The 72,089-nt window shown below is 31.1% G+C and overlaps 1 protein-coding gene across 1 annotated transcript; it reads right to left on the minus strand.

The window, feature by feature from the left end:
- Positions 1-28,025: 28,025 nt before the first annotated feature.
- On the minus strand, positions 28,026-47,903 carry LOC132757553 (G-protein coupled receptor GRL101-like). The gene is made up of 6 exons (XM_060748867.1): positions 47,792-47,903; positions 45,757-46,275; positions 44,230-45,271; positions 42,504-43,033; positions 28,880-29,007; positions 28,026-28,064 (listed from the first exon to the last, which is right to left on the minus strand). Exons 1-6 carry the CDS (start codon positions 47,901-47,903, stop codon positions 28,026-28,028), a joined length of 2,370 nt encoding a protein of 789 aa, XP_060604850.1.
- Between the last annotated feature and the right edge of the window lie 24,186 nt (positions 47,904-72,089).

Here is a 72,089-nt window from a genome sequence, read left to right on the forward strand (position 1 = left end):
ACCTGTTTTTAACAATATACTCATTCCATATTCTTTTATTTCAGTTCTTTTACTAACATTCTTGTCAGTTGACGCGCGTCAAGTCTAGGTCCCCAGCAGGGGTTTGACTATATGGAAGATAGATAGATAAATTCAGTGCAAAGCATATCAACGATATATTGATATCAAGTGACTAAAATCAACGATACACCGATAAATCGATAATATCCTATACTCACTTGTCTGCCATTCACTTTCATACCTGTTTCAATGATTTCAGTCAAAAACATGTTCTGTACAGTGTCTTTACCACTGCATGATTTTTTCCAGACAATATTGTTTGTCACCATTGCTATAAAATAATTCCACTATATAACAAAAGCATAACATAAGATATAAATAACTGCTTCTGTATATATTTTGGGTGAATTTTATAATTTCTAGACATTTAATTTATAAGTCAAAAGTATCGATTTTTTAAAATGTGTATCGATTATTGATCGGCAAAAAAATATCAATGATACATCGATATTGTCGATATCGATGACAGCTCTAATTTAAATGAGACTTGCCATTTATAAGTTGTATCTTTTTAACTGAAAATTGATTTATCGGTCTGACAAAATAGAATCCTTGAAATTGCACTGCCTTGTAATAATAGTCAATAATCCAGGAACTTCTACAATCATGTACAATTATCCTCAGGTGTGAACGTTCATCAAAAACTGATTTCTTCATATATATACGTCAAGGTATATAACTTGCTGTAGCGTATTTCCCAACACTTGACGGTCAAAATTTTGCTCTCACATGTTTTTAAAATACCAGTAAGACATATTTTCATATCTATATGTGCAAACAAAGCACAAAAGAGATCTTCATAACATGCTTTTTATGCTCCCGAACATATAGTCGCCGCTTTGTCTGTCCCTCTGTCCGCACTACAGAATAGGGATAAGGGGCCATGTAACTGTAAACAGAACAAAAGGGAACAATAGAATTCATTCCGTAACAATAGAATAAGGGGCCATGGCCCTCTATTAAACAAAAGAAAATAACAATAGAAATGGCCCATTATCCCTATTCAATCGGACATCATGAAACTTTGTAGGTAGATAGATCACATTGGGTAAAAGTGCATTGTTGAAGAACCATAACTCTGTCTTGCCTAATTTTGGAGTTAAAGCCCTTTGTTCATTTTGACACATTGAACTTTGTCCTGGCATTACTCTTATTATAAGAGATATCAACATGAAACTTTGTAGGTAGAGAGGTTCTTATTTTGAAGTTATTGCCCTTTGTTAATTTTTTTTATACTTTCCTGTGTCCTTTTTGACTTTTGTCCGGGACATAACTCTAAAACTATTAGAGATATTAACATGAAACTTTGTAGGTAAATAGATCTCATTGGATAGAAATGCAATGCTAAAGAACCTAAACACAGCCTTGTCTAATTTTGGAGTTACTGCCTTTTGTTCATTTTTACACTTTTGAATTTTACCCGGGACATAACTCTGAAACTATAAGAGATATCATCACAAAACTTTATAGATACCGTATAAGTGGTTTTTTCTGCGGGCTCCAAATTCTGCGGTTTTTCCAAATTTTGGCATGTTTTTATTTCTGCGGACTTTATTTCTGCGGCACATCCTTTGGACAAACGTGATTTAAATTCTGCGACTCGTCTTATCAAAATCTAAGTCACATTTCTCAACCTATTTTTTCGCACGTACACATTTTTTTAGCTTCGTCACCGCAAAACAATAAAGTAATTACAAACAAATGTACTGTTTGCTTGCAAACAAATATAATGCGCAACAATAGAAAGGTATGCAGCTTTTGATCATCGTGAAATGACGTGTGAAAATATAACCCTGTAGTATCTTTAATTCTATAATTAAAAAGTTGATAGCAGTTGACCGTAAATCAGATGACAATTATAGAAGACGACGATTATTTAGCAGTATAAGGGTTGAAATGGTTTGAAATAGCTATATTCTTAAATTAGCATCATTAACAATTAGTACGTCCTTTAAAAGCACAGATTACATAATAAGCCTACAGCAATTTAATACAATTTGAAAACCCCCTTACCGTTATAATACGTTAGTCGTTATTACTGTAGACGAAACAGGTCATAATGCAGGACACATATCGTAGCAGGTGAGTGAAATATTCTGCGGTTTTTATTTCTGCGGTCATGAAACTGACCGCAGAAAACGCAGAAATAAAGTCACCGCAGAAAAAACCACTTATACGGTAAATAGATCTCATTGAATAGAAGTGCAGTGCAAAAAAACATAACTCTGCATTGCCTTATTTTGGAGTTTTTGTCCTTTGTACATTTTTTTATATACTTTCCTGTGCCCAAAACCTTCTCGAGAGCATCACCCGGTTCAACCGGTTCTTGTTTGCATTTGGTAATAGGAAAAGTGTGCCCCTGCATGACTGTCATGGCTCTTGTTTTTTTGTTGTTTTTTTAATAAAAGCTTTTTGCAGTGAGGGTGTTATTTACCGCCTTCAGTGATACTTGTTGCTTCAAAATGAAGCATTTGCATTCCAATATTATCTTGTTTTTTGGGAGAGAGTTTATCAACAAAAAAAAGAAGAAGGAATATTAAAAACACTCTAAATGGCAAAATTTAAAATGTTGCAGGCTTTGTTTGATAAATGGAAAGGTTAAATGCAAGCTTGTGACAAAGCATGCCTTTTAGCAGCAGTTTCATTAAGGGTTCAACTTTTAAACGTGAAAATGGTGAATAATGTCAGAATTGAAAAAAAATCTGAAGATATTTTCATAAAGCAGTTGTCACGGTGATCGTGGAACCTTCAATGACACTGTGTCATTGCATGAAAAATGGCACATTCTGTCTGCAAATAAAAAATAATTTGGTCCTAAACAATTAAACAGTGGGCAGACTGTGTAAAATGTAAATTTGAAAGGGGATCAGTGTGTGTATTTGGGTATATTTATACTCGTCACCGGTTGCCCATATTGGCAAGTTATCCAGAAGAGTATTAGAAGAGTATTAGTCATTTTAGATTTTGGAGGATAGTGCAAGATACAGAGATGCTCCAATTTCAGAAGCTTCTCCTGGTTCTTTAACATGCCAAGTGTTTCAGCACTCATACATGGGACCTCGATTTAAAGTCTCATCCGAATGACTGATTAGTAATGTTTAGTTGGCCAGTCTGGGAATCAGACCCACCATGTCAATTACAAGTCTCGCACTCAAACCGATTGAGCTATGCTGACTGGCTAAGGGGATCAGAAGGTAGGAAGCCAGCATATTACAATCTCAAAAATCAGGTAATATATCATGAGGCCAGTAAGGGTGGTTGAGTATTTACTGGAACCACCTGACGAAGAAAACGATAAATTGAACCTAGTTTATATAATTATAAGAGCTTAATAATTTTTGTCAAGACACCAATGCATTATTGACAGTGTTAATTGCACGGGACCCATTTACAATTGGAAGAAATAAAATGCCAGTGCTAGTCTCTGGCCTCAGGATGTGTGAAATATTTTTGTCCAACATGTAAATCATTTATGAAATGTTACATAATCTAAACAAGTCTTTATGGAGCCAACCCCAATAAAAAAGAACTCTGTTACATATGTTAACTTTGAGCCATTGAGTTCATGGTGCTAGCCTGCTAGGAGGTTGTGAGTTCAAGGTTTTGTTATAGAAAGTTTTTTTTTGCTGGAATCAAAATGAATTGTTTGGGTGAATTAACTGGTGCTTGAGTATTTTGTTAGAGAGTAGACATTGTTTTACTGTTAAATTGGCCATAAAGTGATTTATGTAAGAAACTGGGATTTTGTTTTTGTATAAAATTTTCAAGTTCTGTAGTGTTCCGAGGATTGAAGATTTTCTTACATTTTTTGCTTTCGGTTGCCATAAGATTTATTTGTATTTTTTCCACTCATTGTTGATGATTCACTGTTGGAAATCCCCTACTTTAAAAACTATGATTATATTTAAGGCCCATTAAGCCTCAAAATGCAAATGTTCTTTTTTTAGAATTATTTTGAAGTCCTGTTGCAATTTCCAAAAGTTACTTTTCAGTGTTTTGGCAATCAGTTAAGCTACAGTTATTAAGTATTTTGAATGGAAGTCAAAATACCACTATGTTAACATTTTGCTACCTTTATCATAAATTATTTCACATTCAGTGCTGTGGTACTTTCTTCAGGTAATAAGCATGTTACATTTATTCTAAATCCATAATAATTTATCTTATTTTTCTTCTTCTTTTTTTTGGTGAATCCCAAAGAGTGTCCCGGTCATAGGTAAAATAGGGTCAGTGATCCACCTACTATTTTGCCTTGCAATTCATTGTACTGTTATGAAAAACATAAGGGTATAATACATTTATATCATACATAATTTTATGATATATATATTACAATATACAGTAAAGTCCATAATATCTTTATTATTCAAACACTTTAATGCCTTTTTTCGACAGGAAGAAATTTTTATTACTTAAAGAGACTGCAATGACCTTCAATGACTAAATGCTTCTGCAGGGCAACATAATGTTTCATGATATATTAATCTTTTCTGTTTATGTTGGAGAAGAAACAAATGTATCAGATTACACCAATATTTCAAATATTTCTCTACAAAAATATCAGGCCAATATAAAGTTAAAATTTGGTTTTGGTTTGATTTAACAGGCAACAGTTTTTAAAATTACATAAAAATGTTTGGTTTTTTAATAGTTTAAGAAATGTGTTGTTTTTTGCCATTTTTTTGTAACAATGATATCAAAATGTGTATCCATCTTTTTTTTCTTTTAAAAAAATGAAAAATAAAACCACATTAATTTTGATTACTAGTATATGCATTAAATAAGATTACCCTACCAATGACGATAACATCAGTCTGTCAGTTATTGTATTAAAAATGGACACAAGTATGTGACTCTTGAACTATTGTTAAGTTTAAGGTGTGGATGAATAACAATAAAAAATACTTCTGCCATATTTAATTACCCACTTCAGAGTCAGATAGAAAGAATTTTCATACAAATTATAGTAAAGGCCAACATAAATGTTGCTATGTGGTTCTTGTCAGGATTTCGAAATACACAATTCCTGTAATGTATTTTTATAAAATTCAGTAAATGTTGAAAACGGCTTATGGGTAGTAAGGTAATTATAACTACAAAAGGTAAATGAATGAAATTTTATGTGTTTTTTTTTGTCATGATTTTGAACTACATAATTCCTGTAATGTTTTGTTATGTATTTTTATTATATTCAGAAAATTTTGAAAATGGCTTAGATAAATATGAATAAAAAAACATACTGCAAAGGTAATTAATTAAATGGTGGCCAAGTGGTTAATGTGTTGGACTTGTGTAATCTAAAGAAAGCCTTACAGAATTATGCATTTTTCATTCAGATCATGTGACTTGATAATTTCATGAGCAGAAAGGATTCTTTTGTCCAAAAATAAAAATTTAAAAAATTAAAATAAAAATAAAACACTGGAAGAAATGAAGTCTGTGTTCATAGGATATTTTGGGTTTTTTTTTAATTAACAGAGAAAATAATGAAATATGTTTGATTATTTGTGAGGTATTGGTGATTACCAATAGTTTGATTTTGGAATTTCCTGGCTAAAATCTAACACAACAAAGGTTGGAAAATCAAATATTTACATGAAGCTTGAAAGTGAAACTATGGTGTTTCTTTCAATATTATGGTCGATTCTTGAATATGTTGTTATATAGAATGTTTCTAATATAACACATAAAAACTGTGGATTAAGATTTAACAGAATAAAATGTTCTTCGCTGCCATTTAAAGTAGGCCTTTAACCGTTACCAATGATTTTTGTGCTTTGGCCATTTTGCTGATAGGGAAAATTTAATATACCATTATTATATAAACAGGAACATTCAGTAATTATTTATTGTAGTTGTTTCGGATATATGCCTTCATCAGATCAAAACATAATACAATTACCAGAAGAAACATAATTATATTTCTTTCAAACGGGCATTCTGGAATTATTCTTTTTCAAAATTCAAACGCAGAAGATGATATAGCTTTATATAGTCCAACACAATTGTCTTATTCAAGGGAAAATATGTAACAAATGTTCTCCACATTTCATGTTTTATCAGGAACCCAGTGTTTATTCTTAAGTGCCTAATTTGACATGATAAATTGTTTATTAGTAACTTAAACAATTATAATATCACTGTATTGCAGCCAGCCATATTTTACACAGCCAACATTTGTCTCTCTTATCACACAGAATTGCATTTTAACATTTTCAGTTTTTAACGTTTTTACCCATGGATTGAATTCAGGTGCAATATTTTGATAAAACACTACAGGGAATTTAGTGGAGGCTTTAAAATAAAGCTGTGTGATACATGATAAACTGGTGAGTGTTGGTGAATTTAAACTTTGTATAATTAATGATGACATATATCAGAATCTGTGATTATTTATTGTTTGTCAAATGTTTTACAATAAGTAACAGTGGCATGTCACTGTAAAAAAGTTTTGACATCATTTATAATGCTAATTTGATTTGGTGTTGTTGGTAATGAACAGTGATAGACCTTCTGTTGTTTTTGAAACACTTCATGCATTATAAGATGTATGTTTGCATGGTTAGGAAGATTTCATGGGTCCTGTACTGATCGGCAAGTAATGTGCTATTTTTGTGTCTGTAGAAGCGAGATTCTGACCCAGAGCGAAAATATCACAGAATCTAGCTTTGACATATCAAAATATTTTGACAAGATCCTGAACTGCTCTGTACTAAGTCTACACATAAAAGGGACATAGGGGTTTTTCATCAACAATTTTTGTGTGACTTAAACAGTACAAAACTATAATGAGATATAAAAAAAACAACAACTATTAAAAGTGCTTACAACATTTATATCATTCTGATAATGGTTGTTCTTTAAATACAGGAAACGGTCTAAAGGCTGAAGCGCTGTATTAGAGGTGTTTTTACTGTCAAACATGCAGGGCTTCAATTATCCTGGGTTTACATATATTTTAGATGGCCCGGTAATGCATGCATATTTAGAGTTGAAGTGATAATTTATAGTCACTTTGACAGTGTTTATTTAGCGGAGAGAGAAAGTTTTTATAAAGATACACACTTCAAAATAATGTGATACAGTCTTTACAGTGTATCTGATATCTGTATGATAAATTTAGGGGTGAAATATTTTCTCTAGTCTTTTGTACCTTGAAATGTCTTTGCAGCATTGAAACTGATACCTGAATATAAATAATGACACAGGTATTTATCCTTAATACTTGAAATAAGAAAAAAAAAGTAGATGTAAATACAAAATATATTTTAATTCTATTACCTTTTTAGATTTCTATTTCATTTTTTTTTTTTGGGGGGGGGGGGGGGGGGTAGATATTTTAATCTGTATCAAGTTACAAGAGACCCGTCATCTTTGCAGAGGATAAACACCTCTGGTATCTGAGTCTCTGTGTATATCTTAACATGCACATTTGGGAACCAGAGTAGGACCATGATCCATAGACATTTTCCTCGCTGAAAGACTGTGAGATGTAACTCTTATTATAAGGTATAAATTCTATAATGTTGCTTTGAAAGTATTTTTTTTTAAGTTATAAATAGGTCATCCTATTCAGTATTGTTATGTGAAAGGATGGGGGTCGTAGTGACACATAGTCAAAAATGACACACTAAAACTTCAAGTAATTAGTCATCTGTTTCAATGTACAGTACAATAGGTCAGTGATTATATGGTGAAGTTTTTCTTGACCTCACACTGGTTTAATGACTACCCTATTACATACTTTAGTTAGCTTATAGTCATTTTATGGTGAAACTAATAGAATACTTGTATATCTTAAAGGAACTCCTATGAGGTAAAAAAACCTATAAACATAAAATTTGAAATTCTTACAATTATATCAAGTGAAGCATTTCAAATAGAAAAAGTGCATAGGATAATCAAGAAATGTGCTCAGTAGTTGATACAAAATCCATATTTTATGCGAACCATCTTTTATGCCATTCTTAGTCCGTTTTGAGTGAAAAGTGTATGTTGCAACGTTTAGATCCTTTGGTGAGGTCACCCAACTTTGATTCATCACTCAAAAAAAGAAAGTTTTTAACTAGTCTTTAAACTGTATTTAAGTTCTGGAATTTTTAAAACGGTGGAGATAGAATGAATTTGGAATGACAAAATGAATAATATAAATTGTGTGCTGCCACCTGGTGTGATTAATGGTATCATTTAATGGTAATTTTCCCCAATGTTTAGAGGTAATGGTTACATATACACTTCACTTTATAAGATGTCCAAAAACTATACCATTAAAATCAGCTTCCATTTATTTGATTTTAACATATCAAAGTTTCATTTAATGCTGAAATTATCTGATGGTTAAAAGAAAGGTTTTCTGTAATGATGGTCTAAATGTTGAACATACCTACCAACCTAACTTTTTATTCTGGGCGGAGCATAAGGTCAAATCAAGGTCTCTTCTTTGCCTTTTTCTTCGCCTCACCCCATGTCATTTTCAAGTCTTTTAATTCATTTTTCACCATCTTCCTCCGTGTCATCTTCCAAATGTTTAAGTCATTGATATAAAAAAAAAGTTACAAGGCAAGCCTTAAAATTATTTTTGTTTCCTATCCCGCAATCCATAGGTGGGTCAATAAAACTTTTTATTATCATAATATGGAGTTCAAACAAATTTTGAATGTTAAGCTTAATGTTAGTTTAAAGATAATAGAACCATATTTTCAGTTTTATTCAACAAACATGTATATTCCAGTTTGTATATTTACAATTAAAAATCATGAGACAGATAAAAAAAGGTGTGATTCTCATTGACCTGTTTCCATGTTTAGTAAAAAAAAAAAAATTTTCCTAGGCAATAAAATCTTTTGGGAAGCTGTGATGTTTGTGGGTAGTTTGCGGGTGGGGAAACGAACAAATTATATATATTTTTTAGGCCCTATATATTACAAATTTAATTACATGAGGCCTTTTAAATTTTCATCTTGCTAACAGCCCTGTGTATAATGCTTGAAATGGGACGCTTGTCAGTTTACAGTAATAGTTACATAATTATTACAATGTTTATAAATATAGGCTTACACTGTAATAATATCTGGAATCCCTCAGAAGCATTATATAATCACAACAAAATTACATGAAAATTGTAGACTCGGTTTGATTGAGTCTGTACATAAGGGATAATGAGAAAGTGCAACATCCCCTCACGGCTCATGCCCCCTAAGCACCGAAGAACTGAAGACTAATATGTTTATAAAATAGAGAAAATAAGAACCCATAAAGAAAGCCCAACATGGCAAAATTCAAAATGTTGCAAGCTCGGTTTGATTGAGCCTGATCAATCTAATTATATTGTTTCAATTTAAGTTTACACGGAAGTAAATTTTTAAACAATAAGAAGCAAATATGAAAATATAGCTTGGCCTTTAAGGATGTAAAAAAATTGAGACAATTTTTATGCACATTTACATTGCATCTGTATCATGTAGGTTTGGTGTTTCATGATTATTTGATTACAGTCATTTAGTGTCAATTTGTGTATGAACTTTTCCTCTAATGTGGGAACATTCTGCTATGTGTAAGTAGTTTCATTATTAGTGTAACACTATAGTAGTTTTTCGTTTGAGTCCATTATTTTATTTTGATTTTATTTTCATGATGAAATGATTCTGTATTATTCATTACTTTTATTATTGCCAGCTTTTATGAAAAAAAATGCTTTGAAATGTAAAAATGAGGCAACATATTGTACTTAAGAATCTAAATAAAGATAAATCTTTATTTCCTTATATAGATAGCAATATAATGTGTACAGATTTGGTTGCAGTGCAATTTTGTGTCATAGAATGTCATGATTTAAGGCAAGGATTTACATGTGAATGAAATTTCTGTTTTATGACTCTCATATATATATTTTTGTGCAGAACACTTGTTAAAAATTGCTGAAGGGTTGTTTATTGTTTGTTATATATAAGCTGGGAGGAGTGAAATGAAGTATCATCAATAACAATATATTTATATAGACAGACAGACAGACATTTTATTTCAATCAAAAAGGCTTATAAGCCCATGATGACATAATACAGCATATTTACAAGATAACGAACAGTGCATATGTTAAAATAAAAACATTATCACAATATAATTATGACTTTACAGGAGAAGGTCATAATAACAACTTATTCGTTAGAACGTAGAACAATGCAAATATTAATTTATGTTTGTCTTACACTCACGTACTTCTTATCTGTTAAAATGATTGCATGAATTAAATGTTCTGTTCTAGAAATGTTTAGCTACCCAAAATTAATATAATTTACCATGATGTTAATCTACGAAGTAGTGTCACAACAAATATAATTAATATTCACTACATTACATAAATCATTAAACTAAATTAGTTTATCTACATATCTTACCTCACTATTGAGCCAAGATACATAGATTATATTATATATAGATTCCTATTATGCTAATAATCCCATATTTAATCAGTCTTACCGAAACGATATGTAAGACCGATAGTATGGCATGCAAATATACATAATTATATAACATATGTTAGACATGACTACGTGTTTGAGATATATATTTATGCGAATATCAATACATTTCTTATTAAGATGCTTATTACAATACAATATATATTACATATCTATTTTACTTATGACTATACATCTAAAATATCAATATCTATTTAATAATTTATTTGAAAACTTTTAATTGGTATATAGAACCGAATTTCGAATATTAAAGGCATTATAGATATATATTCCAAGGTTTCGAAGAGTGTTCTTATTTTCTGAATTTACAAGTTCAACCAATTTTCGCATACTAGGTCTTATCCAAAAGCGTCTATCAATATATTTTTTTCTTATATCAATAAATAACAAACATTCTAATATAAAATGATATTCGTCTTCGATTTTCCCACATCTTACACATATTCTTTCATTTAAAGGGGTCCTATGTGGCCTAGACCATCTACCAGCTTCTATCTGTAATCTATGAGAAGAGACACGTAAACGGGAAAACGCTTGACAAAATTTTTGAACATTAAAACATTCCAAATAAGGCTGAAATCTAAAAGATGATATTGTATTATAAAATAAAGCCCTACTGGATTGATTTAGTCTTGCATTCCAGTTTTGAATAACATGATCATTTAACCTTTGTTTTGTTACAGACAAAAACATCTCAACATTTCCTACTCCTTGGTAAATCCAAGCGTCACCAAATCCAAGTGAACATAATAGATTTTTCAATAATGAACACCAATTTACTTTACAAGGATACATGTCTAGATCTGATTTAAGTAAGTCGTAAACAATAACAATATATTTATTTTGTTTCGTTTCTAATATTCTTAGCCAAAATTTTATTGCTTTGTACATTTGTATAGTTTTAAAAGAAGTTCGACCTAATTCACCATAAATGAAGTCATTCTGTGTAGTTTTCTTTACACCTAATAGTTTTTTTACATAATTGTAAATGTACTCTCTCAATCGATAAATCATTTGCGAAACAGCATACCTCGGAACAATAATTTAATATTGGAGCTACAAGCTTATCGAACAATTCTAATTTATGTTTTGGGGGTATATAAGTAAACTTATACAAATATTTCTCTAATTTGAAAATAGCCTTCTGGGCTTGACCAGATAATGTTTTTTGTGCTGTACTTAATGATCCTCCTGTTGTAAACACAATACCTAAATAACAAAATGTTTTAACAATTTCGATTGGCTCATGATTAAAATAAAATACTGTATTACGAGAATTATAACCACCTTTCTTAAATATCATTACTTTAGTTTTCGAAACATTTACTTTGAGTTTCCATTGCATACAATAACCATACAATAAATTAATACTGCGTTGCAAGGATTCAGCTGAATTTGCAAAAAAAAACAATGTCATCAGCATATAATAACATGAATATTTTAAACATATTTACATCAATTCCGTCCGCTTTGTTATGAATAAATAAATCCTCTAAATCGTTGATAAACATAGAAAATAAAAATGGTGATAAACACTCACCCTGTCTTAAGCCTAGTGCGCATGCGTAGTCATCACTTAAGTTATTGCAAAACTTAACTCTAGATTTAACTGAATCGTAAATAGACTTTATTATGTTTAATATATTTCCTCTTAATCCTAAATGAATTAATTTATACCAAAGACTTTCTCTTACAACATAATCAAATGCTTTTGTGTAGTCAACAAATAAAGTAAAAAGTTGCTTCCCTTGATTAAGTACATGAGTAATTAAACCATTTAAAACAAAAAATATTGTCAACTGTACTCATATTAGCCCGAAATCCCGCTTGCGCTTCAATATAAACATTATACTTTTCTGCCCATGATTTTAACCTATTATTAACTATTCGAGTGAAAAGTTTTCCTAAACAGCTTAATAACGTTATGCCCCGATAATTTTCCACATTATTAATGCTTCCTTTTTTGTGCAATGGAATAACATAACCTTCTGACCATCTTTCCGGAAAATAACCTATTTCAAAAATTTTATTAAATAATGCATAGAAAATATTATTCAAGGTGTGTTTACCTGTAATAAAAAATTCGTTTAGTAAACAGTCCGGACCGCCTGATCTATTATTCTTCAGTTGTCCTATAGCGAGATTTATTTCATGAACAGATATTCGTTCATTTAATTCCCTGAACATAATTTTGAATTCATCATTTTCATACTTATCTATAAAATGTAAAACATCTTCATCGGGTGCAAAAAATCGATCATTTGGATTATTGACAGCTTTAAAATATTTTTCAAATGTTGACATAGATATGTTAGGATGTTTTATGCCAGACGTTTCTTTAAGCATATTCCAATATAATCTAGCGTTTTCATGCCTACTACCTATTAATTTTTCAGTCTTTTCTTTATCATAATTATATCTACACTTACGCAGTAAAGACTTATATTCTGACCTTGCTTTTACCATATTGACCCTATTTGCCTCATTCTGGCATTTTCGATAAACATCAAGATATTTTAAAAATATACATTTCTTTTCATAACAATATTCATTAAACCAGGGTTGTGAAGTTTCGCACTTTTTATCATTATTACTTTCAAAATTAGATCTCTTTACACAAGGCGATGCAATTTTACCGAACACATTTTCTAAATCAATAATGCACATAAACACATAATTCACATAATGCATAATTCGTATAATTCACCCTATCCGAATTAATCTTGATTCACAATATGGCCTTCAATTAAACAAAATAATGAAATCCACAAATATTTACACACATATAAAAATAAAACTACAAACATTAAAGAAAGTACACCCTAACCTCCACTTTGAAGAGTATTCAAATAGACTAGAATCACTGTAAAGTGTATTGAAACTGAGGGGCGTGGGTTCAAACCCCATCATAATGCTTGTTTAATTTGTTACCTAAATGTCAATATTTGTTTTTTTTTACAATTAGCAATATGAAAACATTTTTCAAAATGATGATATTATAGATTATTTAGAGTTTCCTCATTTCTGAAAAAAGGCCCTTCTAATGGCAAAGTTTAAGTTCAGAAAAATGCCCATAACTCATAAACCACAAGATAAATTCTGTTTAAATTTTGCATACAGGTGACATTTAAGGCATATAACTGTCCTATGTTGTAAATTTTAAAGTTCCTTATAGTGTCCATTAGGGGTGTACTACCTTAAATCGACAGACACGTGTATTCATCAGATTCATTAAAAAAATTAATGAAGAAAATATTTTTTCATATTTCTTTTTAAAGCATATTAAGACGAAGATCTTTTAATATCTAAATGTAAATTATTCCATACTTGCTTTATTCCTAAAAGTGTTTAACATATTTTGTATTAGATCTTACATGTATTATGCTTCTATTAGTAGTTGATCTTAAGTGTATATATAAAAATGTTTCATTAATCGAGAACACTAGCATAGTTGAAATGTAGAAAGGAGTCAAACCTTACAAGTATTGATTTAAGGTAGTCTAACTGTACTGCTTTCCCGCCAAAAAAGTTTCTAACGTCGGCCAATATCGTAATAACTAATAAATCGTTCATTTCCGGAACGTTATTTTTCACAATCGTAGGTATTCAATAAACTTTAACCGTTTATAACCGGAATTATGAACAAACGTTAAAATGAGTGATCGTAAATAATTCAATGCCAAATATTTCGGGGGGAAAAAAACGTTCCGGAAATAAACGATTTGCTACGATATTGGACGATGTTAGCCATTTTTGGCTGTAAATTAACGGAAATGTAAGGAAAAAATTGGTATTAAAAATTATCTTATTTATACCTTCAGCCTTGTGGAGATGGTGGTAAGTGTGTGTGCCCGAACCTGAATAGAATCACCGAACTTAATCCTAGTGAAATAAGGGTGTGCTCGGACGGCACAAAATTCGTCTGCAAAAGTAAGCAATTACTCATGTCCATATACAACATGTATTGCTACTAGAGGTTATAATAATAATTCAAGTAACCCAGAAAAAGAGGTTACCACCATGTTTGAATGCATGCTACATGTGGATTCATAACAGCAACACACGTCTTGCTCGGGTCTAAAGAACTTTTTGTTATTCTTATATCATTTTGAGTCGCATGGAGTCGAGATCGCACGAACAGCCAAACAATCGGCGCTTTAATCATTTAAGCGTTTGTGTGACCAAGAACAGAATACTTATTGCAGCTTAAATATAGACCCTTTCATTTAAGCGATTAGCATCGAGGAAGAGTTACTTTCCTTACCGGATGTGACGTAAATGGGGGATTCTACTATACAAACCGCGTAGAATGTTAGCTAATTGAACGTTAAATGCGTAAATACTGATCGTTCAATTACAATTATAACATGAAAATTTGACTTATGCATACCATATTACTTTGAACATACTTGAGTTTTCATTGCTCACATACATATTTATCGAGGCCCACTCGCATCAATTTTACGCACTACAGCTGTAAATAAGCATACAGGCATGGCAGAAGTTCAGTATTTGTATTCGTTTCTTTAAATGCTAATAAGTATGCAAAACAAAACGCCTCCCATAATTGAATTTTTGACAAAGTTGTATTTGACATATAATAGTATTTTTTGCCATTGTTGTATTTTTGACATAAAACACCGCTGTATTAAGCCTCTTATTTGCAGTCATGATTTTAGTTAAACAAAACGTTGTTTTTTATTGGTCGGCTAATACCCTATATTCCGTAAGGCTTATAATAGATTTTTCTAATAATCCAGTATATTTCAAGCATAGTGCTAGAAGAACATATGTTACACCTACGTGACACACTATTGTTTGTACATGAAAATAGGTATATATAGAATGTATATGTTCATTTTTCATATCTTCCTGCCATCTTATGAAAACTCAATTTAAAAAACCAATTGACGGTCAATTTAAAGCTGTACTTTACTAAGAATTTGGTTTGAAGATAGAAAAAATTGTGTTCTTATATCACGAAATCAATCCATCATATCAAGCACTTTTTATACTTTTCACTCTGTCGTTTTTCCCAATCTACGGCCTTTTCTTGTAGAGAGTAGATATGTGAAATCTAAGTTGATTCAGAATTTATGTGGAATTAGTAGCCGGTTTCTTGTGGAGAAATTGGGTAAACATTGTTATCGGAAAGCCGTAAGACTCTTTTATGAGGTGGACTCACCGCCGAAATATGACAAACATTTGTTAGAAAAGGCGTACAATCAATCAAACAATCACAAAAATGAAGCATTATATTTGCCTTGGATTTTAAATTTAATTTTATAAAGTTTGACTTGTACCACGTGTCTGGTTACGTGTATGGTTTCTCTAACTGTTTACCCAACAAAATATAATCCTGTATTGTTTACGCATGTCATAAAATAACGTGTTAGTTTAAACATCTAAAATAGGTGATGCATACATAAAAGTTAAGGAAACAGGAATAAAACATTTAAAAATATTTTACAGATGATCTATCTAGGTGCTTTCGTAATATTTCTTAATATGAAATTGTAGTTTTTAAGAAGAAGATATTTTTAAGTTAATTCTAAAACACACACACGCACGCACGCACGCACGCACGCACGCACACATACATACATACATACATACATACATACATACTGTTTAAAAAATTTCGCACAATTTTGTAGCCGGAAGTTCTTATTTTATTCATCATTAATCTCAAATATGCATTCATGATAATGATTTAAGGTAACTAAGGTTGGAACCTCTTTATCATCAGTTACACTACTATAAATTTTAAAGACTTCCCAGTATGTCTCTTATTTGACTTTCAAGCTGTGAAAATAATCACTGCTTTCATTACTTTTGTTTTTACTCAAACAAGCCACTGTATTTACAGTGAACTGTGATAACTTATGTTTATAATTTGTATCTGAAATGCCAAAGTTTTTTATAATAGAAATAAATTATTAACACATTGTCTTCCTTTTTTAAACACTTAAAATAATTGTTGGCGTACAATATAAAGCATTTGTTCGTCCGTCATATTTGCAATTTTTGTCTGAACTGTATCTTTTGAACTGATTGAAAGAAATGTAAGATTTATAACAACTCTCCCTACTTAAACGGGCATTAACGTTTGTTTATAAAATGTATACAGTTTTTATTGAAATAAGCATATATCTTAAGGCATGCTGCTTTAAAGCAATTTACTTTTACACACAATCAGTCCAGATCACGGACTGACTTATTTCTTACTTCAACATTCTTTTAGACAGCTGTCCACGGTAGATTGCTCTTGATTGTGTATACATGCCACTCCCGTATATTTTCAGGAATCTATAAATCAGATAAAAATAAATGAGGCTTTATGGGGGTACGATATGCATTTGATATAAATTTTTGGGCTCTGGAAATAAAAAGGAAGGTTTATTGATTGGAATAACCAATGATAACTCTTATAACGTTACGTCACGTGGTTCAAACGATGCATGAATGCCCATTGGTTATCGTTTTAAGGTATGAAATAAAATATATCTTTATGTATATAAATGTTACACAGTTGATAAATCATTTTATCCACACGCAGTTGATGATTTCAAGCCTTATATAAAACGGCTCGTAACATTTTCAAGCAAAACATAACAAAGGCAGTTTGCGTACAATATCTAATACACTAAAATGACTACATAGATTCTTAGCAATATACGTGATATAACTACAGTTTGTTTTGTATATATATTCTTAGGTCGTATAAGCATGGTAACCTAAAAACTCTTGATTGTATTTTTATCGCATCAATTCCTGTATTGTATAGATATATGTATATATAAAATTAATTTTACGGTCAGATTTCCCGTTGAATATTTATTGTTGATACCAATGCAAATTTTCCAATTTGATCAATTGAAGAGAATTTTAAAGGCCCATTAGGCCTCCGAAATGCTATGATTTTTATTTCTGATAAACTTTTTATTTTAGGATATTTGTTTTACATTTTCAAAATATTTACTAAATGGCTATGTAGAAGAACGATCTTTTGATTCAATTGCTCTTTGACAATGTGTACAATTATAGTGAATATTTGAGTATTATTTATGGAAGTCATAATACTACTTTGTTTACATTTTACTATATTTTAGGCATATTACTGCACGTTAAGCGCTACTTTCTTTAGTTTCTTAACATCTAACATGTTTAAATCTTCTAAGATGTTTAAATCAATTATCGAAACATTATGAAACACTATATAATCTTTAATTACACATTTTGTTTTATTTCTGAGGCATAGGTTACCTTTAAACTAAACAGGTCAATAGAGGGTCACGTGACAGTTGCTAGTGAAATACACGTTAAATTGCTCTGTAGAATTTTGCGTTTTTTAGTGGAAATAACTCATATTTCAAATAACTTTTGGTGAAAAAACAGTGTCAGAGTTAATTCACGGATTTTATAGGGTGAAATAATGGCTTTTAATTTGGAATTTGGACAAAATTTAAGCGGCAAATCTTCACAGGTAAAATAAGGTGTACCAGGTGAGTCAACACAAGATGGCGGATCTCGTGCACGGACAGATTGGTCAGTGGTCAAGCGTAAAAGAAGATCTACAGGAGGTTCGTACGCAGACATTTATGCTAATAGCGATATGAAAAATGAAAAAAACTAAATGCGTATCTAGAAATGAATTTGTGAAAATGGACACTGATCAGAAGCTTAATGCCTTGTATGACATGATAGCTAATAGTAGTGGGTTGACACAACGTCTGCAAGCCGTCAAAACAAAACTTGACAATATAGAAGTAGAACATGATAAAACTAAATATAACCTAAAAACCCTGCAATACAAGAGTATAGACCAAGAGGCTAGAAGCCGTAGAAACAATCTCATATTCAGAGGCATTAAAGAGCTGTATGTGAATGAGAACTGCGAAGATACGCTTGCTGACTTCCTTGAGCAGTATCTAGATATTGATACCACTAGCATCTGTGTAGAAGACTGCCATCGAATTGGAGCATCACGTGGTAAGACCAGACCAATTATTTGTACTTTCTCACAGAGGAAAGATGTTAAATATATCCTCTCAAAAGCCAACCTTTTGAAAAAAAACTAATTATGGAATAAATAGAGATCACCCCTAGGAAATAGTAGCTGCAAGAACTAAAATTTTGCCAGAGTACAAAAAGCAACGCAGTATCTATAGTAAAAAGGGTCAATTATTTATAGGTTATCCCGCAAAGCTAATAGTAAACATAAAGGTCATCCAGGAAGAATTCCCTGATTGGAAGGAAACCATACAAAGGCCAAGAACCATAAATAACGCACATATGACAAATAACATTAATAAACAAAGTGAATATGCACATACACAGGTATCATCGAACAGCAAACAGAGGTCAATGTTGACAGTGATACTGTTGTCGAAATTGAATCAGAAAATTCAGACCATAGTCACAGTGATTCTGAGAGCACCAATAGTATCAACGATGTTTACTCTCAGGAAATGCAGAAAATGCAACACAGACTATCGCAAAAAGTACCAATGCACCTATAAACTTAAGCGATAAATTCGCAATGTTATACGAGGAAGGAGAATCCTCTACCGATGAGCGCACATTAAAGTTACATTAAATACATATGTCAAAATATTTTGCCGTCGGCCTAATAACCAAGCATTCTACTGTTTTATTAACCTTATTAACAGTATTGTTGTAAATCTCATCAAATATTGTTCATAAATTAAGATTTTAAACGGAAAACCCCACGGTAACACTAAAGTTCGTATACGAATTTTAACATGCAAATGAAGACTATAATCAGTTCATGTATGTGCTACGTCACAGTGTTATAGTTGCTATACAGAACACAGCAAATACGAGATTTTCATGTGCATACACACTTTAACCGTTTTAGCTTCACGGTGCACTTGGCATAGCGTTCAGAAAAGAGTAATCATCTCGTAAAAATATTAAATTTGTATAAAAACAACCGTTACAAAGCGTAAATATACCGTTATATTAGGACTGCTACTTATAACCATGTTTGTTGATTTAATATTGATGTACGGATGACCCGAAGGCGGAGTTTCTCATGCAAATTCCGATTTCGCCACAATGAGGTCGCAGATGTTTATGCTTATAAAACTCATTTTGGTTGCCTTGACACCATAATAAGATCTGGAGTCGATATGAAACCAAATTTACTAATGAAATGTCGCTATTTCTGTTTTTAAGAAATTCATTTAATGTAGCTTTAAGTAAAAACACCTGCTGATGACTCTTCAGGCCATGGGAAAACAACAGGAAAACCCCATACAACATCAAAATCTAATGTCAGTGGTTCTTGCTAGGAAATCAGGGGGTTATCGAGAACTATAATCATAAATAATAGTGTAAGTTCTATTGCGACAAGTTCTAGTAATATACATTGCAACCTCTCATGTAGAAACTATTCATATACTACTGTAGCTAGTGATAACTCTGAAACAGACTATAGCGATTGTACAATTCCCACGCTTATGTAAACTATGGAAGGGTATTAATGCCAAAATTAAATCTTGATTTCTTACGTTACATCGTGCTTTCAACTTTTACATATTGCATTCTGACTTGTACATCTTGCATTCTGACTTGTACATCTTGCATTCTGACTTGTAAATCTTGCATTCTGACTTTTACATGTTGCTTTCTTACATGCACATTATGCTTTCTACTGTGTGCGTCTTGCTTATTTGTATGTTGATATCGTTATTTAACGATCAATTATTATTCATTTGTTAATCTGGTATATTAATTTAATATTATTAGTGATATAATTATAGGTATTGTTTATATACCACCACTTCATTCTAGATTTTATAAGTTAGATGAGTTGGAACTTTTTGAAAATGACCTCGCTTCACTTAATAGTTTATATGAGTACATATTTATTTTAGGTGATTATAATGCTTTAACTTCATATATGGCAGATTATACTGAAAATGATGATTTTTTGACTGATTTTTTTAATCTTGACCAAGATACTGTAGCAAATTTTGATCAGGTCTCGCAAATGGAATCTCTTGGCATACCAGTTAATAGAAATTCACAGGATAGAAAAAAGAATAACACTGGTTTTCTGTTAATTGCTGAAAAACCTAAACTTAATCATTGTCAATGGACGCTTTCCCACTGACAGTATGAGAAAAATGACTTTTAGAAAATCTCTGTTTTTGATTATTTAATTTGTTCATTGCAAAGTTATAACTTACTTAATAATTTTGAAATTAGAGAGGTAGATTATCTTCTGTCAGATGGTCATTCCATTGTAGAATTTTATTTGAAAATAGGGAACTTACAACAAAAAGGTTCCAGTGCAAAAATATTTATTAATAAAAACCAATATTGGAAAACAACAAAAGTAGCATATTTGAAAATAACACAGATACTGAAACGAAACTATTCACACTATTATAAATGACATAGAACAAAATAAGGATACTTTAAGTCAAATTCAAATTGACAATATTTTCTCAAACATGGCTGAAATCTATCTAGAGAGTGCCCAACTTAGCTTTATAAGTAAAAATAGTATAAATAAAACTAATTACAAGCCCTGGTATGGCAGTGACTGTAAAAAGGCAAAAAAAGTCTTTTACAAAAGCAAGAAAAAATATTGTAAAAATCCTACAGAATACAATAGAACAACCTATATTTCCTTATGTAAGCAGTATAAGAAAACAATGAATAAATATATTAATAAATATAACAAAACTAATAAATTTCGAAAACTTGAAAAAAATCAACCTAATGAGAACTGGAAACTATTAAATAAATTAGGAAAAAAAAAACAACACAGGAGCAACGTACAAAGGTGTCTTTAAAGATATAAATAATAATCCAGAGCATGCTCAAAATGATTCAGATATATATGAAAACATAGATTTGACAAATAATAATCACATATTAAATACTACAATACTCAACATTTGACTCACTTCTCTAAATGAAATACTGAGATATCACAAAAGGAAAAAATATTGTATCTTCATTGATATTGCACAGGCGTTTGATTATTTATGGCGTGTAGGACTCTGGCAAAAAATTCTTGAATATAATATAAATGGCAAGTTCTTTCGACTGATTAAAAATTTGTATACAAAATGTAAAATCGTGCATCTCCCTAAATAGTGAAAACAGTAATTTCTTTTCATGTAATTGTGGGGTCCATCAAGGGGAAATCTTTCACCGGTTTTATTCAGCCTGTTTTTTAATGATTTAGAACAATTTTTGGCAGAAAAAGGTCACAAGGAGTGAAATTCATTGATATAGAACCAAACATAGATACTTGTTAAAAAATATTAATACTTTTATATGCAGATGACACAATCTGTCCCCACTGTTATATCAAGATGTTTTTATCAATTTAAATAGAAATATGTGAAAAAAGTTTATCCCTAAAGGATTATCTTTCTTCAACACATACGTTCATTTGCAATTAAAAGCAGTCAATCGCCTTGATATAAACAATTTGAATAGATCAGAAACTACCCCCCCCCCGCCCCCCCCCCCCCCCCCCAAAAAAAAAAAAAAAAAAAACAACAACAAAACAACAAAAACAACAACAACAACAACAACAACAAAAAACAACAACAACAAAAAACAAAAACAAAACAACAAAAAATCAAGACAAAAACATCGAAATCGCTTTTGTGAATAAATCAAAGGCAATTAGAGTCTGAAACAGTGGCAATCAGTTTTACAACTAATAGTATTGTAAAGCATTCAAGGCTATCTTGTTTGTTCTCTTCCTGTATAGGATATGTAGGGTAAAACGTTATTAAATTCATTTTTTAACATACTGTGATTTTTATTATGTATTATTAACACGATTAACTTTATCTGAGGCACATAATGCCTCAGAAACAATTTTATTTTATTTTTTAGAAAGGGAAAACATGAATTTTATAATGTTTAATAGAGAATATTAGCAATTAATGTGAAATAATTTGTCATAAAAGTAGCAAAATGTAAACAAAGTAGAATTTTGACTTCCATAAAAAATAACAATTTACTCTTTCTGAACTTACTGCCAACAAAAACGGTTCAGGTAAAAATCCTAATGTGTAACTTTTGGGATATTATTATAAAAGAGCACCGACATTAAAAGGCTTTTGTAAAATAAAAATAAAAGGCATAATGGGCCTTTCACGAATGTCCATAAACGAACATTTTTCACTTAAATTGAAACAAGAATTATAAGTAAAACAACATATCTAGCAAGAAAAAAGCGTATTCACCCCACTTAAAGATACCATGACGAATATTTATTTAAACAACAATATTTATAATCTAAAAATATAAAGTTAAACTTGTTTATAATAAACTATGGCACACAAAAGATGAAACAACAGTAAAAGTGTTTTATCCACAAACATCAAAAATATGATTTGACACTGAATAAAATATTAGTTGAACCATATCTTGATAATACCTTAAATGTATTTAGATAAAGATGTTGACAATAAAAAATCACTACATGTATATAAGAAATAAGCAATATGTTAATAAAAATCTGCATTTTGTATTGTAAATTTTTGTGTACCACACATAATCCTTTTCACATTTCGAGACAATTTCCAAATTATCTGATATTTTCCTCTATAAAGCTATTTCTTTGTCACCTATCGAATTTTCCTTTGTAAATAATAAACAACATTGATACTGTGATGACAACAGTTTACATAATAAGTTTAATAATATAAATAAAATAACAAATGATTGAATTTTTACAACACCTGCGACACAGTTATTGGAAAACACTAATTATAAATTGACAACATCATCGACAAAATAAAAACATTTAATGAATATTTTTTTAACAGCGGTAACGTATCCCATGTTCAACATTATTGGTTCTTATACTAAAAATCCGCATTTTGTATTGTAAATTTGTGTGTACCACACATAATCTTTTTTACATTTCGAAATAAATTTTCGAAGAAAGTTTCCAAATTATCGGATATTTTCCTCTATAGAGCTTTTTCTTTGTCAGGTAACGAACTCACCTCTTTGAAATTACAAACTAACTTGCACTGGTTTCACAAGGGATGCATTGATATCAAACGAGTAGGACTCGAACCAATGTTGCCAGGATTGTAATCTTTACCACAATAACTAACACCCTCCTCTCTGACAAATAATTCATATATAACAACAGATACAACACTAATAAGAACATGTAAAACAATGATTTGATACAATTGCACCTTCTCGGCTCTTTCAAACTTCGGATAATAACCTCGAAAAGAATATGAGAATACACAGCACTATCACAAAAACAACATTGATACTATGATGACAACATTTTACATATTAATAAGTTTAATAAAATAACAAATATTAATAAAATAACAAATGATTGCAATTTTTACAACATCACTCACACAGTTATTGAAAACACTGATTAAAAATTGACAACATCATCTTCAAAATAAAAAATGACTTTATTTTTTTAACAGCGGTAACGTATCCAATGTTCAACATTATTGATTCTTAAACTAAACATCCGCATTTTGTATTTTAAATTTTTGTGTACCACACATAATCCTTTTCACATTTCAAAATAAGTTGCCGAAGAAAGTTTCCAAATTATCGGATATTTTCCTCTAAAGAGCTCTTTCGGTGTCAGCTATCAAATTCTTCTCATTGAACTAACTAACCTGTACTGGTTTCACAAGGGGTAAATTCATAATACCCGAGCAGGACTCGAAATAATGTTGTCAGGAATTTGAGGCAAAACTTATCTACGATAACTACGACTCCACCTCTCACAAATTTTTCATATACAATAACAGATACAACACTAATCGATGATTTTACACGATCACACCTTCTCGACCCTTTCCGTCAAACTTCGGATAATAATCTCGAAAACAATAGTAAGAATACACAGAAATTTAACAATAAACAACCATAATACTATGATAACAACATTATACATTATTAGGTTAATAATATTAATATAGTAACAAATATTAACAAAATAACAAATGATTGAATTTTTACACCATCAATCACAAAAATATTGGAAAAAATTGATTATAAATTGACAACATCATCGACAAAATAAAACATTTAATGAATATATTTTTTAACAGCGGTAACGTATCCCATGGTTAACATTGATTCTTATACGATTTTATGAATATTGAATAAGTAAAATACCATTAAAATTGACAAAATAGCAACCACAATAGCAGAACAAACGTATTTAATTTAAAAACATGAAAACAAAAATGATTTGTCACAATCGCAACTTCTCTGCCCTTTCTGACGGACTTCGAACACAATAGTAAGAATACACAGAACGGATAAGGTATGTTGGTCTGTCTAACCTACGCTAAGTAAATAGGAATTTAATGCCAAGAGTTGTTGACTTATTTTTTCCCAAATAAATCGAGTACAAATCAACATTAATAAAGTAAATTCATAGATATAAAAGAGGACAGTACATTTTTCATATACTTATTATGGTGGTTGTAGAAACTTGTTGACATAAATTTGGGGTTGATTTTCAGTTGGCATTTTTAAATTGATAATGGCTGGAAGACATATTTTAAATCATTATTTTACCTTAATTTACTTCTATATATTTCTTTGGATGTAAGCTACAAATATTTGTAACATTTTATCAAAGACTGCGCCCTCTGATCTTTATTATATCTAAAACCACGTGGAAGAACTATATTTGTGAAATTTCAATCCGTATTAAGTCTGAGATTATTTTAGATAAAGGCCGAGTTGTTCCGATTGTAATTTGACACAGTATGATATTTTTATGACATGATGACGGTTCAATTAACTTCTATGTACAAAGATATCTAAAACAAAAACAATACGTCACTTGAAATTTAAAATATATATTCACATAAAAAGTAAAAAAGTAATTTCAATTTCCTATTCACGTCATCCCGTACGAATGAAATGTCTCTACTGTTGACAGTGTAGAAGCAGTATGTTGCTCCAACACTTATTTCTGTATTACTGAGTACATATGCATCTTAACAGAGACAACTTCCATATATTGAATACCACTCTTTACTTTAAACCCTTTTCACATTTTAAGATAAGTTTTCGCAGAATGCTACCAAATTGGCGAATATTTTCCTGTAGAGCTCTTTCATCAGCAGCTAAAGACGCTTTGGAATCGATCACAACAATTGGTTTGTTAACCTGTTGACAAAATATAAAATTGTAACTAATTAGGGCTGATGACGCTGTGCATTAAAGTAAAAAATATTAAAAGAAAACGGGAGGAAGACCAGATATATACAACCAATGGTAATATTATTATTTTTCTTCATTATAAGCATATTTGCGCAATAATTGATACGCTTCTACAAAAACATATAATTATGAACAGCTTCATAAAAACATTAAGGGTTTCTGGGTAAAAGATTGAAATATCATCATTTTGACGTATATAAGATAAACTCCAAGAGATGTTTTAATATCAATAATGATTTTTCTTTTTTAATTTCTGATAATTTCAACAATTTGACTTTACACCAAGCAATAATTTCAACAATGCATGTGAACATGTAGGGACTAAATGTTTTGATTAATCACGTAATTATCAATGACAATACATATATAACTGAGTTTTATTGTATACAATTTGAACAGCTAATGAGTGCTGTAGACAATATCAATGGTTTTCCCGGTGTTATGCGATTAGATGACTTTTTTCAATCAAACGTTACTAAATATTTATTGACAAATAACTTAAAACTAGAATTCTAGTATATAATATACAATATATCAACTTACAAAACATAAATCTATATTGTTGTCCTCTATGTTTTATTATCATTGTTATTGTTTGTTTTTAGTCAATATCTAATCACAGTGACCTATATTTCATCTATATGTTTGGATATTGGATTTGCTCATGTTTTTGTAAATCATAAAGTATGTTGTATCGTAAAAATAAATTGACATTGAAATTGCTTACAAAATTGTGTTACAGTAAGTACCTTTGTTTTATACACTTGAATGTAAATGTTTTCCTCACATATCTGATCTATAGCAATATAATGTTCATGCAAAAGACGTAGATAATCGGCAAGTTCTTTGCACAGAGCCGCAACAACATTGACTGACAAGCAACTGTCGTCATTAAGAATTTCTTGAATACTGAGTTTCGTCCCAGCTGGTACAAGTTCACTTATCATCCGCACAGATCTGCTAAATTGCTGGTATTCCAAAATGGCGGTACCAATTTCTAAAAAAAAGTACTCGTTCAATTGAGCTATACATTATTGTAAATTATTTATGCCGGAAACTGCCGTTATTATATAAGTATACAACCATTATATTTTAATTGGTTATCTGCATTTCTAACACCTTGAACAACAGTCTATGCAGTGCTACGTTTATCATATTGACATCGTTCGAATATTTGTAAACTTGAAAGATACTCCACACAGGTTGTTTGACATTCCGGAATTGGAAATTATTGTTCGAAATTAATGTTCCATTTGATGCAGGTCGAGAACATTATCTTGTGCACAAAATTTAGATCGTTCACATACTCCATCGTTTTAGAATTATTTTTCTGTGCATAAAATAATCAACATTTGGAAAGCGATGCAACGAATTTCGCTCAAATCGGTTTAAAATAGAAACTGATTTTCAAATTTATCTGAACATATTTCTCAATCATCGTTTGTGTATCTTTCTGTTTAATGTACTCCTGCTGAATTATGTAGGAAATTGAACTGTTATGTTATAGGCTTTAAACGTCGCGTTTATAAATATCTGGATAAGCTACGAAATGGTAGTCAACGACTTATTTAGTTGGACGCTGATAAGAAATTATTGTTACGTCACAAACAATTACAGTTCTACATCTTTCGTCTCTCCTTTACATCTATCGAGACCATTTATTTTTCTTATTGTCTTGATATTACATAGCATATTATTAACTTTTTAAAATATTCTCCCCCCGCACCCCCCAAAAAAAGACAACAACAAATAAAGAATTATATAACTGAATCTGATAACAGCTAAGTACTTACCTTTCTGGACGTTTTTTCGACTCTGCTCATCAAGGCTGGGATTAAAACTCTAAAATACAAAGTGGAACACTTAATTCAAATAAAACTATTGCTCAATTGCAAAAAACATAACATCTTAATCGTCCGTATTAAAGGCACTACTATCACTTATTTAATATTAAAAACTTAAACACAGATATAATGAATTACTAAAATCATTAAATTATAGTAAATAACAGGTAGAATTAATTACAGATTTAACAAATTCATTCGACAAAGGTATTATAGCACTACATGTATGTATTTTCGACATTTTAATTTCGTACAACACGCTTGAACGATGTAATCTAGCCTTTTCACCCACCGAAATGCAGTATAAGATGTTTAAAATTAAATTCATCTTTTAACATCGATTAATATACGAAAATGAATGAACAATGTAAAAATAGGCGAAAAAAGCGATATTTTTTCTACTTTCTGATCATAATGCCTGCAGACGTCTTGAGGTATTGCTCCAACACTGTAATGAGTTAAATGGTTTTTGTAATACTTAATTTATACTTTATAACCAGATTAGATATATTGTATGATCACTATTTATAAACGATTAGACCTCCTTTCCTGTTTACAATTATGCAATCCTCTTACTTTATTAAACATGCAACTATTTAGATTTATTTAACACTTTTGCGGATATAAATAGTTGAGCTAGTTATCTCAGTGTAACATTTTTGCTGTTAACACATATCCGTGCCGCTTTTGCGACCCCGCAAAGACAGTATTGAACGGACGTGAATATATACGTGACATCATTTGCATGACACAAACATAGCGTAAAATGTAGATTGAATATATCATTCGTGTAGGTTCATTACTGAAATTATTGACTCGTTTATTAAAACAACATTATGCTTGCCAGAAACTCTTCTATTTTTATTTACACACAAATGCTCGAGATCAATATATTCCCCCATCTGTTACGACAGTCGGTGTTTGATTATTTTTCTTGCATATTTCATATAAATTATTTCTTGAAAGAAATAACAAAAGCATATATTTTTATTTATCTTTTTTCTTATGGTAGCGTATTTACTTACGTCACAAAAAAAATTTTGATTTTCATCCTAAAAACGAAATTCATTGATAATTTTAAAAGGCGCGCTGGATACTTTCCTTTTAAAAACACCAAACTATTTTAACACGGGTGGGGGGTGTAGACTTTTTTTCTAGCCCCAATTTAACGTTTAAAATTTCCTTCCCTGTTTTTTCAAAAAAAATTTAAGGGGACATTTGAAATCTTTTTTTCTTCGGGAAAAATTTAACCAACTAACTTACCTTCTTCCCGATTACTGCTGTCACGGTATACAAAAACGGGTTTAGAGCAGAGTTTATTGGTAAAATGAAAACAACTGACCATGCATAAACATCACCAGGAATCGGAAATCCGCTCAAGGCTAAAATACCTGAAAAGGAATAGTATCGAGAAGTTAGCACTGACATCGAAGATCGAAGATCGAACTTCAGTTTATAGTGAATATCGAGCTACCTTTGAACTTCGAGCTAGCTCGAAGATCAAAATTCAAAGAAAACAAGAACTGAATTTCGAGCTGGAGTTGAATTTCGAGCCAGCTCGAAGATCGAAATTCAAAATTTTCAAAACCCGAATTTCGAGCTGGAGTTGAATTTCGAGCGAACTCGAAGATCGAAATTCAATATTTTCAAAGCCCGAATTTCGAGCTGGAGTTGTATTCCGAGCCAGCTCGAAGATCGAGATTCAAAATTTTCAAAGCCCGAATTTCGAGTTGGGGTTGAATTTCGAGCCAGCTCGAAGATCGAAATTCAAAATTTTCAAAACCCGAATTCGAGCTGAAGTTGAATTTCGAACCAGCTCGAAGATCGAAATTCAAAATTTTCAAAGCCCGAATTTCGAGCTGGAGTTGAATTTCGAGCAAGTTCGAAGATCGAAATTCAAAATTTTCAAAGCCCGAATTTTAAGCTGGAGTTGAATTTCGAGCCAGCTCGAAGATCGAAATTCAAAATTTTCAAAGCCCGAATGTCGAGCTGGATTTGAATTTCAAGCCAGCTCGAAGATCGAAATTCAAAATTTTCAAAAACCTGAATTTCAAGCTGTAGTTGAATTTCGAGCCAGCTCGAAAATCGAATTCAAACTTTTCAAAAGCCGAATTTCGAGCTGGAGTTGAATTTTGAGCCAGCTCAAAGATCGAAATTCAAAATTTTCAAAAACCCGAATTTCGAGCTGGAGTTGAATTTCAAGCCAGCTCTAAGATCGAAATTCAAAATTTTCAAAACCCGAATTTCGAGCTGGCGTTGAATTTCGAGCCAGCTCGAAGATCGACATTCAAAATTTTCAAAACCCGAATTTCGAGCTGGAGTTGAATTTCGATCCAGCTCGAAGATTGAAATTCAAAATTTTGAAAAACCGAAATTTCGAGCTGGAGTTGAATTTCGAGCCAGCTCGAAGATCGATAGTCAAACTTTTAAAAAGCCGAATTTCGCGCTGGAATGATATTTTGAACCAGCTCGAAGATCAAATATAAAATTTTCAAATCCCGAATGTCGAGCTGGAGTTGAATTTTGAGCAAGCTCGAAGATCGAAATGCAAAATTTTCAAAACCCGAATTTCCAGCTGAAATGGAATTTCGAGCCAGCTCGAAGATCGATATTGAAAATTTTCAAAACCCGACTTTCGAGCTGCGGTTGAATTTCGAGCCAGCTCGAAGATTGAAATTCAAAATTTTCAAAAACCCGAATTTCGAGCTGGAGTTGAATTTCGAGCCAGCTCGAAGATCGAAATTCAAAATTTTTAAAAGCCGAATCTCGAGATGGAGTTGAATTTCGAGCCAGCTCGATGATCGAAATTCAAAATATTCAAACCCGAATGTCGAGCTGGAGTTGAATTTCGAGCCAGCTCGAAGATCGAAATTAAAAATTTTCAAAGCCCGAATTTTAAGCTGGAGTTGAATTTCGAGCCAGCTCGAAGATCGAAATTCAAAATTTTCAAATCACGAATTTTAAGCTGGAGTTTAATTTCGAGCCAGCTCGAAGATCGAAATTCAGAATTTTCAAAAACCAAAATTACGAGCTGGAGTTGAATTTCAAGCCAGCTCGAAGATCGAAATTCAAAATTTTCAAAAACCTGAATTTCAAGCTGTAGTTGAATTTCGAGCCAGCTCGAAAATCGAATTCAAACTTTTCAAAAGCCGAATTTCGAGCTGGAGTTGAATTTTGAGCCAGCTCAAAGATCGAAATTCAAAATTTTCAAAACCCGAATTTCGAGCTGGAGTTGAATTTCAAGCCAGCTCTAAGATCGAAATTCAAAATTTTCAAAACCCGAATTTCGAGCTGGCGTTGAATTTCGAGCCAGCTCGAAGATCGACATTCAAAATTTTCAAAACCCGAATTTCGAGCTGGAGTTGAATTTCGATCCAGCTCGAAGATTGAAATTCAAAATTTTGAAAAACCGAAATTTCGAGCTGGAGTTGAATTTCGAGCCAGCTCGAAGATCGATAGTCAAACTTTTAAAAAGCCGAATTTCGCGCTGGAATGATATTTTGAACCAGCTCGAAGATCAAATATAAAATTTTCAAATTCCGAATGTCGAGCTGGAGTTGAATTTTGAGCAAGCTCGAAGATCGAAATGCAAAATTTTCAAAACCCGAATTTCCAGCTGAAATGGAATTTCGAGCCAGCTCGAAGATCGATATTGAAAATTTTCAAAACCCGACTTTCGAACTGCGGTTGAATTTCGAGCCAGCTCGAAGATTGAAATTCAAAATTTTCAAAAACCCGAATTTCGAGCTGGAGTTGAATTTCGAGCCAGCTCGAAGATCGAAATTCAAAATTTTTAAAAGCCGAATCTCGAGATGGAGTTGAATTTCGAGCCAGCTCGATGATCGAAATTCAAAATATTCAAAGCCCGAATGTCGAGCTGGAGTTGAATTTCGAGCCAGCTCGAAGATCGAAATTCAAAATTTTTAAAAGCCGAATCTCGAGATGGAGTTGTATTTCGAGCCAGCTCGAAAATCGAAATTCAAAATTTTGAAAACAAGAATTTCAATTTTATTGAATTTATTTTAAGAATCAACTTATTGCATCCAATCTTTTCAAAACTGTCAATGTTCATTGACACTGACGTGTATGTTGACGTTACATTACGTTATATTACACTGCAAATGAATTTCCGTAAGTGTTCATCTTTTTAACTTTTCTCAGATTTGTTCTTTTTTTCACATTTGTATTGCCTTAAAAAGAAAACATTCTCAAATTGAAGATAATGAATAAACAAACATCTTTGAAGATACACATTTGATACATGTTCTTTAAATTTTGTCCTTTACATCAAGTTTAGTTGGTTTCTTTCAGTGCAGGACAGTTCCATTCGAAGAAAATTCGGAAAATTTGAGTAGGTTCTTTTGTCTGTACTTGCTACGGACACTGTCGAGGCTCTTTTGGTGTTTATATGTTCTGTTCACTGACCATATAATCAGTATGCAATTGATATGTTGATAAAACCGGAACATATTACATTTATGTAAAGCTTTACTTTTTTATGTTTTCTGACAAATGTCAGATCACACTATTTCCTTCCTTTAAAAGAAAATGGTAATTCAGGATTACATCTTGGTTCTTTATTTTTGTATACAGAATCCGTATTTGCAAGAATACGATGTTTTGTATGCTAGGAATCGGAGGACTTTTAATAAAAAGATCCGTATTTAAGTAAAGTAAGGACTTCGTACAACAAAATTGCCGTATATTTCGAATGTACGAATAACGATACAAGTCATGTACGTATTGCATGATATACGACCCTGTACACCTCCGTATTTTAAATTTCAGTCCTATTTATAATAATTTATGTAGAGTTCCGTACACTTCGGTATATCTGCAGTGCTCATAATGTCATTTATAGCGGAATTTTAACACAAATATTTATATAAAATAAAAATAAAACATTTTACGTTGAATACAGCAGCAATTAAGATAATGTGTTTGCCGGTGGCGTGGTAGTACCCGTAACAGTTGTCAAGGATACGCAGCGAACGTCAACTTTGACGTCGTGTACAAAAATTGGCTGAAACTATAAAAAAAATTCAATGGAATCTAATCTGAAATATGTCAATATTTTACATGACGCTAGTGTCGCGTTCTACCCTAATTGCATTTTATGTTAATTATTGGCTGAAGTATATATTATAATGTGAAAGAAATTGTTTGGTGGAAATTAATTTGAGTATTTGTGAAAAATATTTTTACATAAGGAAATTACTTACGCGGAGCTATATCTACTTTAAATACAGGCGGTGATGCGGCAAACCTAAATTACATGTTGAAGCTGTTTTGTCGGGAAAAATAATAATGTTACTATCAAAATAATATAAAAAAAATGATAAAACTAGGCTTAAATGGATTATTCGAATATATGGTTGAATCTTGACTCGATAAAGCTCGACACCAAGCATATATCCTGAAGTATCTGAAATACATCTTTTCTTATATGTGTATCTCGTATGTTTTGAAATTATTTTAATTACTCTCCATTATTTGAAAATAAGTACACGTACAATTGTAATATGACATTAGATGCTACCTTTGATGCAGAAAGCCTTCATGATTTAATAACAAGCATAACGTGTTCAATATATACACAGGATCTGTCAAATAATGAGTAAATTTTAAGATACAAATGAATAGGTGATGTTCAGTCTATCAAGGAAGTATTCCGAGTATTTCCAAATCTCTCATCCGCCAATCTCTAACCAAAATAGTTTTTAATATATTCAAACGTAATGATTTATCAAAATTAATATTAAAAAGTAATTTCTTATGTTCATCATCGTTACTTCAGTTCTTTTAAATGATTATAATGTTTATTTACCGATTTTCTACATCATACTTCTACCGGAAGTCTTCTTCAGGACAGAAGACTGCCACTAGCAACAGTCTGAATTTTGTTGGCGCTTTTACAACATGTTTATTTTTCAAAACCGTCTTGAAATCTAATTATTACTCAAATATAGTACCAGTCCAAGAGTTTCAAATTGGCGGCCTCCAGCTAACTAAGGCTTTTTCTCTAATATGTTATAATTAGACATTATATTTTTACTGGATTTAAATGTGATTTCAATTAAACTTATACAAGTCATACATGTTATCTAAGACCGCGTATAATTTTTTTAGATACTATTAATTTTTCTTCGGTTTTCCCCGATAGCGGATGAAAGCGACTTCATAGTAAGTGCGCTAAATTTCACTCTGTCCCTGCTGGTATTAATAGGTTAGTGTAATTCAGGAAATACAAGAAGTATTGAAAAAATAACTTGGTTTTCATCGAGCAAACTCTGTTCTTTGTAAAGGCATTCAAACAAAATGAAGTGTTCATGTATATTTTTGGGACATAAAAATAACCAACGAGTCATATATAAACCCACTGGAAGCTCCAGAATATACCTGAAAATAATATCTATTGTGGTGCTCTAACACTGCAAATAGTATCATTTCTTGCGAATGCTTCCGAACAAAAATAGTCCAAGTATATAGAGAATAACATGCTACTGTCTTTTGATATCAATTTTATCAGGCGAGGCTGATATGGGCTAGAAAGGGCGAGGCTTGCCGAGCCCTTTCTGCCCATATCAGCCGAGCCTGATAAAATTGATATCAAAAGACAGTAGCATGTTTTTCTATTTATCATGTATTACATAATAACTGTCAAAATAACAAAATATTTCTACTTTTAAATAGCGAATTTCGTTAAAAGGGGGGGATTTTTGTTCAAAAAAATAATTCTTGAAAACAAATTCCTCCGCCCCTAAAACTTAGAATTTGTAAATGGCGGCCATTTTATCTTTCGACTCGGATAAAGGATAACAGAATGTAGGCCAAATACAAAAAAATTCTTACCTTTAATTTAAACATCGATCCAAAAAACCACTTAGAATCACATAAACTAAACTTTACTGCAATTTTCGTCGTGGATTGTCAAATTCAAAAGTTCACGATAATTTCAATCAAAAAAAAGTCAAATCGGCAATCAAACACAAGCTACACAAACATTCGTCTTATTTTTTAAACAAAACAATTTGTTCACTTATTAAATAATAATCCGGCGAAATAAAGCAAACATTAACAAGTTCTTAAAGAAAATCGTCCAGCCTGTTTGAACAGTTTGAACAGTTTATTGAAAATGCTGGGCCTCATAGAGGCATCAGTCACATATACAATAATATATACATATAGTATGACATATAAAGAGGTATCCACGAAATATGCTGATGTATTACATGGCAAATATAAATCAAAAATAAAATGTTACATTGTGAAAATAAGCTTAGTTATCAGTTACTTAAATGCTGAAATAATTTTTTTACAGAATACTGCAAGTTTTAACAATATACTCCTATCTGTGCTATTCATTAACATAGAAAACTTGATTGAATTAACATTAGTACTATACTCTCTAGTAATATATTTTTTTCTATCAGTATTAAAGAATTGACAATTAAATAAATAATGATATTCATCACCAAGTGAGCTATTATTGCATAAATTACACACTCTTAATTCTCTTGATATATTACAAAATCTACCAGACTCAATAGGCATTTTATGGTTCATACATCTAAAGCGCAATAGTACCAAAGCTAAATGAGATGGTAAAATATCTAAATACTTTTCAAATCTGAATTCACTTTTGTACATTCTATAATTCAGACATTTACTTGATTGTGACATTTCACTATGCCAATTTTGAATGAACTGATCTTTTAGTCTATTTTTAACAATTTTCTTAAACAATGGAAGAGAAGTGGCAACATTATTAATCCAAAAATTTGATAAACCCAGTGAATCTAATAATTTACAAACACTATTCATCCATGGGAGTTTCAACATATTTCTACAATACAAAGAGTGTGACATATCATACAATATGTGGCTTATTGATTCTTGTTTGCTACTTAAAATCTTATTCCAAAAGTACAAAACTCTACTTTTTATATGAATAGATAAAGGTAATATCCCTAAATCTCCATAAAGCATACAATTTGGAGTACTTTGTTTCAAATTTAATATGAGTTTATAAAATTTTAATTGAAATCTATCGATGATATTCACATTTTCAATCCCCCATACTTCACTACCATATAACAATATAGGTGCTACCATGCTATCAAATAAATGAATTTGCATACTGATAGGCAAATCCAATTTTCTAGCCTTAACTATAATTGAAAACATAGCCTTCCTTGCCTGTTCTAATAAATGATTCTTTGTTTTAGCAAATTTACCATTATAAGAGAACTTAACACCCAGATATGAAAAATCATCAACAATTTCTAGCAAATTACCTTCAAAACTAAAGGCTGGAATATTACATAAACCTCTTTTACTTTTACAAAAAACAACAATTTTAGTTTTACTAGGATTAACTTGTAAATGCCATAATTGACAATAATTTGACATTGCATCTAGTGCTTTTTGCAGTTCTTCAGCAGACTCGGCAAATATAACAGTGTCATCAGCATATAAAAGAATATACAATTTAAAATACATTTCAACATCAGAATCACTCAGGGTATCAACTACAATGTTTGATAGTAGATCCAGACCATTAAAATGTTGTGACAGGAAATAGTTTAAATCATTTAAAAATAAAGAAAACAATATGGGAGATAAATTTTCACCCTGACGAACGCCTGTATGACTTGTAAAAAATTCCGACATATGACTAAAAGAATTAATTTTAACACAAGATTTAGCTTGTAAATACATGTTATAAATGATCTTTATACATTTACCATCAACATTATTGCTAATTAATTTCTGCCAAAGTGCAGTTCTATTTATGCTATCAAAAGCCTTTCTATAATCAATAAAAGAACAATATAACTTTTTACCTTTAGACAGATATAAATCAATCAAAGTTTTCAGAGAAAATATATGATCAGTAGTGCTATACTTTTTCCTAAATCCAGCTTGTTCTTCACAGAGAATATTATTACTTTCTAAAAAATTATTGAGTCTAGAGTTAAGAACATTTGTGAAAAGTTTCCCAAAACAACTAAGTATAGTAATTCCCCTATAATTATCTGGGTCGTCTATGTTACCCTTGTTTTTGTATATTGGTAAAATAATCCCTTTACTCCAAACTTCAGGAAAAATTCCAGAATCTAAAATAATATTAAACAAATAACAAAACACATCAACCATGCTGTCGGGTACATTCTTCAGATATTCATTCAATACATGATCAAAGGAAGATGATGCTTTATTGTTTTTCAGTGAAATAATAGCTTTACGTATTTCTAATACGGTAAATGGTTTATCTAAATCAGAGTTATTTGACGAGACATTAGTTATATCAAAGTCATCAATGTCAACTTGAGTGTCAACCTCATTCAATTTACTAAAATGATCAAAAAAAGCCTCAGTTGTTACTTTGTTAATAACTTCCTTCCGCTCACCTGAATATTTGTTCAATAGACTCCAATAAGATCTAGGATCTTTATTTTTTAAACCTTTAATTTTATCAACAATGCTTTTCTGATATGCTCTAAACTTTTTCTTAACCTCTTTTTTATACTGTCGGCTACTACAAACTAAACTATCTTTATTCTCTGCAGTAGGGTTCCTGCTATACATGTTTTTATAATTCATATATTGAATACGAACATTTTTACAATCACTATCAAACCAAATCTTATTGTTTTTCTTAGACTTCCTATGATTAATGATTTTCTTTATAAGATCACAACTTACAGCTGCATCAGTTAAAATACCAGACACTTTACCGGTCAAATGATTAACAACATTTACATCAAAATGACGATTTTCACAAACCTCTTTAAGCTCATCCAATAAATTTGATACAGATGTGCTATCAAACTTATGCTTATAACTATCACTTAAATTAGAATTCCACACAGGCCTATAACAAACATCATCTTTAGATTTGATACTTGCATCCATAACATTACAATCTGGTATAATGTTCAAGTTAAAACAAAATTCCAATGCACAATGCACATCAGATAAAATTGGATCAAATTGCAAAACATTAAAATATGTTATACAAGGGAACAAAATTCCTGACATAAGCAAATAATCAATCAAGCTACCATTACCTTTATTACATGTGTTTCTACCAATATATGCGTCATTACCACATCTACCATTACCAATAAAGATATTTGTAGATTTACACAACTGAATAAGTCTCTGGCCATAATTATTACATTTGCTGTCACAAGAAAAACGTTCAACAGGGAAACCAAGCTCATCAAGGTTATTCATAACTATATGCTGCATGGTAATATCATCAAAATTTTCATTAATTACATATTTATCAAAGTCAACAAAATCACTCAAGGCACCAGTTCTTGCATTGAAATCACCAAAAATACAGAATAAACAGTTTGCAAATTTGATTTTCAAATCAATAATACAACTTTCTAAGCTATCAAATAATTCAAGAGAGCTATAATGAGAACCTTCAGGAGGAATATAAACATTCCCAAAGATGACATCAGAATCTTTGCATTTTAAAAATAAAAAATTCTCAGAGCTACAATCTAACACAGTTAACTTTGTGGACAAAGATTTCTTGATAAAAACTCCCACTCCCCCCGATTTATTACGGCATTTATCTCGAAATTTGTGAAAGAAAACATAGTCTTTCATACAAACAGTGTCATATGCATCTAATTTAGTTTCAGAAACAAAAAATATATCGTATTTTGCAACAAAATTAATGAAGTCTGGAATTACAAGTTTAGATCTAAGTCCACATACAATTATAGAACAACATTTTGTAATATTAGAAGTATTAGACATACAATATACATGATCATGTGAAATATCATCACAATTATTAAAAGAATTAAGCTTACTTAAATCACTAGAGTTAACAAGTGATGATTTTAATTGACTTGAGTAACTTGTACTCGAACAAGGTTGAATATTTATTAAACACTGATCTATATGACTAGAATTATCATTGTTCCACTGATTTTGATTCACTTGGCCCAAGTCGATGATTACATGTATAGTATGACGTGAACATCGATGATGTCATCTGCAATATAAATTATGACGTCACTTCATTTAGTTGGTGTTAAAACTATTCGCTATCTAATTTATTCGTAATTGAAATCGAAATAATTAATAAATAAATATCGCATCTTGATTCAAGACTTAATTAATTGTAGGGGTATGAGATTACATTGTAGAATTCACATGCTGATGAAAATGAGAATATAAGCAATTGAAAAAAGTCCGTTAAAATGGGCGGGGCTTATTTTTGATATCAGGTTACTGACCTGATATAAAAAATAATTATCAGGCAAGTGTTATCGGGCAGTTACCATAGCAGTTACATGATAAATATAGTTATCATTGCGATGAAACTTTCTTCAATATCAGTGAAGTTAATAATTTTGACATAAAAGTAACAAAACGCAATTATCTAGTTTTGTTAACAGTCTATAATGTAGGAAGCCATGTTATTTGTGCGCGTTTCCGTTCTCCACTGTATATACGGCGCACAGCTCGAGAATATTTTTTGTTTATATATTATCATTAATCAGCTTATGTTATAATAATAACAATAATCAATTCAGTTCGAAAAATTGTGACCTTTGATTTTCTGTATAATAGAAATTTTGATAGTGGGATTTTTTTAAAAATGTTATCGGTGGTTTCCCTTGGGACGGATATTCTGGTCCTTAGCGCGACATATGACAGATATTATTATTTTTGCATAGCAGACTGGCGTTTCCTTGAGTTTTACCGAAGCCGGAAATTTCATCTTGCATGTGGGTGCGAGATGAGTCGCCTGCCAAACAAAAAGGTCATTTCAGCGCACTTTATGAATAAACAGCGTTAAAATGACGTCGTTTTAGAAGGGAAATATCAATCTCCTACGCAGTGATCTCCCCTTACAGCAGGATTAGATCTCTGCCATCACAACATTTTCGTCAAGATTTTTGACGATATGAATTTTTTCAATTTTTATATTTATTTTAAAAAGTAAACACGGTTTTGCTAATGTTTCAAGACCATAATGTATTAGATGTAAACTAAAATAAAGAATAATTTCGAAAACTTAAATATTATCAATAGTATGAGAATTTTTTAAATAATGCACCGTTTCATTCCAAAATAATGGCCGCTTTTGAAAAAGATATTATTAAAGAAATTTATTTTTCATTATTTTGTATACTTTTGATATTTTTTGAGAAAATATAACGGACGTAGGTACTACAAAAAGTTAAAAATAAAACAGAAAGAGAAAAATGACGTTAGATTTTCTATGTAACGGTCGATATTTACTTTTGAATTTCGGCGTTACGTCATGTGACTTTCATCACCATGTGACGTCTGTCAAGGCAGTGATTACAATTCTGCCAAGGGAGGTTATCAGTGTGAGGAGTTTGGGGAAATATGTGCTTAGGGAGACGTCATTTCGCCCTTGATTTTTAAGTTGTAAGTTCATACGCTATTGTAAGAAAATATTTATAGATGAAATGACTTTAATTTCCATGAACATATATCATATTGAGGTAAACTATTTTAAATATAAAATAATATGGCAGAATATGCAGGAAAATATCTGACATATGCTTGCGGTTCGGACCGGAATATCCGTCCCGAGTGGACCTGCCAATTGGGCGGTACCGAGGCTTGACAGATATTATTAATCTATAAATGTGTAGAAAACGTAAAGATTATATCATTATGTCACTTTTCTATGACGACGTAAAATGCTTAAAAAATGTGCATGGTAGTTTTTCAGGGTTTTTTTCAGTTTTTTTTTTTATTTTTTGAAACACATATTTTGTTGATGAGGGAAAATAGCACCGAAAGATACAAAATGTATAATTTATAAAAAGAGGGAAGAAAACCCGTTTGCATCAATGATCGAAGCGGTCGTATATCTCGTGTCATTGGCAGTTGAACTTGTCTAATTCGTGCTTTAGTACAAGTTTTATTGCATTAAATACATGTTTACAAACATATTATACAAATAATGAGTATATATCAAAATGCAAATGGGTTGGAGACAAGTTATAACAACATAAGATTAAGCTTCCCTTTCTGCTTGATGCAGAATGGTGCTGCGCTATACGAAATTTGCACGAAAGTTATTTGGGAACGGTATTGCTCTCGTAATAAGTGCTACATGATACCATATCTTATCGTATCGTTAAAATATTTAATTCTTTAGAAATGACAAATATGTGCATTTCTAAGGCCTAATATGCCTTTAAAAGGAAGGTTAGACGTAGGGCTGGTCATAGACTGAGTCTATTTTATTTGCGTCATGTATGATAAATGTACTCATGTACTTATGTGGTACCTTTCAAGTGTAACAAGCCTAGAATACACCAAATTGATGAATGGTAAAAGGACTATATAATATCAGCTTTTTAGCTCTGTGTTTCAAGGATCTACTGGACTCCCATAAACAGAGATATGATTCTAAAAATGGTAGATCTTAACTTCAAATAGTATTATTCTGTGTTGCTATGTCGTGTGTACTGATGTATTTTGTCTTTGTACATGTACATTGTATTACATGTATAGTGTACAAAACTAGAAGATTTAATAATACGACATTTTGTCGGGTTTAGTAATTTATGACTTTGATGTTGGTTATCATGTTTCTTTTAAGCTTTATCTGTGACATACTTAAAATATTGATTTAGCTAGGCAGGACTAAACATAAGCTTTTAGTGCTCAGTGCATGCGGTTCGTTTAAAAGAAAAACAACAACTCAAGCTCGAAATTCGGCTTTTGAAAAGTTTGAATTTCGATCTTCAAGCTGGCTTGAAATTCAACTCCAAATCGACATTCGGCTTTTAAAAATTTTATTTTCGATCTTCGAGCTGGCTCAAAATTCAACTCCAGCTCGAAATTCGGGTTGTGAAAATTTTGAATTTCGATCTTCGAGCTGGCTCGAAATTCAACTCCAGCTCGAATTCGGGTTTTGAAAATTTTGAATTTCGATTTTCGAGCTGGCTCGAAATTCAACTCCAGCTCGAATTCGGGTTTGGATAATTTTAAATTTCGATCTTCGAGCTGGCTCGAAATCCAACTCCATCTTGAAATTCGGGTTTTGAAAATTTTGAATTTCGATCTTCGAGCTGGCTTGAAATTCAACTCCAGCTCGTAATTCGGGTTCTTGAAAATTTTGAATTTCGATCTTCGAGCTGGCTTGAAATTCAACTCCAGCTCGTAATTCGGGTTCTTGAAAATTTTGAATTTCGATCTTCGAGCTGGCTCGAAATTCAACTCCAGCTCGAAATTCGGGTTTTAATAAATTTTGAATTTCGATCTTCAAGCTTGCTAAAAATTCAACTCAAGCTCGAATTTCGGCTTTTGAAAGTTTTGAATTTCGATCTTCGAGCTGGTTCGAAATTCAACTCCAGCTCGAAATTCGGGTTTTGAAAATTTTGAAATTCGATCTTCCAGCTGGCTCGAAATTTAACTCCAGCTCGAAATTCGGGTTCTTGAACATTTTGAATTCCGATCTTCGAGCTGGCTCGAAATTCAACTCCAGCTCGAAATTCAGCTCTAGTTTACTTTGAATTCGATCTTCGAGCTAGCTAGAAGTTCAAAGATAGCTAGATATTCACTATAAAGTGAGTTTCGATGTCAGTGCTAACTTCTCGATACTAAAAGGAATACCTGTACTTTGGACATTGTTGTATTAGATGAAAAAGCGCACTACACTTTAGATTTTTTAGAATATCAAATCATATACATGTAAAAATTTCTAAACAAAAAAAAAATTTCTGTACTAAAATTTGAACAATAAAAGATAAAAATGCTTTTACACCCGGAGCTGCAAATATCGTGCAACATCGTTGAAGTTTGACGTGATAAATCGTGATGCAGACAATACAAATACATATACCATATGTTTATGAGATCTTACCCATCACACCTATCGGAAACCAACACAGGAAATCAGTTGTTGCAACGAGTATAAGATTTCTTGCAACTCTCAAGTCACGTTTCCTTGTAATTTGTGTTTTCTTTATAACTGATGTTGATCGTCGAAGTTCTGTGAATATTGAGATTTGTCCTACAGCAACAAGAATGAAAGTACAAAAATTCAGGCCGACAAAGATTGACACAGAATAAATCCAACCTGGTGGTTTATCTCGTGTTAAAGGCAATGCAATACAAACTCCTGTTTTAGAGTAGAATTTGTTTTGGAAGTGACTTGTGTAAAGAATTGGAATGACCGATAGGATGATGGAGATGAACCAGCACAATGCACAAGAGACATAGGCCTTCATAGGTGTAAACCTCACAGTTCCAAACGGAAACTTGATCACTAAAAGTCTATCTAATGTTATCAAGCAAAGAAAGAGGACGCTGGCTTCAGATGAAATTGTAGACAAAACTCCGGCAGTAATACACCAATTACTGCTTCTCCATTGAAAGTCCACAAGATAATATCTGCAAATAAATGGGAATAAAATATTTGAATTTCAGAAGATAAAAAAAACGCATTTAAATCGTGTATTAAAAAAATCAACATCTATTAGACTTATTAACTGATTTTATTCTTATATCATTACCTCTTTCCTTTGGCATGTTAAGGTAGTCGAAACATGTTTTATTAAGGAATAAAATGGAGAATTAATAATCTTAAACGTCTTAAAACTCTTCATTGAAAATATATATACTTCAAATTATATGTTAACAATTTTGCTTTTATATGTACTCGTTTGTATGATAGAAAGCATAACAAGATATTGTTATGAATAAAATATAAAGAAATATTTAGCTTCAGTCGTAAAATTTATACAGCTACAACTATGAAGGAACAGTGTACAATATATTCTTCCGGTAGAGTTAATTGTGTATTTGTAGTAATTGCATATAAATTAAAAAGGATAACTGCTTAATGCAACATGGCACGGTAGTTTTGTTATATTAACATCATTTAGGACTAAAAATATGTTGTTTATAAGAGAAAATTAATTTGATTTATATTTTGCATATAATCAGTTAAAATGTTATTTCTGTTTCTGAACAGTAAACAGTCAGTATGTGAAGGATCTGTCGCCGGCTGCCGGTCGAACCAGAATATTTAGCTCGAGGATAACTGTTTACGGCGGAAAAGAAGCTCTGTCAAGTATCCGACAAACAATTACCAGAGAGCTAAATATTCCAGTTTACAACGACAGACACAGTGTTTGATTCTTTTTTCTTCCATATTACAAATTTATGATATTTCGAAAAAAGATAACGAAAACTGATATTTTCAATTAGGCATTTTCTTGAAGTACATGTAGTTCATTCATAAAGGCACAAGTACGTCATGCTAAGAAAGCAAATCATTCGTAAAAAGTTTGTAGGTATAACATAATTTCAAGAAAACTGATATTTTCATTTAGCACTTTTTTCTTGAAGTAGCGTATGAATTTACAAGGTCATTCATTATGGCACAAGTACGTTATGCTTAGAAAGCAAATCATTCATAAACGTGTGTAGGTATAACATAATTGTGGTGAAAGACAGTTTTTTCCAGCACCTGATAATCACGTCTGATATGCAAGAATGATAAATCAGTATTTGTTACATAAAAAGTGAAACTGTTATCAATCAGTACCTGTTTTTTGTATAGTAAATCAGCCATTTATCAATACCTGTTTCTATAGAGTGAATCTGCCACTGCTATCATGATGAGGTAAACACCCATCAGAAAATCTGCAACTGCAAGGTTAGTTACAAATATGCCATAACCTATTTTTAGCCTTTCACGATCGTACAAGAGACGGTAGATAATTGACGATAGGTTTCCGAACAATGAAGCTAACCCAACTATCCAAAGGACTGCTTGAAGTACCGAGTTTCTCATCAGGTCTTCACATGAAGAAAACTCATTCTTTGGTTCGCAGTATTCTGCAGGAAGATAACAAGGTCGGATACAGCAGAATCTAAATGCAGGTGTATGAAGTTCACGAAGTGATGTGATGCCGTTAAATATAAAATTTCCGGATTTTTTCACTTCATTGCCTTCAAAGTTAATTTTATGAACACGCGAGTTGTTGAAGGCAAAATCTTCAATTTCCTCAATTCTGTTGTATGAAATGTCGATACTGTCCAAGTGCAAGTCAGAGAATGTAAGTGAACTTATCTTTTTCAGGTTTGTGCCGGTGATTTTTAAGCTTCTTACAGATGTCAAACCCTTAAAAGCAGTCGATGAAATCATTGTTAATTCTATATTTCTGTCCAGATTCAAGTAGGACAGATAGCGAAGTTTGCTAAATACCATATCAGGTAATCGCGCTATTCTATTGTTGCTAAGATCTAACGATAACAAATTTTTCAAGTCAAAGAAAGCCCTTTCGTCAATATAATGAATATTACATGATGAAATATTAAGTCTTAGCATGTAAGGAAAATTTAATTTTCCTTCAGGTATTTCTCTAATTTTTGGATTTTTACTTAGATCAAGACTTATAGCCTGTACAGTCAATGACAAAATATCAGACATCGATAAGTTGGCTGCATTACAATTGATTACACCACCCGTACAATTACATTGCGTCGGACATACAGAATCACAAAGTCGCTCATCATCACCATTTTTGCAATGAATGACATCATCACATACTTGTTCAAATGGTATACATTGCTTACTAGACGAACATCTGTACTTTCCAGCACATGGTACGATTGTAGCCTCTGAAACGGAAATATCAAGAAAATATATCTTACCACATACTTTCTAAAAGAAATCGTGATCAAAGATATATTATCGCTGTTGACATGGTTATATCCTGGTTTTCTTGGTTTTCTTTAGTTGTCAAATTTATGATACTTTTGCCAGCATCCAACATGCAAGCATAGAGATAATTACTTATGCAAATGTATAGTAACTTTTCAAGTTGATTTGAAAGTTAAAAAAAAACGAAAAACATATTCAAACAGGGAAAAAACAAAAATAAATTTGATCAATAAAAATGATTAAAAAACCGATGTTATCATGTAAACGAACATAAGATAGCGAATCGTCTAGACAAAATAAAATATGACATAGAAAAGGAATTGTTGTCAAGTCATAAATGTTCATTTGGTATTATATTTAAAATCAACGAGAGTGAAAAAAAACACCTTTCAAAACTAAAACTGTGTCATATATTTACGAGTAAAGCCGACAATGCTGTTACCTGTACATATTTCTGGAAATCGTCTAAAACCAATCGAAAATAGAGAACTCCATTTACTTATATGTATATCCTTTACAAATTTGTATCTGTTATCTTTATAAAGTGAAGAACTGAAATCTTTTATCACCCGATATATTGAAAACGATGGCTCTGAAATATTGGACAATACTAAGCTAGCGACAACTGATGATTCAATACTGTTTTCTAGTACAATAAGCGCTCTTTTTTCTAGCTCGGAAAACTTCAGTTGTTTAAGAAAGTCTCTTGCCATTGTTTTAAACTTGCATCCAGTTTCCTCTATTCCCTGTTCTCTGGTAACACGTTCTACCTTTATTTCCAATAACCTGTACTCAATGTCAAACTTCATTTTTCTATGAAGAATATTGAAATTAAACAATTTAACGATGTTATTCTCATTGTTTGTAAAGAATTGTTTAGCTAAATGCATTGCTGCTTCCCTGCTCTCAGAGCCACCATCTTCCACGAATATTATTACTTCTCTATCCGAGTCTATACAAGCTGAAATAAGAAATCAAATGAAAACACTAAATGCCAATAATTTGTTTGAGTCATAAAAAGGCATTTTTTGTAAATCTTGACTAAACAGTTATTTTCCCTCAGCTATTAACCCTGTAAATGTATTATCAATAATGTTTTTATTTGACGACAACATCATAACGAAAACCTTAAGTAAGTAAATATAAACCTGAATTAAATAATTTGCTGAATTTGTTTGATACTGTGTACGACCATATTGACTAAAGACGAATCAGATTTATTGTTTTTAACATTTTCAATTTTGCCGTGTTGGGCTTTCTTTAGGGATTCTTATTTCTCTCTTTTTTATCGCCACATCAGCGTTGTTTGTGCCGTGTGGAGGCTGTAAAAAGTCGCCCAGTACCTTCAATCAGGGATGTTATATTTCCGATCCTTAAAGATCGTTCAGCACTGCATTATTGTTGTGCTTGTGGTATTTAAGTTCTTTCTATTCGGCATCTTTCTTGTTGGGTGGTTCCAGTATTCTTCAATTGAATACTGTTGAATCACCCTTAGGATATGTGGTCTGCTATTTAAATTTGTCTTTTGACGTCCTATCTGTGATATGCAGGCTTCATAACCTCAGATCCCCTTTCAAAATTCCATTTTATTTAGTTCAGCCCATTGTTTTCTCGTTTAGGGCACATGCATTTTATTACTTGGGGGACCATATGCCGCTTTTCATGGAATGGCAGTAACGTGTCACATGGAAGGTTCCATGATAACCGCCATACGAACACATCTGCGGATGTTTCAAAATTCTCAATATTACCATTTCATGTTAAATGTTGAATTCTGCTTAAGCCGGTGCTAGGGGGCTTGGACGGTAGTTTGCACTTGACAGTACCGTCCATGAACAGGCTCAATCAAACCGAGCTTGCAACATTTTCAATTTTGCCGTGTTGGGCTTTCTTTAGGGATTCTTATTTCTCTCTATTTTACAATAAGTATAAATATCTAAGCTACAACTTGTCGATTGATGAACAATGTTCAAATATATTTTAGTATAAAATCACCGGCCTCAATATCTAATTTAACTCCAATATCAACTCGTAGGCAGCCTGTTTTCGTAGGAAATTCGAGTCAACATATGATTTCATGTAACAGAAATAAAAGACAAAAATAAACCCTTAAGAATGTCACATTTGATATGCATATAGGTTACAATAATACAAATTAAAGATCACATACTCTATTTACTTTCATAATGAAATTGAAATTGACATAAAGTTACGAAAACTCGGGTCAGCTGAGACGACCAGGTCGCACAATCAATGAGGACCATACTATTTCTTAAACTTCCTAAGGCCAACTATTTATAACAGTACCATTAACATGACCATTTCAAAAAATTATATAAATTATGTTTATTATGTAAATTAAAAATTATGATTATTCTTCAAAACATGTTTTAATTTTTTTTTATAATTCTGTACATACACAAAGTCCAAGCTCACCATAAATAGTCCGATCTACAGTTTGTTGTCGGACTTATAACATTTGCTGTGCTCAAAATCTGGAGCTTTATGGAGACATAAAATGTCAGGATCATAATTTAACATTGGTAATACCATAGCATCAAACAAGTTGATCCATCTAGAAATATCCATTGGTACTTTATCAAACAGGGTATTTGATAATTACAGCGCTTTGTCTAACTGCTTTGATTAGGCTTTCTGTTTTTCTCACTCAATTAGGAGGAAGCCTAGGCCTCCACAATCTGACTAAAGGATCTGACTGAGAAGAACTAGTTAAATTTGGACGATTTCCCTTATTATTTACAAGAAAATGTAGTGTAATAAAGTACTTGTACAGAATTATGAAATATCATAAATCATAAATTGTGTTTTAAATAAACTGGTGTTTTTAAAGGATTCCAATAATATATTTTTAAAAGTAGGTCATTATTTGTGTAATATTTAAGATTTTTGTATTCATGGATAAAAGGCCCATAATGCCTCAAACATGCTTTTATTTTCAAAGGTTTCTAATTGGCGGTGTTCGGTTATATTTTTGAAAAGGTTCTGATTTGCCGATTACGTGATCCATATTTTTCTTCTGATGCAATGGGTACAAATACTTATAGTGATTTAGTATTTTGTATTGAAGTCAAAATACTACTTTGTTTACATTTTGATTCTTTTACGAATAATAATTTCATCACATACTTATGGCAACATGTTCCCAAACAATTAAATAATCGTTAACAATTCATATTTGCTCTTTAAGATATATATATATTCGTTTCTGAGGCATAATGTACCTTTAATGTTGATAATACCAATGTTCATGTAAATCCTTTCAAACAACAACTACTTTGTTCTGAATATTTTCTTAATAAGGGATAAACTATTTAGTTTTACAATACAAAGTACTTATCTGTAATATCAAAGGAGTCAAAATCTGAATATGGAAGTAAAATTATTAAAGAAAATAATTTAAGTTGCGTTCATATGGTCATGTACAAGGTTATGATGCTGCTTGAATTAATCACCTATTTAAAATGGTAGATTTAGGTAGATTTTGGATGAAACAAACGCTGATGTACCACATGAAAAATTAGACAAGTTAAAATCGAGTGTTCTCATATATGTATATTTCTAATAATGACATAAGGAAAATATGCTTGAATATATAAGATATATGCATATACTTCCAATTTTCCAACATAAATTCCATAGTTATCTGGCAAAATTTGTATTGTCAACAATGCAATAAAATTGAATGTTGGTATTTTTGTTTAAATAAAATATGTTTCAGAAATTTGTATAATATTATCAATTTTAGCACACACTCTCTGCAACGTATACTGTACCACAATATTGTTTTGCGATTCAAATACAGGTAAATGTATATATGTGCAAATAATTTGTTTGGCTTGATTTATTTTTATATCCATATGTGTTTAAATACATTGTACATAAACATTTTTTACTAACAGTTATCCCTAGATAAAGTGTTGAAATATAACAACAACGTTTATGAAAAATTTCTAAATGTAAAAAATATATTTTGCTAGTTTAACTTGTTACAGCACTGTTTTTAATTTCAAAATACACAGCCTATACGGTTCAGGAGAATAAAAAAGCCATGTAATGAAAACGATATTCCACTAATGAAGTATCAAATTTATAGGACGTTATTTGCGTTGTATAAAAAATATAGCGTAAGTATGCGTAACATTATAGGTGCGTCCATAAAAATGACAGAGTGTAACTGTACACCATTCTAATTTTGACTACGTGATAAATAGAATATCAAATTCAATATCGTGTATGTATTCATTTTATTCATTTATCATTGATATCAATACACTTATTCAAGTTCCTCTATTTAAAGATACAAACATATACGAAAATAAATCTAAACGAAGTTATTCATATCATTGCCCAACATTAAATCAATGTTTTGTTTGTAGGTATGCCAAAGACCTGTAATATGACAATGACAATAATGACTTTAGATCTCATTTAGAATTAAACATTGCACAAATGTTTATAGCAACAAATGATAAAAAAAAATTCAAATAAGTCCTCTTTCTTCCTTAACATTAATAAACGAAATGCATTTTAGTAAGCATTTAAGTGTTTCTGGTACACAAACAAGTGTTGAATACAGTAACAGATTGTATGAGACTAATGAACTCTTTTTCTCTTTTGGTTGGTATGTATTTTGCCAATGAAGTGCATATTAAGTAAGCATTGAAGTATTTTTAGTACAAGTAAAAAAAATAATTGAATACAATAATAATTTTTATATATGTAAGATATATGTATATGTAGGTATGACAATTGGCTTAACTGTAGGTGGACAATGGGCTAATCTGTAGGTGTGACAATAAATTGATAAGGTATATCAACTGGTTATCTGTAGATCTAACAATGGGATAATTTGTATGTATGCCAATGGGCTAATCTGAAGTTTGTCAATGAGATTGTATTTATGAATGATAAGGGGTTAATATGAAGGTTTAAAAACTGGCTATTCTGTATGTATAACGATGGATTATTCTGCATGTATGACAATGGGATAATCTGCATGTATGACTATGGGCTAATCTATAGATGTTTCTGTAATATTCAACAAAATAAATCTTAAGGGTGAGTCCGGCAAGTCATTATAAGCGACATTTTAACTGATAAAATGCATAAATAATCACTAAATGATTGTCCTTTAATTAACAAAATACAATACACTACTACTGGAATACCGTTAAATGACAAAACTAAACACAACAACATCAAAACCAAAGAATCAGTTTAACACATTATATATTTTAATAACTTACTACAGTCTTGTTCATCTTCTCCTCCAGGGCATTCATTATGGCCGTCACAAAGAAATCGTTGTTCAATACAATAACTTCCAGGACATTTGACAGTATTTGCTGGACAAGTGAAATTCTCTGAAAATCAAATTGTTTTCAATGACTCGGGCAATATTGAGCAATTTATTTTGAATAATTATCATTTTCTAAAGTGGTGAATGATTGAACAGTATTTGTGATGGCATTCTGTTTTTCTGTGTTCAACTAGAATATTTAAACAACAAAGAATTTAAGAAAGACATGTTACATTTATGTTAATTGTTCAGTAGCGCCTTATGTTTAACATTATTATTCAGGTTATTTTCAATGATTGATTCATAAAATACCCTTGCTTTGAATCAAAACAGAATCGTTGTTCAATTTTCTGTATTAGATTGCGGAAATATTTATCTTAACTTAATGCACAGCACAGCACAGCACATACGTTTTATTTAGACTTGTACATAGTACATCGTCATGCATATAGATAAATAAAACAATTATCACGTCACGTGATCATGGTAACACAAAGTACAGAACAATATGATACTTAGAATATATAATAGAATGTACATTGTTATGAGTAATAAGTAAATATTTTCTCAATCATAGCAGTAATAGAAATTCTAATGGCAACCTCACAGGATATTGTATACCATATTTTACCCAGTGAGTCTAACCATCCCACTGAAAGTAAAACTCCCTCCCGATAAAGGCAAGGATAGATGTTAACCAGCAGCAAAACTAAATACTTATTGAGCAGTTTCTTTCTAGATAGAGAACAGTATCATTAAAAGTTATACATGTTAACACACAAATATCATATGATAATGTATCAAATAAGAGAAAATACCTTTATTATTTAAGAACAATGCATGATTACACAAACAAACATGATGTTATAATATATGAGAATTGTAAAAAAAAAATATATATTTTCCAAGAGGATGTTAAAAAATCAAATATTTAAGAGAGTATTTCTGATTGCCAAACTTTCTTTAATGTATCTTGCTAAATTCATCAATAAAAGCTTGTTTGAAGTTTGCAATAACTGAATAAATTTGAACATCGATGGTCTAACATAAAAATATTTTTTATATATGTCTTACGAATATTATTATAACAAGGACAAACCAGAACAAAATGATATTCATCTTCGATATCAAGGGTATTACAGCACTGACAATATCTCTCGTTTCGTGGTAATCTATGTCTACTATATCTACCAGTTTGTATTCTGAGAGAATGGGCTGAAAATCTTATTTTGGAATTATACATTCTTAAACTACGTGGTAAAAGGTCGAGGTAAATTTCATACGATATATTAGTTTTGCAATTTTTATATAGATCTAAAACATTATTATTTTCAATATTACCATGCCAATCTTGTACATAATTATCAATAAGTCTTTGTTTAAATATTCTAGAAATAATTTACCATCAACATTATCACTATATATAAAACAATCAGCAAAGCCAAATGTATACAATAACCGTTTAACATTTGAGACCCAGTTATTATATCCATGTTCACAATCAATAACACTTTGTTCATAAACTTTTTTTCATAATTATATTATCAGTTTGGATTGTTTTACACCAAAACTTGATTACTTTAACAAAACGAGCAATATATAATGGCCATCTTCCTAATTCACCGTAAACCCCTGCATTACATGTACTTGTTCTGACATTTAGAACATTTTTGCAAAATTTAAGGTGGATACGTTCAATTTCTTTAGATTTAGAATGTCCCAATACTTCAGCAGAGTAATTTAAGATAGAACCAACAAATGAATCTAACAGTTGGCATTTGAGTTTAGGTTTTATATCATATTTTTTACAATTATATAGTAAAACATTGAATGCCTTAAGGCCTTTGCCAATTAAGTGTTCCTGGTTTTAAGCAAAGTTGCCTGTATAATTGAAAATAGAACCCAGGTAGTTAAAATTATCAACTGTTTCTAATTGTTGCCCATTGTAGTACCATGTTTCATTTGCACGTACCCTACCTCTTTTCCTAAAAACCATAACCTTAGTTTTTAACGTATTAACTTCTAGTCCCCAACAGTTGCAGTAATTATATAGATTATCTAAACTTGTCTGGAGATCTTCTGGTGTTTTACCTAGTATTGCAATATCGTCAGCAAATAACAACAACAATATAACTATATCATCAATTTGTAAACCTACATTGATATCATTTTGAAGATATAATTCTAGGTCTTCAACAAATAATGAAAACATCAGAGGTGAAATTACCTCCCCTTGTCTTAGACCCACTGCATACATGAAGAAATCGGAATATGAACTGCAAGAACGTACACAAGATTTAACTTTATCGTACATATCTTTAATAATACACAAGATTTTACCTTGAACACCACACTTATATAATTTTAACCATAGACAATTACTATTTATACTGTCAAAACAAGATTTCAAGTCAATAAATCCAACATATAATCGTTTATTGTTGTTTATATAATGTTGTATAATTGAATGTAAAATAAATATGGCATCAACAGTAGACATGCCTTTTCAAAATCCAAACTGAGCATCTGAGATTACATGATTATTTTCACAAAATGCCTCTAATCGTTTATTTAAAATAGATGTAAAAAGTTTAGAAAGACAACTTACGAGGGTAATTCCTCTATAATTTTGTACATTATTAACATCGCCCTTTTTATGTATAGGAACAATTATTCATTCCGTCCATTTATCTGGAAAAATCCCAGACTCAAAAATTGCATTAAATATATCACACATATGTGAACTCAAGATATATATTGATTGTATAAAGTATTCATTTAAGAGAAAATCGGGACCTGCAGATTTTTCCATTTTAAGAGATTTGACAGCTTTCAAAATTTTAGTAATTGTAATTGGTATATTCAATTCATCGAAAGCACAGCCAGAATCATAAAAATTATGTTCTTAACAAAAATCATTTGCTTCTTCATTATTACATTCAAAGACGTCGTTATATAAATGTTTAAAATGACTATAAAAATTTTCTACTGTAATTTCATTGTTTTGTGCTAAATTTTGTTTCTTTTTAAAGTACTTCCAAAATTGTTTCGGTTTGCTGAACCTTAATTTTTCTATATCTGCAGATTTACTTCTTAAGTAAATATTTTTCTTTTTTCTTATTATATTCTTATATTCTTGTTTACATCTACAAACATATTCTCTACTTGATCTTGTTTTACATGCATTAAATGCATTCAAAGCGTCTAAATATGTCGCTTTTGTTCTTTTACATTCATTGTCGAACCAGTCTGCATCTTTTGCCGGGTTCGTGTCGAAAATGAATGATTAATTCTATTAGGAATGTTTTTTGAGAATAAAGGGTCTGCCACATTTCTTATTAGGCTTGTAAAATTATTAAGTGCATCGTTTATAGATAAACGATTACCATTTTCAATAGCGCAGGTCAACCTATTAAATTCTGGCAATTTAGCGATCAGACTGTTTCGAAATGTATTTACATGATTATCATTCCATTTATAGCGCACAAAAACATTTTCATTCACCACCGGTTTTATATTGTTACAGAACAGTGAAAAACTAACGGGAGTATGGTCACTCCATGGTCACTAATGTATAATATCCGTTTACACGTGATGTAAGCTAGTTGTAATCACTTTCGTTTAGTTTATGTTTGACGCAGTGTGATACACTTTCAACTTTTGTGTTGAAATTTAAGGAATTATTCTCAACAGAAAGTTTTGATCTTCTTAAAAATATTGTATTTTTAGCACGTTCTATTATTAAACATTTTAAGACTAATAGCTAGAACAAGACAGGCCTAACGATTTTCTAAGTTAAATCTAAATGAATTCAAGTTCTACCTAATTTTCATATATTGCTCCCTGACTAGTTAAGAACGATTTAATATTTATAGCCTTTCTTAGCGGTTGTAAATATTTGCAATATCGTAGTATTGTCTATGTACGTGATAGCGTGCACCTGTAGTGACGTATTAGTATTTTCTTACGCCACCTGATATTCCTTTGCATTAGTTCACATTAGTATGCGTGATAATTTGATAAATAACTATACAATTGATAGAAGAAATAATAACAAAATGTGTTTTTTTTTTAAATATCGTAATGCTCTACTACTCTTTTTTGTTATTCCTTTTCTAGAAGTAAACATACATATTTTATTATATACGTGTATGTACATGTACTTACTATTGATCAGTTAATCATAAATGTATATTTCGAAACAACATTGCAGCAGTTTTGACAATATAATTACTGTCCTCATGTGATGAAAATTACGTTTAAAGTAGAATTTGTATTACGTATCATGTTACCCACTCTTTATTTTATGTTTATCAGTCATACTGTTACTATTGTGACGTGGCTTCTAATAAAAGTGATTGTTGTTGTTGTAAAACATGGCATGATAAAGGCATACTTTATATAGAACATCTTTATGATTATAGGAGAAAAGCCTTTTATAAATATAATGATTTTAAAAACATTTACGGAATAGAAAATGCTGATTATTTAAGATACTTTATGCTAATAAACAATATACCAAAACAATACCTTGAGAAACTAAAAAACAACACAACTTATATGGAAGAACAAGATACGCTTCTCAATAAAATTAAAAAATCCCAAACAATAAATAAACTTTTATATAATATCCAACTTGAAAATGATGAGAGGGTAAAAAATAATATTCTAATTTTATACAGATAATGTCGTCAATAAATTCTTAATAAAACGCTCATGATGTTGTTTGTGAGGAATTCCTTCCAGAAATAGGGTCGATTTACGGAAACTTTTAGACAAGGAAATGTGTAATTCGAAAAAGATTATAGAAGCTGTAGAGCAATAAAACGTACAAAAATACAGTTTCAAGAAATGTATATATTGTAAAGTAAATATTGTAGTAATTACATGCATGTATATAAAGATAGTGATAGTTTCTGCGTATTCTTTGTATTGTTATTTCAATGTAATGTGTGTACATGTATATTTATTTGTGTTACTGTTTTTGTAAATAATATACATAAATGATTAATAAACGGCTGAAAATGTTCTAACCTAGTCATTACTTCGTGTTTTATTTTAAAAAACGCACGGTCTTTCCAAATATAACAATACATTAATTAAGGGGTCGAAATGTCCGGTATATTTAAGGGGTCTAAGTGTCTTAGGGGTCTACGTGTCAGGGGTCGAGATGTCTTAGGGGTCGAGGTATCAAGGGGTCGAGGTGTCAAGGGGTCTAGATGTCATATACTCATATCTACTAGTCATAAACTATGGAAGGGTATTAACGCAAAAATGAAAGCATAATGTGCATGTAAGAAAGCAACATGTTCAAGTCAGAATGCAAGATGTACAAGTCAGAATGCAAGATGTACAAGTTAGAAAGCACGATGTAACGTAAGAAAGCAAGATGTAATTTTTGCGTTAATACCCTTCCATAATAAACAAACAATAAGCTGTGTTTTATTTAGAAAACAAAACACTAACCCATTTATACGGTTATGATCTGTGAAATCTGATAGCTCTGTTTACAGAATATTCTTCACGTGGTTTTTGTGTTAAATAATCTTTTCTTGCATTCTTAAATCGTCTGTATGTTCCAGTTTGACACATAATTATTTACATTGCAATTACTCCCGTTGAAAACGGATGTTTACTTTTTGACTATTTTACAAAAAGATATTTTATAAGCGAAAAACACTCCAGGGTGCAAACAACTAAATTCTAAGGGTGTTGTAGTTTCTACATGTGGGACCCTATCGTGGTGAACTTCGAAAATTAGAATGAATCGAGAGAAAAATGGCGGCCATTTTATTTCATTTTATGTAGAAAATAGACCACGTGACCAGATTTTATACTGTTAAAAAGTAATGTTACCTATGTAACAGTTCAAAATTCTTTGTCACGTGGTACACTTGCATTAACAGTAAGAATAACTCCTAGAGGCCTACGGGAAATTAACATTACGAAAAAGGTGAGGGGGTTATAAAGAAAGGTAATTCATTGGCACAAAATTGACGAAAACACCGGGTTCCGGAACGCCGCCTAGAATCCGAGGTAGTTTATGTGAAGGCTGGTATAACTCTGATCATTTTTCAACCTAATTTTAAATTGAAATAAGATATACTTATTTGATGTAAATCAACATCATACCATAAATACCCCATATGTCCCCATTTTCACGTTCAGAGTTCAAAACAATTTCGTGTCTATAAAAGGCAGACCATACTCTTCAACTAGCCTCGTTTTCATTTTTAGAGTAAAAATCCTTATTGTAGTTTGAGAAACAAAATTTCATGATGGCATGCAATAGAAATTTCATTATATATTTTTAAGATCAATACTGGTACTAATCGACTGGTACTGCAAAGCCATTTTCAGGCTCGGCTAGTGGCCATCTAATATAGTTTTTACAGTTGTGTACTCGTCCAATAGAACTTAACAAGGTATAACAACCTCATGCTACATCTTATTATTGCCGCAAATAACGACACAAGCTTAAACAAAAGCAGTTTTTTGTCTTGTTTCCCAATATGTTTAATACGATCCTTGGAGTGGATATCTTTATTATACTGTTAATTAGTACTATAAAAGCCTGGATGAAGGATTCTGTTGTATGATTTAAAAAAAATTGTCAAAGTAAAAATATCAAAATATGTATGCTTTTAAGTGACATTTTGATTTTCTTCAACTCTCCTTTATTTATTTGAGCAACGATTTCTTAATATAAGTAGACTTCTATAACTTTTGGTGGCATGTTGCTTTTAATATTTTTTTTCTATTAAAACAATCATCATACTGACTGACTTTAAATCACATATGAAAATGTACTGGCTGTCAAACTATTCATTCGCCCACTATTCTCCCTACTTTTCTTATTGTGAAACGTTCATCTATTTCATTTAAGTTCAATATTCACAAGCGGGGTAAATAGCCGCAAAAGAATGGCGTACTCCAAACCTTTGCACTATATACCTTTGAGAAGGACCTAAATGACGAAAACTTTTCCAATCAGCGCAGTTGGAAAATTTGCAATAAAAATTATAAAACGTATTTTTTTCTATTTTCAAGTTAAAAAAGAAGCACGATTATAGAACCCAAAAGTTTTCATGTTGAAATTTCTAAGCGGTTCGTGAGGTTTCGCTTTGTGGAAAGTTGTTTTAATTATTACAACGGTACATAATAATAAAAGAAGTCTTTCTTTATCCATTTATCCACACAAATTATTCTAATGAAGTAAAGCGAAGTTACATGCGTCCTTTTTTATTTTTGTTAAATTTGGTAACGGGTCTGATGCCTTTTATTCCTTATCAGCAAAATGTAAATAGCGGCTGTAAAAGATTTGGAAGCCAGAACTACGTCCGCACAAAACTATCCCAATCCTCTCAAAAGAAAAAAAAACTTTATAAAATGTTTTTTTTCAAAATCAACTGTTTCCAAATAATTTAAAGTAAATAGATGGATAGACGGAAAAACAAGGAAGTTTTATTACATTGCATTGCAATAGCTCTTACATCGATGCATTTTGTCGCATGCAAAAATTGCCCCTTAAATAGAGGCAATGTGTTTTATGCAGAGTTTAACTTTAGCCTGGTTCTCGGTAAACTATCCTCATTATATGAAATCAGACAGTTGTACAGTCCATTATTTGCATTGATACTTTATATGTCAATCACACAAAATAAGTTGCTGTAAAACATAAATACTTTATATGTCAAGTCACGTAGAATAAGCTAATAACTTGGATAATTATATTAATTACCACAATGTTGTAAATGATCTCCAGATCTGCATCCAGTCATGTAACCGCTGGCATCTACGGCATATATACACACCATCGACTTTGGTATGACTTTGTCGTCTCTTTTACAATAAAAGAACTCACCAAATTCGGTCGCACTGTACTCTTAAAAAAAATACCAGACTTTTCTTAACAATTAATAAACGTTTTGAACAACTAAATTTAAAGCAAATTAATCTAGAAACAATTTTGACACAGTGATTGTTTAAAGAATTTTATACGCATATTATGGAAAATTAATACGATACTTCAAAAGTTTTGTATGTTAACACTAAATCAAAAGCGATATGATGTTATGTCTTCCAGCAATTTTTGACACAACGTTTTTTGAAGGTTTTTAATAATGTTTATGTTTGAATTTTATACTAGATTTAAGTATATTAAGCTATAGTATGTCTTTAAATGACACAATTATAATTTTGTAAATCACGCTGCTTTTATGAGGTTCCATACCATAAACACAAATAGGTGGATAATAAACTATATTCACGTGTTCCTCTTCAATGTACGATCTCTGGCTATTTGTGATCTCACTTCCATTGCAATGTGTCAATTTCCAATTTCTGGAACGTTAAAATGTCACTTTTTGATGTGGACCAAGAGTTTTTTAAATTCAGTCTTTACATTTCATATAAAGGTTTAGAATTTGCATTCAATGTATCAGTGTTGGAGAAACAACATTTTTTCTTCATTCAATATTCATTGCTCGGTATATGAATAATCTTGTTTATTCACTTTGCGGTACTTGAATTATGAATTTTGTCTAATGCTTTTTTTCAATTGTTATGCTTATTTACTTTATCATCGTTTTGTCTAGCATTTTGACGTCACAGAATATTATATGTTGATAAAAAGCAAAATATTACATTTCAGTGCAGAAATATAATTATTATAATAAGAACTTTAAATGAATCATCCAACTCAATTGTGGTAAAAAAAATAGCAGCATTACTATTGTACATATAAATGATAGATTTTGATCACTTTGGTATTATGAAAATACTAAGAACTCTAAATAAACGTCTTTTGAAAACACAAAGGGATGTCACTATAGGTTATCATAGAATGCATAATGCCATTCAAAATGGCAGAGTTGTCATTTATACATTAATATTTCTTATGTATCAACTTCCTTCATGACATTAATGTTTTAATTGTAAGGGCACTTATAATCCTTGACTTTCCTTCAAAATTATTCCACAATCGCATAAGGCGGACATGTTTCTTGAAAAAATATTCCATATTTTACTCAAACAAAAAAATATCCTCTTTATATTTAGGAAAAATATTTATTCTGAGTGAATTATTGTAGTTTAATGCACCTTGCAGAAATATAATAACAAATACCAATACATACTGAAGGCCTGAGTGATTTATTATAAAGCATGTAACGATTAACCATACAATATTTTACTGTAACGTAAGACAAGAAAGATAAAATCTATTTCAACAAGAGCCATGTCAGCATGGACATCCCCGTTGAATGTGTTTGCTCATTGGAAGAATGTTTATGTAGTAGAGCAGAATAATTCAATTTAAAGTGTTCTTTTTGGTAATGAAAACTGATGGCTGAAGTGATTACAAATTGGAAACCTGTGTGAATACTGATGACTGAAAATAAGAAAGGGCAATAACTGAAAAATAATGCAGGGTATGTTATCATTTTTGTGTGCTGCACTCATCCTCAATGAAATCCATTCACCTATGAAGTTTCATGTTGATATTCTTACAATTTTTGAGACAAGCTCCGGACAAAAAAAGAAAAATAACAAAGAGCAATAACTCAAAATTATAAAGGGTAGAGCTATCATTCTTTAGCACAGCATTCCTCCTCAATAAGATAAATACACCTATGAAGTTTCATGTTGACATCTCAAAGACTGTTATGTTATGCTCCACTCAGGTGAAAAATAAAGTGTGAAAAATAACAAAGGGCAATAGCTCAAAAATTATGAAGGGAAAAGTTATCACTCTTGTGCACTGCGCACCTCCTGAATGTGATACAACCACATATGAAGTTTCATGTTGATATCTCAAAGGCTTTTTAAGTTATGCTCTAAACAAAAATTAAGCATGAAAAATAACAAAAGGTCATATAACTGAAAAATAATGCAGGGTAGGATATCATTTTTGTGTGCTGCACTCCTCTTAAATGAGATCCATCCACCTATGAAGTTTAAAGTTGATACCTCTAACACTTTGAGATAAGCTTCAGACAAAATAGTATGAAAAAGAACAAAGGACCATAACATAAAAATTATATAGGGAAGAGTTATCATTCTTGAGCACATCATTCCTCCTCAATAAGATCCATCCACCAATGACGTTTTATGTTGACATCTCAAACACTTTTTGAGTTCGGCTCAACTCAGGTGAGAAATTAAGTATAAAAAATAACAAAGGGCAATAACTCAAAACTTTTTAAAGGTAGAAATATCATTTATGTGCACTGCACACTTCCTGAGTAAGATCTTTTTACCTATGAAGTTTCATGTTGATATTTCAAAGGCTTTTTGAGTTATGCTCTGGACAAAAATTAATTTTGAAAATGAACAAAGGGCAATAACTCAAAAAATATATAAGGAAGAGTTATCATTCTTGCGCACAGCATTCCTCGCCAATAAGATCTATCTACCTATGATGTTTCATGTTGACATCTTAAACACTTTTGAGTTATGCTCCACTCAAGTGAAAAATTAAGTATGAAAAATAACAAAAACAATAACTCAAAAAATTAAGGAAGGTAGAGTTATCATTCTTGTGCACTGCACATGAAGTTTCATGTTGACATCCCAAAGGCTTTTTGAGTTATGCTCTTGACAAAAATTAATTTTGAAAAATAACAAAGAGCAAAAACTCAAAAACTATGCAAGGTAGAGTTATCATTTTGTGCACTGTTCTTCTCTTTAATGAGATATATCTACCTATGAAGTTTCAAGTTGATATCTCAAATTCTCTGGACAAAAATGCCGGACGGAAGCAATGTGGCCATACCACGTGACATTTTGGGTACGGAGCACGCCGATTTTTCACCCGATTCAGGTATGTTTTTTATTCAAAACTTATTTATTACTCAACCGATTTCGATCAGATAAGGCGCAGAGGACCCGTAATTATATCAGCTTTCCACGGTATATCAAAATTCTGAAAACCGTATCTTTTGAAATAACAGTGTGCTCCGTACCATTTTAACATAACTTTATGAAAATATGCTTAAACATCACTGCATTCACTCGATACATTAGACATAGTAAATATATCAGATTTAACATGTATTTTTCTACGAAATAGTGACAAAAAACATATGACTTGCTAGAAATCGCTTGTAATGACAAATGAGTGTGTACTGTTCCCCTCGGCCCGGCTATGAGAAGAAAACTGTACTCGATTGTTCTCAAAAACCATTCAGGGGTTTTCAGAGTTTTGATATACCATGGAAAGCTGATATAATTACGGATACTATGTGCCTTATCTGATAATCGGTTGAGTAATAAATAAGTTATGAATAAAAAACATACCTGAATCGGGTGAAAAATCGGCGTGCTCCGTACCCGAAAAGTCACGTGGTATGGCCACATAGGGAAGGACGGATGGAAGGAAGCACGGACGGAAGGACGAAGACTATTTCTATATCCCCCGCTGCCTTTCGGCGGGATATAATAAAAATATTATCAATAAAAATGTGTTGACATTATGAAGCATAGAAATAATTTATCTTACGTCATTTGGTTTATAAATATGACGTCATATCAATTTATTATATTATGTGTTATCCTTCCGTTTTTATGCCATGCATTTATTTCATGTAATAATGCACTTCTGCCTTACCTGTTTAGTGAAGCGTGTTTATATTTTATGTAAATTTACAAATTTACTGAATCTTGAATATTTAAACATAAACGTAAATACGTCTGGCAAAGCCATATCAGTCACAGGGTCAGTCATATATTATATAAAAGAAATGGAATTTCTTTCGTGAATAAAACCTATCACTCGTAAGCAAAAATAAACGTGTTATTTTCACAAAAGTTTGAGTTATCTTAAAAGTATTTATTAAAGTTGTTATTGTTGTTGTTACTTACGACTAAAATCGCTCTTAAGACTCTGAATGAAACGCACCCCAGATCAACTTGAAGAGTTATAGGGAATGCTTAGTCAAAAAAGTAGTTTAGGCATTTGCTCACTTACTTAATCAAATAAGACATTTGAATATGAATTTCCTAGATTTCAAATAATATATACAATTAACATTAAAATAAGAGCTTTGTGTATCTTTAACTTTGTGAACATGATATTTTCAATATCAAAGATATATATGTGTCAAACTTAGAAAATAGAAAAAGTTTATTTTTTACCAGAAATGTAAATTCTATCAACTAATGAGATGAAAATATTTTTATAATATGTGGATAGATTTTAACTTAATTTCCATACCAATGTTACATTGACCTAATTCTGATATAACAAAATGTTTGGCAAAGTCATTTGTACACATACCTGCCTGTATAAACTGCTTCTTTGCAGTAACAAAACGGATACCCAAAAACATTATTAAAATTGTCAACAACAGCCGCCTCACGAAATCTTAGTTCACAGTTATATTTTTTCTGAAACAAGAATAAAACTTTTAAAAATTGTATTTAATTCATATGTATATTTGTTATATCATATTGTTGTTTTTTTTCCCACCAATTCCGATGCGACAGGAATAATACTTCATTAAAATAAGTACGCAATGCATGTATCTACTTTATCACATTTAAGAAATAGTTTGTCGGAGAAAAATATAAATAATCAAATATGCGTCTTATTATATCATCAATTGCTTATAAATGTTATTTTACAAAACAATGTACATCCATTCTTTAACATAATATAAGAGACCATTTTTATTTTTGCTTATTTAAGATACCACACACAACATATAATGCACTGCTGATAAACATTATTTATACATAACTCATTAAGCATTTACAAGTAAAATAACTTTATTTTTGCTTTAAAAAGAGATACAAAATTAAATGGTGGCCTAGTGGTTAAGGTGTCTGCCTCTTAAGCCCGAGATCATGGGTTCGAGCCCTAATCGGGTCACGATCATGTTTCTTCATATGACACCAGTACTGGTTGGTTCCAGGAAGCGGACTCTAAAGTGATTATTATAAGTTTCAAGAACTTGTTTCGCATTCGAGCTTAAATAAATATGTTTAAACAAATTATATTTTATTGTAGCGTATTGTCTTATATTATTTTTCTATAAACTTGACATTTGGTATAAGTGAAAGCAAAAAGACCGTTTGTACAGTTCCAAGTACATAGAAGAGGGTCAGACCTGTACAATAATCAAATAACTCTTTTTCAGGCATACATTGAACTGATTTATTCTGTAAATACAGATAATATCTGATACTTAAGTTAACAAACACAATTTTTATAAACTTATAAATAAAATATTGATGAAATAAAATGCTTATTTTCATTTTCCGTATTTTCACTGTAAACATTTATTTTCACTACAGTGAAACATATTTTCCGTATTTTCACTAGTTTCTTGCCGGACTACTTTCTTTTAAATTCTGCAAGTATACAAAATTTAAGGGAAAGTCTTTCAAATTGTAATGTTAAAAAGAGACAAATGTATATAATAAACAGAAAATTCAAGTTTTTTACTATAAATAAATGATTTAGTTTCATCTTGTGGCATGAAAATTATCATATTTCACTCGTGGCTACCGCCACTCATAAAATATTTACTTTCATACCACTCAATGAAAAAAAATCATTTTTTATAGGAAAAACTTGAATATCCTCTATTTATTTACGTACAGATAACATATAATTATTTATTATATAACTGGTATGCCATTTTAGAAATGATATATAAATTATACAAACATCTTATTTTAAAACAATCGTTTTGAAAACCAAGTTCTTTTGATGATACGATGATTTATAGTTCATGCCAACCTAAACGTACCTTTAACAAATTCGGCAAGAATTTTCTTGTCTTTTACATGAACTTAAAATCTCTCTCAAGTTTACCAAAAGACTATTATACTTCACCTGATTTCTATAATGAACGTTTTAAAAATTGATTTTATTTAAAAATATAAAAAAGAAGAAGCCAAAACACGTCTTTGATATTCGCAAAGACATAATTTGGGGTAATGAACACATTTTATGGAATAAGTAATTATCTTTATATTTTCACAATTGGATAAACTCGGATATAATTTTTGTAAATGATATTATCAATGCAAAGACCAGTGAACATCTTATTCTTTCAAAACTCAGAAATAAATCAAATTGGCTTTCTGAAATTTATAGGCTACGAAAAGTTATACCGTAACTCTGGAAATTCATCTTAAAAGCTGACGAATCAATCAAAACTGGGGTCAATAATGACGTTTCTCCTTTACTCATAAAAGAATCGAAAAAGAAGTTATAACATACTAAGAAACAATTAAGCAAAAAAAAACAACATACATTCCTCGCTTATGGGAAATTTTATTTGAACATGGCATTCCGTGGAATAAAGTATACCTGGATATAAAATCAAGCATTGATAATAGATATAAACAGTTACGTTATAAACCCATTTATAATATAATACCGACAGGGGATAACTTATACAAATGGAAATTGAAGATAATCCGACATGCGTTTGATGCAATTGTACTGATAGCGCAGAACATTTCTTTATTCATTGTCAATCAATAAATGCTTTTTGGAAAATAATTATTGAAACTTTTAAGTCCCTAGGAATCTGTTAACATATTTTTAATCACTAGGTTATAGTTTCGAAAAAACGCAGCAATCAAATCTTTGGCATTAATTTGATATTAACAATTATTGGCTTTAGTATATACAAAGCTTATATGATGAGTAACCAACGTGCCGATACTCATGGTCTCTTTTTACACGAACTTAACAATATGAAACTATACCAGGGGCAATAAGAAATATAATTCTCATTTTATTAAAAAAAATTAATATTTTCAGACATGTTAAAAGATACTTATTGTGAGTAAAATTATGTTTTAATAGTTTATTATGCTATGTATACATTTTTCTAAATTGTAAATCTTATATGATATCATACTGGATATGTTAAAAGTACTTACTGTACAAATATTATATGCGAATGTTCTAAAAGTTTTCAAATAAAAGATAAAAAAAACTTACCTTTTCAATACATGAATAGCCATTCAATAAAAAATCTTCGTAACCCGTCTCTCCGTAAACTAAAACAGTTATTCTTCTAGAGTCCTTTCCTATTGATTGTAAATCCAAACTGAAATCTGACAGAAAATTTACATCTTGAATGTCATTTCCTACTTGAGTACATTATTCGCCATAGTTAAAATTGACGGATATATTTTACTAAACTCCAACCTTTAACCAATCCTAGTGTAGTGTGTTGCTGTCAGTTTTGTAAGCCCATCTCCTATGTATAAAGCATGCTGTGCATATTACTATATAAATGCCCTTATTAACGTAAAACGTTTAATGTAATCAGCTGTTAAACTTCATTTAGATAAAATATTGCTTACTTTGACTTATGTTTTTTTTCTTTTTTTTAAAGCATTTTCGCCATAACTTGATATACTAATCTTTTCCAGGGGCTAGGAAAAATATTTACCCAACAAAGGGATATAGAAAAAAATAAGACACTACAATTACAATTGAAAAGGCGGTTGTTGGTTACTACGTTTCAAAGAATAATGAGGTTTTATGAATCACTTTTTCTATTCTATTTCAAAATTGGACGTGGTTGCAATGCTGATCATGGGTATTTTTCAAGATCTTTGCAATATTCAGTCACATGATCGTTAGAGAAGTAGTGGAGGACGTCAACGTAAAATGCTGAGAGCGGCAGTCCGAAAATGAAATTATAACTGGCATGCCCAAAACTATGTTGGGACAAAGTACTAACAAACTCTAAATTTCAAACTTTTAACACCACTATATATTGAATATTGTACTCTAATATTTTTCAAGATAATGAATTTCATAGTGATCAACCGACCGTGACCATTTTATTAAAATTTGGATGCGCGTTCAATTATAGTGCTCTGAAAACCTGCATTTTAGTACAAATAGAAGAGTAAATAAGTCGATTTATTATTTGAAAATAGTATGCATTCCACTTATTCGATTAATTTGATTGAAAGCCGGGGCCTAGTGATGCGTGATTTGGAGAATTTCAAACTTACTCTGCCTTGCCTAATCATGACATATTTTAGTACGCTACTTGTATATTAGAAATATTCAAAATAGAACACTTTTAATGAATAGATTTTTTGTAGTTTGTATTTGCTGTAATTATATGGCGGAAGCGATGGAATCCGACATCTGTTGGTTTACGTTATGAACTTGGCCTGCTGATACCTAAAATGACTATCAGCATCATTCAGATAGCACGTTTTTGATGTTACAGCAAGTTTTAAATAATATATGTTAATAACTTGATAACGATACGGTTTAAGTGTTATTTATTGATGTCAAATTGTTCCTGAGACAAAATTATAGTTAGAAGTGATTTTTAAAGATCCCGAGTCATTTCGTCCCTAAGACGTTTCAGATTAGACTCAATATTTCGACTGCAAGACCGAACGGCCGGGGAGTAGCAGTAGCAGTGAGCAGTCACAAAAATATGAAACGTGAAGTTGGTAGTAGCAATAGCACAACAAAAGCTGTAGCACAATTATGAAACGTGAAATTGGCAGTAGCAGTAGCACAGCAGTAGGAATAGCACAGCAGTAACAGTACCATAGCAATAGCGTTGCAGTAGCAATAGCAAATCAATAGCAGTAGCACAGCAGTAGCACAACAGTATATATAGCACAGAAGTGAACACGATACTAAAACACGGGTTTTCGTTTTGCATTGCGATTTTCGCGTAAATATATCGTGTTACAATCGCCCTTCGGACGATAGTGTAAAATCAAGCTGACCCGAATTTAATACTATTCAGATGAAACAGTCATTTCACTACGGCTTCACCTACCAAACCCGAATTGTTTCATTACATATATTTCCCAAAATCAAAATTGGGCTATTGGTATCAAGATAAAAAAGAGAGGAAAAATTGAATGTCGATTTTATGGCCCGACCATTAAGGGTAGAGGGATTCATGTACAATTTCCTTTGTCTGTTCATTTGTCATACTGTACGTAAAACAGTGGCATGTGGTGGAAGCTATGCCATATGAACACATTTTAGTTTGGATACAAATATAAAATTTCAAATATAATTGTAAATTGTATACTGGCAATAACATCTTGACCATGTAGAAAATATCCTCCTGTGAGTATTTAAAAGCAATAAGGTCATTTTTTCTTTCTGATAACGTCGATGATCAATTATTCAATTTGAAACCCATTTCGAGTCTTTTTTTTGGAAAAGAATAATATATAGATGTGTTTTTCATTTCATATACAGTTACACATGTTTACTAGTGTTTATGTATGATAAATAAATTTGGAAAAATCATATGCACGTCGAGTATAGACAACAACAAAAACACACTTAGTTGAAAATAAGAGACTCTGTGCGAGTCTGTTCCTAACACGTAATTAAAAGAGTAGCATCTTAATCAATGACCATTAAAGACCAGAGTAACCATCTTTTTCTATCAGAGGCCCAATATGCCTAGAAATGATTTCGTTTTCATTTCTCAAAAGATCTTAATTTCTGGTGTCCTGTAATAGTTTCAAAACACGTTACACATTGGCCAATTACCTGAGCCATACGTAAGTTTAACTTATAGAAATTTTTGTATGGAAGTGAAAATACTTATTTGTTTACATTTTGGCATATCATTTCACATTCTTTACGTGCTGAACATCTATTATGCTTTAAAACCCTCATTTAAATGTCATTATATTCATTTTACCCTTTCTTCAGTAGGAAAAAATGTTCGTTTCTGAAACAAATTGTGCCTTTAATATATGTGATTACAGTAAAAAGACCTGTGAGTGTTGCTGGAAATAAAATCAGTTGTATCAGGAACTGTCATATTAACATTTAAATAATTATTAGGGCATTAATTTGATCATGACAAGAACTTAATAACTCTTTCAAACTGTCTGTGACAGTATTTCAGCGTATTAAAAAAATCCTGCAGGAAAAAGTAGCTATTAACAGCTCGCCGCTATGGTTCTGAAAGTGATGACGCCAAAATGACATCACAATAACGTTTATAATAATCTAAATATATAAGGCCAACAGCCGCTGTGGTGTAGTTGTTAGCATACTGGACCATCATTCCACACACGTACGCATGCGCGCGCACACACACGCGCGCGCGCACACACACGCGCGCACACGCACACTAGTTTTGGATAAATTTGAAGATGAAATCTCTTAATTTATATTTTCACAGAAATAAAAGGTCATTTACTCCAATATTCGTTTGGAAAGGCTTATAGATAGAAGAAGTATAAGAATAAAGAAAGACATGAAGATAATCACAAACAACATGTAACTGTACAAAATATGATTGAATTCAAATCAAAATACTAGGTGGTACCAAACATAGAAGGGTGGTGGTGCATACTGCTTATGATAGTGTTATAAAGTACATGTTTAAATATCTCTGTCATGGCTTTTAGAAACTGGATTTGCATATTCTTATTTGTTAAAGAATTATCACGTACATGAAATATCATTGTAAGGTGTTTTAAGGTGGCACCAATCATTCCTACAGGGTATAATAAGGAATTTCAAAATTGTTAGTATAGTTTTGGTGACATAAATAATATCTCAATATAGATGCAAAATTTACAGTACAGTTTACCATCCTTATGAACAAGGTGTTTATTTTTAACATTAATGATTGAAATAAATCATTCAAAAAAAGAAATCACAAATGTGAAGTGATTGTTTCTTCTCCAAAGGATTTAAATATGTATAAAATGTAATCCTACCCTACCCATTTGTTTGACCATTTTCTTGCTAAGTGTGTCTCACTTGCAAAGATATGTAAAGTGCAGACTGCTTAAAAAATTTACAGGGATGAACCTACAAATAAAACATTCCTTTACCTAGTTGTTTTGATTTAGACTCTGAAAATAAAGGTACCATACTTATTATTAAATAGAGCACCATTTACATTAGTTGCCAAAATAAAAAGAACACTATAAAATGATGAATAAGAACAAAGCTAACCCGAATGGGGTCTGAAACTATAAACATATGAGTATGTAAATATAGAAAAGGAGTCACAGAAAGTAATTTAATAATGCTATTTATTAAAGAAACTTTATACTGAATATATTAGAGCATTGTTATCATAAACGTCATTTTAGATGACAGACAAACAAGTCAAGTGCTTTTCATTATAAATGTAAATTAAAATCATAACATTTAGCATTTTCAGCAATAATTATTGAACTTCGTATTATTGTTAATGCACATTTGTTTCCTTTTGAGGTGATCATGTACATATCCATCACTGCCAGGCAAATAGAGATTAGCATCACAGTCTGTGGGATACTCTAGTTTCCAGATGTACGGAATGATAATAACTCTCAAGGCTGAATATGTTTAAATGTGAGACAAGTCGTTGGATAAGAGAGGGAAATCGGCTAGCACTTCAAGTTGAATCCCCTTTTAGTAGTATTGGCCATTAATTTGGCTTCAAACAAAACCATCGCATTTACCCAGCAGTGTTAAGTTAAATCAACGGTGATAATTGACTGATTTCCTCAAAAAGCTTCCCCGCAGCTCCCGAGACTTGTGTAAGATATGACTGTGCATTCGAGTTCAATACTGTAATACTGTATACTGTATAAGTGGTCAAATTAGCGACGCGGAAGTATTGGCAAATTTTTGAATTGACGATAATCACTAAAGTTTCTTTAAGCGTCAATATCGACCAATCTGTCTTTTAATTCTACCACTGCATGATGGCTACTATTACCCCACGGGAAATGTCTAGCATTTTGAAATTCGCTAACTTTCCACACCCGGAAATATCCACTTACACAGTAATGTTTAGTAATAAAATCCATAACTAACATACATGTACTTCAAATGTTATAACATGTAGCCTAGCTTGCTTTATGAAAAGTATTAAACCTGATAATTGAGACTAGAATAATTTTTTTGTTGTTATTAGTCCCCGAGGGGGGTGTGAATGAAATTTGAATTTTGACATTAATCATAAGGTTCAAAAGCTAGGTTCTTAATACTTTGCACATGAAGATTCGTGAAGAATGTCCGTCTGGTACAAACTTGTGCAGAGAATAACTTGTAGGAATTTTATTTAACTTTCACTCAGTGATTGAGACCGTTGACAAATAGTGCTGTGTTCAGTGATTTTTAATTAAGATAAAAATGCTTATCTGGAGTTTAAAGCTTCCAGATTCCGGCTAATTTTCATGGAAATTTTGAAACTGTTTTCAAAAGTAAAATATTGTGAAGTGAACAAAGAAAATACTTTATACATTGCAAATGACACTGATAACCAATGTTTATAAATAGGTCAAGTTATGCAAAAATTGTCCTTACTGCGTTCATAACACAGTAGAAAAACGAAGTAGAAAAATGGTGCCATATACAGAAAATCGGAAAAAGCATGTACATTTTTACTTAAACGTTGGATTTATTTTACCTTTCTTTAAATAATAGTATATTTTCTAAAGTTTAATTTTCTTGAAAGTTTTCGGTTCATCTAAAGGCATGCAGCTTAAACTCCAACACTACCAATGACACATTTATCTCAATGAGTAGAGACTCAAAATTGAAGTGCAGCGTCAAACCAAAACTATTCATTGCTTATTTTTAAATTATCTCCCTTTATAATACTTTATAATGCTTGTTCGGAGAATAGCTTAAAAATGTTGAAGGAATTGGACTAAAAAATTACACAGTGATACACAACAGTGACAGGAAGTGCAGTTTTAAAGAATCATAATTTTTATATCCTTAAGTTTTCATTTATTTCACTTTTTTGATAATTTTAAATGTTAAATGATGCTTGTCCGGAATATATCTTCTAAACTTGCAGTGATGTCTCATTCAAACTTCAGTCAGTCAGTCAGTCAGTCATGGATTATGAATACTAGTAGTAATACATAATAAGGCTGCTGGCTGATTCAGCAAATATGTAATGCAAGATCAAGTTCAGCAGACCTTAGATCGATATAAAACTTAATAGGCAAAAGTCACGATATGATACTGCATTGATATCAATGCCCTGTCGTTATTCGGGAGTATATGTTGTTATGTCTGGTCCATGCCTATGTCTTTCATACTTTTATTTAAATGTGTGGTACTTCAAATTCAAAAGAAGTTCTGGTGAATAGATTTAAGGTCCAATTTACACTAACGTTTCAAATGTCAAGTTCAAAGAAGTCCATTGATAATGGTGTCGGTTACCAACCGTATCATTCATGTGTTTTGTTATATTATTACACGACACCGGTTGGCTTTGTTCTCGATAAAAACTCAAGTTCCCTCTACTTGTTCCCTCTTGCGGAAATATTGTTTAAAATGGCTAAAAAGGAAAAAGGAAACATTCAGCTGGCTGTTTTGTGCTTTTCAACTTATTATTATCTCCTATCGACAGTTCTCCGTTTTAGCTAATAACTTATCTCAATTATATTGATTTGTTACACTATTCAAGAGGATCTTTATGTGATAAGTTTTGCCTGCAAAAACATTAATTAAA

Source organism: Ruditapes philippinarum, unplaced genomic scaffold (assembly GCF_026571515.1).
Source record: "Ruditapes philippinarum isolate M1 unplaced genomic scaffold, ASM2657151v2 ctg2575_1_1_1_1, whole genome shotgun sequence".
Taxonomy (NCBI): domain Eukaryota; kingdom Metazoa; phylum Mollusca; class Bivalvia; order Venerida; family Veneridae; genus Ruditapes; species Ruditapes philippinarum.

Excerpts from the sequence above, each read along its gene's own strand:
- LOC132757553 (XM_060748867.1), bottom strand. The coding sequence starts at position 47,903 with ATGGATATTTCTAGATGGATCAACTTGTTTGATGCTATGGTATTACCA. Across the intron at positions 46,276-47,791 it reads AGATTTTGAGCACAGCAAAT|CTTGTATAGACTCGGATAGA; the intron begins GTTATAAGTCCG and ends TTCTTATTTCAG. Across the intron at positions 28,065-28,879 it reads CAGCAGTAATCGGGAAGAAG|TGTTGGAGCAATACCTCAAG; the intron begins GTAAGTTAGTTG and ends AACTCATTACAG.